The sequence below is a fragment of the Euphorbia lathyris genome, chromosome 5 (genome assembly GCF_963576675.1).
Source record: "Euphorbia lathyris chromosome 5, ddEupLath1.1, whole genome shotgun sequence".
NCBI classification, from domain to species: Eukaryota; Viridiplantae; Streptophyta; class Magnoliopsida; order Malpighiales; family Euphorbiaceae; genus Euphorbia; species Euphorbia lathyris.
In genome coordinates, this window is record NC_088914.1 from 53,456,168 (window position 1) to 53,528,256 (window position 72,089).

Genomic DNA, 72,089 nt, shown 5'->3' on the forward strand with positions numbered 1-72,089 from the left:
AGATATCATGGAAGTTTTTATGGACGATTTTTCAGTTTATGGAGATTCTTTTGATTCGTGCCTAGAAAATTTGGATAAAGTTTTGTCTAGGTGTGAAGAAACAAATTTGGTATTAAATTGGGAAAAATGTCATTTCATGGTTGACGAAGGAATTGTTTTAGGTCACAAAATATCTGAAAAAGGATTAGAAGTAGATAGAGCAAAAACCTCAGTAATAGAGAAATTACCCCCTCCAACTACTGTTAAGGGAGTAAGATCATTCTTAGGACATGCTGGTTTTTACAGAAGATTTATTAAAAAAATTTCTGTAATTTCCAAACTACTTATTAATTTACTCATGAAAGATTCAACCTTTGATTTTAATGAAGAATGCGTTAAAGCGTTCGAAACATTGAAAACAACTTTAGTCAGTGCACCTGTTATTGCTAAACCCGATTGGGATCTACCATTTGAAATTATGTGTGATGCAAGTGATTTAGCTGTCGGGTGTGTTTTAGGTCAAAGGAAGGATAAGAAACTTCATGTCATTTATTATGCAAGTCACACACTGTCTGGTGCACAATTAAACTACACCACAACAGAAAAAGAAATGTTAGCCGTAGTTTTTGCATGTGACAAGTTTAGGTCATATTTATTAGGTTCAAAAGTTATTATTTATACTGATCATGCTGCATTAAGATATTTATTTGCTAAAAAGGATGCAAAACCACGTCTAATTAGATGGGTTTTATTGTTGCAAGAATTTGATATAGAAATAAAAGACAAAAAGGGAGTTGAAAACCTTATCGCCGATCATCTATCGAGACTTGAAGATGAAAACGGTCCTATAGGTGAAACTACCGGTATACGAGATGATTTCCCTGATGAACACCTCTATCAAATAAAAAGTGCCATGTCACCATGGTATGCAGATATTGCTAATTATCTTGCAGCCAATATTGTTCCGGAAGGATTAGATTTCCAACAAAAGAAGAAATTTTTCTTCGATATTAAACAATATTTTTGGGAAGATCCCTTTTTGTTCAAGACTTGTGGTGACAGGATAATTAGGAGATGCGTTGGTGAAAATGAATACGAATCCATAATGTCGGAATGCCATTCTAGCTCTTATGGAGGACATAATGGAGTTAACAAGACAGCTGCTAGAATATTTGAAAGCGGTTTCTTTTGGCCTACGATGTTTAAGGACGTCCGTTCATTTATTACTCGTTGTGATAAGTGCCAAAGAACAGGAAATCTAGGAAGGAAATATGAGATGCCCCTCACAACCATATTAGAAGTTGAAGTCTTCGATATGTGGGGAATAGATTTCATGGGACCTTTTCCCCCTTCCAATGGTAAAACTTACATATTAGTCGCCGTTGATTATGTTTCAAAGTGGGTTGAAGCAATTGCAACCCCGACGAACGATTCTAAAGTTGTCGTTAATTTTCTTGACAACATATTCTGTAGATTTGGTTGTCCAAGAGTTATCGTTAGTGATGGCGGTACTCATTTTATAAACAAGAGTTTCGAAATGCTTATGAAAAAATATGGAGTACGCCACCGCGTATCAACGCCGTACCATCCTCAGTCAAATGGTCAGGCGGAGATATCAAATAGAGAACTCAAATGGATTCTCGAGAAAATAGTTTCATCTTCTAGAAAAGATTGGTCTTCTAAACTCAATAATGCGCTATGGGCATACCGTACTGCATTTAAAACGCCAATAGGAATGACTCCGTACCGCTTAGTGTATGGAAAGGCATGTCATTTGCCAGTCGAATTAGAACATAAAGCCTATTGGGCTATTAGAGAACTAAACTTTGATTTACGACAAGCAGGTAAGAAACGTTTGCTCAATTTGAATGAGTTAGATGAATTACGTCATCTATCTTACGAAAATGCAAAGATTTATAAAGAAAAAGTGAAAAAATGGCACGATGCCAAAATTAAAGTCAAACACTTTAATGTTGGGGATAAAGTGTTGTTATTTAATTCACGACTTCGGTTATTTCCTGGAAAACTTAAGTCCAGATGGTTAGGACCATATTTAGTCGTCAAAACATTCGATTATGGTTCTTTAGAACTGGAAGGTCCTACCGGAGTTCGATTCAAAGTTAATGGTAATCGATGTAAAATCTATTACGAAAATATTTCACAAATTGAAATTCCATTCGTAACAAGATTATCTGACATATAAATTACTCGGTTTCTCTTACACAGTTTCTTTTGTTTTATTGTTTTTATATTTTTGTTCATTTTTTTATTTTATTTTTATTTTTAGTTTAATTTTATTTTTTTCAAAAAAATGCCATTTTTATGATTAGATGACTTTATGTTATGATTTAAATACATAAAATATTTTTATTTCGTGATTTTAGATTTAATTTGTAGGAAATTAAGATGAATTTGAAGTTTCAGGCAATTCTCTGCCGAGAATTTAGAATTCCCTGCCGAGAATCCTCTTTTTTAGAACAGTCCAAATAGGTTAGGATTTCTTTGTTCATACCGAGAATTTTAAATTCTCTACCGTGAATCGGGAGGTAGCTTTGACGCCTGATTTCCGCAAGGAAATCAGCGTGTCGCAATCGCGGCTTTGCCATTCGCGGTCGCGACATGCGTGTTTCCTGCACTATCAGGTCTGAAACACTCTAACCCTTTCGACGAACCTCTTGGCAAATGAAACATTAAGTTTCTTCATTCTCGAATGGTGTAATTTTATACCTTTTCATAATTAAAACAACACCTCTTTTCATCTAAAACTCTTATAAATTAATCCTTGAGGATTCGAGTTCTGTTACAATTCTTTTCATCTTTGTCAGAACTCTGATTTTCTTCGCAAACACCGTTCTTTGCTAAAGTAACACAAACTTTGCACCATGCCTACCAAGAACAAACCATCTAGGCACAATGCTGCCTCAATCAATAAACGCCCAGACTTATCCAAGCGATATGGGGCGCCTTTTCCTATCTTCAGTCACGATGAAGGTAGGCGTTATTGGAATCACCATTACAAATTCTTCACCGGAATGTTGTATATGGATGAATTTCTTAATAGCCAATTAGGCATTTCTGATGACATGAGCCGCTATATGGAGCGCCTAGGGTGGACAAAATTCGCCCAAATGCGATTTCTAATAATAGGCGACTGGATACCCGAATTCTTCTGTACCGTGCGTTTTACTAATAAACGACGAGTACGTCTCAGTTTTCGTCGAGAAGGCGAAATCTTCACTTTCGGCTATCCTGAGTTGCATGCTTGGTTTGGTTTTCCCCCGAGGGATACAATCAAACGTCATCCTGGACAAGACATGACATCCTCGAACATTTGGAGAATGCTCACTGGATTCTGGCGATTCAATTCAAAACTCGCCTATAATCACTCTTTTCGCTCCAACTCCATGCTGTATTTACACAAATTTCTGTGTCACAGTTTATTCGGGCGCACATTCAGTAGTGTGGTCCGTGACACAGATTTGTATGTTCTTGGAGATATATTCCAGGGAAATGCAGTGGATTCTTCCAAAATTCTGATGGAAGGTCTTGTCGCCGCCTCTCGATCCAAAGATAAGAAGATTGGGTTCGACAATATAATCTGTGGAATAATTCTCGGTTCAAAGGGTACTATTGATATCCCCTGGAGTGATGATGAATTCTTCCCGACAATTGACTATGAATTTCTCGAGCACGAAGGACTTGTGAAACATGTCTTTCGAGCAGGGCCTCAATTTCTGTCTGCACCGGAACGTGAAACTTTCGTGCAGTTTCAAATTGATCGTATTAAGGCCAGAAATATCCCGTTAGATAGGGATGAATATGTAGAATAGTTTATGTTTTTCATTTTATTTTTTTTGTATATATTTTGCTTTGTATTAATTATTAGTTTGTTTTCATTACTTGTACATATGTTAAAATAATAAAGATCTTATTTCATTCAATTCTTAATTTTTATCCATTTGATCCATTATCTATACTTAGCATATTTCATATGGATAATTTCTAATTTTTCTTACTCAAATTAAGATAAAAAGGATTCACGTGAACTAATATGGTTTTCTATTTTTCCACACGTATATCTACATTTAATTCTATTTGTAACTCAATTTATTTTCAATGAATTAAGTTATCATTTCAATTCATGTATTAAATATGTATTACCATGCACTTATTATGCATTTAATATGGTTCTCTTAACTTATATGCATAAATGAACATTTAAGTTTCATTAATTCTTCATAATCAATTTATTATACTTTAATTCAATTTATTAAGTTTCAACCTTTGGTTTTCCTTGGAATTAATGACATTTATTTAAGTTTTAAGTGCAGGAACACTAAATATTAAGTTCAGGAACCATTTCCTCAACAAAATTGCACAAACCATGTCAAAAGGCACCAAAATAGGCCATTTTTACCAATTCTCTACCGAGAATTCATTAATTCTCGGTATGAGCAGCAACTTTGGCAAAATTTCAGGGCGAAAATTGCCTGAAATTCGTGTGCCGCGGCCGCGGCCGCGGCTTTGCCATTCGTGGTCGCGACACGCGTATAATTTGCCTATTCCTATTCCTATTCTACCTATTCACCTACCTATACAACCCTATATAAACCTACCTCTTACACAAACCTCACCTCACCTCCATTTTTACCCAATCCCTTACTCCAAACTCTTCCCCAAAAATCTACTTTTTGTCTTCCCAATTTATTCACTCCAATTTCTATCCTCTTTTCTATTTTTCAATCACTTCCAATTCAAAACCCCCAAACTCATCTTCAAGCTTTACTTTCTCTCTCAATTTCTTCTTCTTCTTCTTCTTCTTCTTCTTCTCACACCCTAAATACACAAAACACCATCACCATGGTTAGAACTAAGCGTGTTGGTAACAAGCCCGCTGTTACGGAAGCTAATCGCCTTCGGGTTTAATGCGGAGCTTATTTTGACATCTATTCGGAGGAAGAAGCCGCTCGTTTCAAACATTTTTCACAAGCCGACCGCCAATTTGTGGATATGCACTTCTTAGACTTCCATTCGGTAAGAACATTGAATTTCTCTACTCGAATTGATGCTTTTATTGAGGCGTTGGGTTGGCAAGAATTCGTTAATATGCGTTTCCCGCGTATTAATGAATATGTAGTGGAATTTTTGGTCACTTTGACCATGAACAAGAAGAAAACTTCAATCTCTTTTAGGAATAATGGTATCCCTTACACCATTGACTATGAAGCAATGGGAAATATGTTTGGTTTCCCTACTTCTGATTTTTATGATAAGCCTCAAGCGGATGATCCGGTGGATTTGCGGAGAATTTTGGACCAAATCAATTCCAACAATCGTCAAATGAACTTGAGAATTGATGATTTGGTTGAAAACAATATGGTGATGAATGACAACCTCAACCTTTTGAGGCGTGAACATCGATCAACTCGGCATCAGATGCTTTCCTTTTTCCGACATCGCAATGTGGAGACGTCACCTACACCTCCCGATTCCCCACCTCAAGCTTAGGTTGTTTTCTTTAATTTTATTATCTTGTTATAATTTGGTACAATTTTCATTTTCATATGTTTGGTACAATTTTCAATTTTTAATTTTATGTTGAATGTTTCATTTGCACCATTCCTATCTTTATTTCGTATGCTTCATTTTTGTGCTTATTATTCTTGATATCTCGCTTTTGCACTAATGAGGACATGGTCCAATTTAAGTGTGGGAGGAGATGTACATCATTTTCGTTTTTCTAGCACAAATAACAAATGCAACGAATCATTTATAACAAATGCAACGTATTTTGCAACATAAACTTGTTTAAAACGCTATTTTTTTTAACTTTACATTTTCATATATTTTTAAAATTAATCATAAGTTAATATGATTATTTTTAGGTTAGCATTATCGTTAGAAATTATATTTCTATACGGGTAATATTTTTCAAAATTTTTCACAAATCTCCGATACGATTTTTAAGTATGAAAATTGTCTCGAGTGAATGTATTTAAGTAAATAAATTCTTTATTCAATCTCTATTTTATATCATGCAATTCATGATACAATAAATCTTATTTTAAATTTTCAATTAGGTTTATAGGCATTAAATTGAACTAACAATTTTAGCTCGGTTTGATTTCGTCTTACATTAACACCAATTGAAGTTTTTAAGGAAACTTTAGCCATAATACATGTTGAATTTTAAATCAATATAGGATGAATGTGCTATTTTTCTTTTTCCCAAGTTACAATTTTATATTTCATATTAATTAATCAATTAGTTGAATTCTTAACTTTTGGCCGCGATTGAGACCACCCTTATCACAATCGAGGTATGAAAGGGAAGAATAATTAAGTACCGTTTACTTTTGGCCACGGTTGCGACCACCCTTATCACAATCGAGGTATGAAAGGAAAGTTAAAAAAAATAAAAATTAAGCGTGTATAAGTTTAAAGTAACGATTGCGTCCATCCATGGCATGGTCGGTACCTCTTAAGCAAACACTAAGTAAAAATACGTATAAGGTTACGATTAAGACCACCCTTATCTCGGGCGTAACCAAGCAAATAAAATCAAGTACTTATTTAAATGTATAATATATCTCATATATTAGTTTAGGTTTGGGAAAGGAAATTTAGTGCTTTGAAATGCTTTGAGATGAAAGACTCAATAACATGCGTGCTTATTTCGTCCCGAATGCTTCGATTCAAAATTGGAAATACAAGACGAATGATATATCGTATATTATACTAAGTTAGTTTGATATTTTGCGTATAAATTTGCCATGCGAAGTTAGTCTTTTCGGCTTAACTAATTTAAAAGGTAATACAGAGATATATGTTTTAATTTCATAAAGAGATTAGTTAGAGAATAAGTTCAGTGAAATTTTGCTCGGGACTAGCAAAAGATTAAGTGTGGAGATTTGTTAAGCCCAAAATATACCTAAAATATCATCAATAATTACATCAATATTGCTACGAATTTATGCTACTTATATCTGTTTAGAATACTTTTACTCTCGAATATGTTTCTTTCATGCAAGGTACATAAATATTTGGTAAAATCCAAATAGGAGTAAAAAGAGCTCAAAAATAGAAGAAAAGCCCTACAAAAGGAGTCGAAGACGACGAAAATTAATAACGCCAAGTCGAGGACACGAACGAGAGCGAAGAAGTGAAAAATGCTCCGTGCCGCGACCGCGGCCCCAAGATTCACGGCCGCGACACGCGTCCCTCAGCCTCTCCTTCCCTTCGTCTGAAGTACAATTGATGCTCCCCCATTCTCGGTAGAGAATTTAATATTCTCGGTACAAGCAGGAGATTTTAGAAGCCTAGTTACACACTTTCGTTTTCGACGAAATACGATCGTTCGGGTGGATAAAGACGTCCTTTCGCAGCGGACACGATCCTTCACAACGGACACGACACTTCAATCAAGACTCTTCAACATCTATAAATAAAGAGTTGATGGAGAGTTGAAAAATAATGTTATATGTGTAGAAGAAAGAGATTAGTGTAGAATTTATGCAGAAATTCCGAATCAAGTGATTCAGAAGTTAGATTTCGATTCTGTAAAAAGCAATATGATGTACACACATTGTTTACAAAATAATAACAAATTCAGTAGCGTTTAGACATTGTTCCAGTTTAGTTTACATTTTGGTAGTGGACCGACCCAGTCTCTATTACGAAGATTCAGCGAGAAGATTGAGTAGAGGATTCGCCCCTGAGCCTGACAAACTCTAACGAAACCCAAGGAAAGGATTGACAACCCGTTCACTTGCACGCCGTCGAAGAATTCAATGCTCCATGTTCTCTGTAAACTTGTATCAATTTATATTTCATCTAATAAAGTCCGTTCTATTCGATAGATTTTTATGCAGCACTTATGGTAACCAATCCACTAAAGTGACTGCTGGTGTTTTCATTAAAACGTATTTAATCCAAAATCTTTACAAGGAAACTTTGTTGAACACTTAGGCAAATTATTATCTCGAAAGAGTTTTAATTTGATTAAGGGCAATTTATCCCGAAAGGGTTTTATCGCGTTCAAAGCCAATTAATTAGAGGTTCCGTCATTTATTTCATCTTTATAATTCGTACAAAGTTTAAAGTTGTTTTCTTTGCTTAATGCAAACAAATATACTTGTTTACTTTTTTAAAGTACTAAAACGTTCCTATTTTGCAAATTCATTTTTAATCAGATACTTTCTAACATCTTCACATTCTAATCTAATTCTCATTCTAGCAATTTCAAAACCAAAACCGATTAAAACGATTTTCCCATATTATAAACCTAAAAGTAAATTTAACCGAATCAAAATAAGTTTTTGTTGAAAAACGTTCCCTGTGGGATCGATATCTTTTATTACTACAAGCGTATACCGTGCACTTGCGGAAATCGCTCAACACTCGCATAAAAGATCGGATGGAAAATCTTATCCACCCTTTGGCCCAAACAAGCCCCTAATGCAAAATCACTATCATCACACATTAGTTTGAATGGGAGGTCCCAATTCGGTTTTACCATGATGGTTGCATGGATTAATTTTTCTTTGAGCGTATTACATGCGATTAAGCACTCGGGAGAAAGTTTAAACTCCGCGTCCTTGAGGAGTAGCTGTGTCAAGGGGGTAGATATTTTGGAGAAGTCCTTAATAACCTCCTATAGAAACCCGCGTGACCCAAGAAACTTCGGATTCCCTTCACATTAATTAGGGGAGGCAATTTTTCAATTACCTCAATCTTGGCCGGGTCGACCGCGATTCCCTCCCCGGACACTTTGTGTCCCAACACAATACAATCTCTTACCATGGATTGACACTTTTCCCAACTAAGGGCGAGATTAGTGTCCTCACATCGTTGAAGGACTCTATCGAGATTGTTTAGACAATTTTCAAAGGATGACCCAAAAATTGAGAAGTCATCCATAAAGACTTCCATGAAGTCTTCAATCATGTCGGAGAAAATAACCGTCATGCAACGCTGAAAGGTGGCGGGAGCATTACATAACCCAAATGGCATCCGTCTATATGCAAACGTCCCATATAGACATGTAAATGTTGTTTTTTCTTGATTCGAGGGATCAACAGGGATTTGCATATATCCAGACAATCCATCTAGAGTACAAAAGTATTGGTGCCTCGCCATTCTTTCCAACATTTGGTCAATGAATGGTAAGGGAAAATGATCCTTGCGGGTGGCTTCGTTGAGTTTCCTACAATCTATGCATACCCGCCACCCCGTTACCTTCCTTGTCGGATTAGTTCCCCTTGATCATTTTCCGTTATCGTGGTACCGCCCTTTTTAGGGACGCATTGGACCGGACTCACCCATTGGCTATCGGATATAGGAAATATTATACCTGCGTCGAGGAGTTTGATTACCTCGGCTTTTACCACTTCTTTCATGTTCGGGTTGAGTCGTCGTTGAGGTTGCACGGAGGGTTTGACCTCGTCCTCCATAAAGATACGGTGCGTGCAAATGGTGGGGCTAATACCCTTGATATCATGAATGGTCCATCCAAATGCTCCTTTGTGCTTTCGTAGTACCTGTTGGGGTTTAGAGTCCTATAGACAATTGTTCCAGGATATAAACCTAATGTAAATGAATTGTTCTTTATATCATTTGTTTTAATAAGATATGGTTTCATAACTGTATAAAGGCAACCTTCTTTAAAGAACTAAATAAGTCTAATAAAAGGAAATCCCTGAGTTTATTTAAAGTGATTATAAAGTGTTCATACAAGCATGAAGTGAGACGAAACATTATAATAAACTAATAAACTTAAAGCCACCCCAAGTCAAGTGATATGTTTTGAATATGGATTGACATAACACTGTTAAGACTTGCATGTAACAATGTTTTCTGTCGAGACAGATAGCTGATCTCACAAGCTTCAGATATGCAGATATCTGGACAGTTACATGGATCCAATGAATGGAGTTTATTAGGATTGGGGACCCGACTTGAGATAACATGATGGGTAGATTTATCCTTGTCACCTGTTCATCTCATTGGTATTAATAGGTATAAGTAATCCTAAGACTCAAAGGAATGTTAATTAGTGATTCTGGATTATGGAATGTGATACTTTGATCTTGTTGTAACACGATCCATAATAGGGATGACTCTAGGGTGTGTACGGCAGACGTTGGATTGAGCATTTGTCACTCCTGATAAATGGGAGATACGTCCAAAGATCGCTTGTGGAAGACTTAACTCTAAATCCTTGCAAGGTGATAGCTTAAGACTTGAAATGCATATTTCACTTAACCTATCTAATTGGAGTTAACTCGGCCTGTACAAGTAAAACGAATGTCTCGCTATACGTGACTTGACATTGCCTATAGTCATAAGATTCTGTTCAAGGACTTAGTTGAAAAAGGATCGAATTATACTGTAACTAATATGGAAAGGTCAACGACAGAATCAACATGTCTTCTTATAGCTCTGGAGGAATGTTTCGGACCTGGCAATCACAGTTCGCGTACTCATTCTGTTATACAAAGTTAAATATAATTCTGAGAAAATTAATTTAATAGTTGCATACGACTAGAAGCAATAAGAACCTAATGGGTCACACATAAGACTTGGAACCCAAAAGAGAAACAAATGTTGATTAATTGACGGAAGCCCAACTGAGTCCACTAAGGCCCAGTAGTATAGGGGGCGATTTATGTATAATAAATACATAAAGAAATTAATTTAATTTAAACAATTATAATTAGATTATGATTATGAATTAAATTAATTATGGGATAAATAAGTTAGTAGGTTTAATGAGATTAAATTGCTCCTATTATTATCCTATCACTAGGTTATTATTATCTTTGTAATTAAATATAATTATAGATAACAATAAGAATTTTATTCCGAATTAAATTCTTATTCAGTAACCTAATTCTATCTGACTAGGGTTTAGATGGAAGAGGATATATATACCCCCCTTAATGAGAATTTCGGCAATCACAAGCATCCCGGGAGAGAGAAAATTCAGCCCCCTACCGTAGTGGATCGATTCTTCACCGCTTGCTTCCGTTCAATTGATTTTTCATCTCTTTCTCTTAATCCTTGATATTATGTTGATTTATTAGAGGCAATCTGCTTTGGTTGCTTTTATACGGTTGAGTTCTAATCATCTTTTGAATTGTGTTTTTTTGTTTTGTGCTCGGGAACTCGGAGTAAGAGTTGTGGGCACTACGATTGCAATAGTAGATAGAACTTTAAAAGGTATTTCCTTTTATCCCTCTTTATATGAAATAATGGTTAGCAGATCTTGGTTAAAGGAAATAGGTTAAATTTTTTATATTTTCGCTGCCAAACGTTTGCCTATTTTCCTTCAGTACCGCGATCAATGCCTCCTCCATTTCTTCTGTCAAAAGGGAAGATATAATAACGGGTAAGAAATTAGGAGGTTGTAAGAAAACATATTTTAAATTAGGAGGCAAGGGTTTAAGCTCCAAATGCGGGGGCTCTTCTAGAGACGTCTTTGGCTTGGCTTTACTATCCCGGTCCAAACCCTCAAACCGGTTCCTCCCACAAACATTGTTCTATCTGAGAGGAGTATTCGAAGGGCTTATTCAATGGCTCCTCATCCGCATGTTCGACATCACTTGGACCCGAAGAGGTTTCTACGGAAGACCTATCACACAATTCTCCAACAAACACATCAATAGCATCCATAGAATTTAAAAATTTGCAATCTTCCATGGCACCAGAGGGATATTTCATGGAATCATAAACATTAAATTCTACCTCTTCATCTTGCAACCGTAATATGAGTTTACCTTCGTGGACGTCTATGAGTGTCCGTCCGGTTGCTAGAAAGGGTCTACCTATAAGGATAGGTACCGAATCGTCCTCCGCCATATCGAGCACTACAAAGTCGGCGGGGAAGATGAATCTGTCCACTTTCACAAGGACGTCCTCGACTACTCCTTTTGGTCGAGCGATTGACCTATCGGCCAATTGGAGCGTCATGTGTTGGTCCCGTGTAATGTAATAGGATTAGTTCCAAGGGGGGGTTAGGAACTAATGCAACTTTTTCGCTTAATTGCTGACTTAATTTAATTCTTTAAATAACTTCACTCAGCTTAGGTTAGCAAGGTTGAGCGCAATGCAAGACAGCTTTAGTCAGAGGCTGACTAGAACTGTTTTACTTGTGAGTTGAGAAATTACACTTAAGGTCAGCTTCCAACTCAGCACTCTGATTACTCAGCATCGGCTTATACGGATTATATACTGAGTAATTTAAACAAGCAACACATACATAAATATATCAAGAGAAGGGTTAGAAATTACTCAGCAGTCTTATCCTGGTTCGGCCTCACCGCCTACGTCCAGTCCCCAGAATCCTTCCACGCTTTTTCAATCCACTACTGAGCTCTTTAAAGGTAAAGCACAAACCGTTTACAAGAAATTGAGTATGCAAGAGTACCATCCTCTATTCGTCTACTCAACCCTACTGAGCGCTATAACCAAACACTCAGATTTTCTCTACCACTGAGTACTAAAACCGAGTACTCAGCACCACTCTCTCAATCTTTACAATTGATACATATTTGTTCTTAGTAGATGAAGAACACTTAAGATGAATACAAATTCAATCTAGACTTGTACACAGAGATAGGATTTGGGTGTAAGTTTTTGCTTTTCTTGTTTGTATGTGCTTGTATGTATATGTTTTTCTTTTGTACTTCGGCAAAGGATCCAAGTAATGAACTTGTCCTTTTATAGTGAAATCTGATGCTTCAATCATTTGAATTCAGATGTATCCATTGAATTCAAACGCTCTTCTTGTGACATTCATTGGTCAGCATCCAGATTTGAAGGTCAATCCTGTCGTCTGAAATTAGCAGGCGGCAGGCTTGTCTTCTTCCGCCAGGTTCGTCTTCTAGTGCCAGTTTCGTCTTTTAGCCAAATGCCAGTTGACCCATGCATCTTGAAAAGGTCTCTTTGCGTAATTCCAAAGCATCTGAATTGGCGCAGATCTCTGTCAGACTTTGTCTTCTAGTTAACAGATCATTGGCACTGTCCTGATGAACACTCAGCTTGACTTAATAGACGTTGCCTTCGATCTTTATCTTTGACGATGCTGAGTTACTTTCTGCTCAGCTTCCTCGGTCAGCTTCGTCTGCAAGCGTTAGTTCTGAAGAAGACTTTTCTTCTATGATGCTGAGTTGTATTCTACTCAGCTTCTTTGGCTCATGCTGACTTCATTTTGTCTTACTTTTTATTTCCGTTCTCATTTATCAATATACTCAATATTGAACAAACACATTAGTACAATTAAATCAAAGCACATAAATTTAATTGTCTTAATCATGGGATTAACTTAAATAATTTTGTCAAATCAAAATCATGTGGAAAGGTGTTTCAACAAACTCCCCCATTTTGATGTTGGTAAAAATATTTAATTATGGAACTCAGAATCGAAGTTCCCCATGATTGATTTACCTTTTATTCTTCTGAAGTTACTCCCTCGTAAGGGTTGCATCTATTGACTTAAATTAACTCTAAACCTTCTAAGATTTTATCGAGTGAAATTAAGACATGCTTTTACTGACATAGTTCAATTCTAGACCTTTCAAGATCTAATTCAGATGAGCCTAGGTCAGCTTTCAGAAGTTGGTCAATTCATGGAACATAGTTATTACTCAGTGTCAACTATAGATATCAGAGTTATGTGCTAAGTAAATCTTATTTGTATATTTCTTATGTTCACAAGATTTAATTTGTTGTTCAATGGATGGTTAAGTGTGACAGATTAGCATATAAGCACAACAAGTGAGCATCGCATATATATAAGTCAGTTTGGATAAAAGATGCTTTCAAATAACATTACTCAGCTTAACAAGAACATGCCATACAAAATAAGTTACAAGCACTATAGACTATTGCTAGCACTATCTCCTAATGTTGGCTTGAACTTGATTCGACTTAGATTTGGTTTGGGCAGTTCATTGTTGCTGAGTTCATGTGCTTGGGTCAGCAGAAGTTGAACCAGGCTTCTACTGAGTTCCTGCAGCTGGCCTAGATGTCTCTCCCGTTTTCTGCTGAGTTCCAGCAGCTTACCTTGAGCGTTCTTTCTCCCCCGTTTTGCCAACATCAGGAGGTGGAGGAGGAGGATAGAAAGTTCCATGTTGAACAGCACGAGTCAGTTTTGATGAGTACAGTTGAAGTTGACTTGTACTCTCCCGAAGACCTTGGAAGACTTACATGCCATCAGACATAGTGGAAGCAGGGATCTTAATATTGGCACTGAGCATACTGAGTAGATACTCTTGAGATTTCCCGATCCAAGTTATTGATTCTGTCATCCGGGCATAGGATTGATGATACATCTTGAGCAGGGCAGTGTCGTATTGTTGACGTTGAGTATTTATTTGTCGGACCTGCGCAAGGCTGGTTTGAGTGCATTGCAGAATCTCATTTATCTTCGCTAGGTCAGTGTCCATTTCCTCTTTATTCAGGTTGAGTAGGCGAATGGCTTCACCAATCTGTTCTATAGAACACTGAGAGGAGGAGGAGATAAGGTCACGAGCTCTGGTCAGCTTAGAGGTCAGCTGGGAGAAATGTTGATTGACCTCAGTAGAGGTTGCATATGTTGAGTTTACAGCTGATAAGGCATTGAGTTGACCTTGGATGGCGTTCATATGATTCACCATCATCAGCTGGAGTTCAGCCAGCTTTACTATTGACTCTTGCTTGGGCTGTTGAGATGCAAAAGACGTCATGACACTCATCAAGTCTTTGAGACCCTTGATTTCAGTTAGAAGCTGAGTGACAGAGGAGATTTGTGTTGGCTCAACATGAACGGACCCAGCAGCATCGGCATGAGTTTGATGAATATCGTGAAGGAGAGCTTGAGCTGAGTCAATAATTTTCCTGCCAGACTCAGAAGCATGTAGGTAAGCATAGGATTCATCAACGTTTTGCTCAGGGGCCAAAATCTTGTCAGCACCGGATGGAGGAGGTGTTTGATGCTGGGAAGTAGAGGTGCCAGCTTGGTCAGCAGCTGCACTTTTATCCAGGTCAGCAACAGGAGCTGACTGGTTCTCATTCTGCTTTGAAGGAGTAGGAAGAGATGAATCAGCATAGATGTTGACCTGCTCAGTGTTAGTCTGAAGTTGAGTAGATTTTGAAGGTTGAGGTAATTCAGAACTGACTTGAGCAAGGATTTCCTTTGCCAACTCGTTGACTTGAGCAGCAGGGACTTCGAGCACTTGCTCGGCAGAAATAGGACCCTGAGGAGTTTTGGGGTCGGCTTGTTCCTCAGCTTGAGAAACAGAGGCTTGTTTTTCCTTTATTTGGTCCGGAGTGGGCTCAGTGACAGTTGAGAAGAATTGAAACTGAAGCTTGGTGAGGTCGGTGATTGGATCCCTTAGGGGAGACTCATCCAGTAAGTCGATGAATTTTGGTTTCAGAGCCTTACATTTTAGCCGCTTGCCTGTGCTATCCTTGTTTGTTTGAGGAGAGGGATCAGCAGCAATGGAGTCAAGGGACTCAGAGGCAGAGTTAGGTCCAAGGTCAGCATCAAGGCCTTCCACAACCTTGTCCTCCATTGCTGGCTCAGCTGGGTTCTCAGTTTGCTCAGTAGCAACTTTCACACTCGGCTCAGCAGATCCTGTCTTATCAGCTTGAAACTGACCTCCAGTATCACCCAGTTCTTCCTCTTGGTCAGTAGGAGTCTTCTCAAGGTCAATTTCTTGACTCCGTATAAAGTGTGATTCAGGAGTGACCACGAAGTCAAGTGGGTTAGCTTCGATCGACGTCAACCCAGAGGTTTTCTTCCTCTTCAGAGGCATTTCAGGGGTTTCCTCACTTTCTTCCTCAGGCTCAACTTGCCTTTTTGGGTTCTCCGCTGACTTAGGTTCCCCTTGAGCTTGCTCAGCAGCAGCTTTCTTCGCACTAGAGATTATTCTCAGCTTCCTTGGAGCTGTGTTGATATCTTTTGCGGATTGGTCAGCTTTCCGCTTTTTGTCCTGTCTAGTGCGGTCAGCGGGTTCCTTTTCAACCATTACCTTCTTCCCTTTCTTGGTCAGCACATCATGTGCTTCTTCAACCATATTATCCCCTTTTTCATTTTCAGCTGGTTCCTCTTCAACCGCAGCCCCCTTTCCTTTCTCAGGCTTAATGGGTTGGTTATAGGCTAAGCCGAACAGCAGTGCCGCTGTGATTTCCGTACCCAAAATCTCAATTTCTTCGACTAAGATCACTTGGTGGTCCTGAAGAATTTTTGTGATGAGGGAGCCCATCCCGAGTTTCCCTGTACTTTGTTGGAATGCGCCAATAAGGAAGACGGGCATGTTGAGCGGTTTATAGTTCAGCGTGTGCCAGATGAAGCACTGCTCAAAATTGGAAGCTGAGGAGGAGGCGTTGACCTTAGGGAATAGGAAGTTGGTCAGGATGTAATGAGCCATTTTCTGAGGCTGACCCATGCAAGTGCTGGTTATTTCTCCTTTGTGGTCCGCTGGTTTATAGAACTCAACAGAGTAATCAATTCGCAAGTAGTTGTTCGTGGTCCTGAGTTCTGAACCTTTGGCCGTCAGCTTTAGCAGAGTTGCAAGATAGGTCGGAGTGATGGTGATGTTAGTGTTTTTGACCTTGGTCACTAAGTGGTCAACATCATCTTCGGCAACTCTGAGGTTCGTATAGAATTACCTCACTAACTGTGGATAGGTGGTACCGAGGAGAGAGAAGAGCTCGGTCCAGCCGTTTTTGGATATCCACTCGCAAAAAGGTTTCTCAGCCGTTATAAATCCTGGGGAGAACCAACGGCAATGGACAACCTCACATTTCTGTATGTTTTTGTATACGGGGAGGAATACCTTCTCCTTAGGTTGCTTGTTCTTCTACTTTTTCTTTTTCTTTGACGGAGTTGCTTGGTCAGCTTGAGGGTTTTTGCTGGAGGTGCTGACTTTAGTTTGGTCATGCTGACCTTGATCTTGAGACTCAGTGGAAGTCTCTTCATAGTCCTGCTCAGCAGGAGACGAAGGATTTTCATTGGAGCGATTGTCATCGTAATCGGCACCGGAGATGTTCTGAGAATCGTTAGACATGATTCTTTGAGAGAGTTTGAGAGGATTTGGGATTTGAGAGAGAGTGAGAGAAATTGAATGCCAAAGATTTCAAATGTAAAGAGGGATTAGTGGGAATTCGTCCACTATTTATAGAAGTGCTGAGTTGATTTGATAGGTCAGAATGGCGGTTTGACCTCGAGATGATCAATCGACAGTTATCTCTGGCATTTATGACACATTCGGCGCATGTGTTTTCTAATTATTGCGCTTACGTTATCCTAGGTTGCTATTTAACGCGCATGCTAGCATTTATTGTGCAAGTGGCTTCACTCAGTATCTAGAATTCTGAACGTTTTTGAGGTTCTGAGTGCTCAGTTTTCACGTAGAAGGAATTTTATCATGCTTAGTAACTCAGTTCATAGTAATCACTCAGTATGTATGTCTACTCAGCATGAGGTGATTTTATATTGTTCATATTAGCTCAGCATGCAATAGTTACTCATTAAGCACTAATCACTCAGCATGTAATAATCACTCAACATTCATTTAAGCATAGAATTTTATTGAAGAGGATTAGACATACCGATATCTTCCCTTAGTATGTTAAATTGCTCACGAGCCAAGGGCTTCGTAAAAATATCTGCAAGTTGTTCATCTGTTGGAACATAGGTCAGCTTGATCTCACCCTTGAGTACATGGTCTCTGATGAAGTGATGCCTAATGCTGACATGCTTCATCCTGCTGTGTTGGATTGGATTTTTGGATAAGTCAATGGCACTCTTATTGTCGCATTTGACTTCGATTGTTTCTGTTTGTACGCCATAATCCTCAAGATGTTGCTTAATCCATAGGACTTGAGCCACACAGCTTCCAGCAGCAATGTACTCAGCTTCAGTTGTTGACAGGGCCACTGACGATTGCTTCTTGCTGAACTAAGATACTGGACAGCTTCCTAGGAAGTGACATCCTCCTGAAGTACTCTTACGCTCTAGCTTATCTCGTCCATAGTCAGCGTCAGTGTATCCAATGAGTGTAAAGTCATTTGTGTTTGGATACCATAAACCTGTATTAACTGAGCTTTGCAAATATCTAAAAATTCTTTTCACTGTAATATAGTGAGATTCTCTAGGGTCAGCTTGATATCTTGCGCAATAACATACTGAGTACTGAATGTCAGGTCTACTAGCAGTTAGATAAAGTAGAGAGCCAATCATACATTGATATAACTTACTGTCTACTGTTAAGCCCAAAATATACCTAAAATATTATTAATATTTACATCAGTTTTGCTATGAAATCGTGCTGTTTATATCTGTTTAGCGTACTTTTACGTCCGAATATGTTTCTTTCATGCAATGTACCTAAATATTTGGTAAAATCCAAATAGGAACAAAACGAGGTTAAAACGGAGGAAAAACCCTACAAAAGAAGTCAAAGACGACGAAAATCAAACGCGCCGAAACGAGGATGAACACGAAGTCAGAAACGGAGAAAATTCCTCCGTGTCGCGACCGAGAATCCTCCATTCTAGGTCGCGACACGCGTCGCCCAGTTCTTCCCAGTACCATTTCGAAGACTTAATATATGTTCCCCCATTCTCGGCCGAGAATTAATTATTCTCGGTAAGTTTAGCAACCTTTGCAGCACAAAAATCACATGTCTAATTCCAAGAAACACGTTCGTTCGATTGGATAAGAACGCCTCTTCGCAGCAAACACGTTTCTTAGACATGAATCCTCAACATCTATAAATAAAGAGTTGATTTCAGAGTTGAAAATATAATAAAAAAAAGAGAAGATTTAGTACAGAATTAATGCAGAAATTCTGAGTCAAACGATTCAGAGTTAGAAGTTCGATTTTGTAAAAAGCAATATGATGTACACACATTGTTTATCAAATAATTACAAACACGGTAGCATTTAGATTTGTTCATATTAGTTTACATTTTGGTAGTAGATAGACCAATCTCTATTCCGAAGATTCGGCGAGAAGATTTAGTAGAGGATTCGCCCCTGAGCCTGACAAACTCTAACGAAGTTCAAGGAAAGGATTGACAAACCATTCGCTTGAAAGTCGTCGAAAGATTCCATGCTTCTTGTTCTCTATAAACTTGTATCAAATTCATACTTCATCTAATAAAGTTTATTCCATTCGATAGATTTTTATGTAGCACTTCTGTAATTGATCCGAAGTGAGTTCTGGTGTTTTCATTAAAACGTAGTTGAATTCAAAATCTTTACAAGGAAACTTTGTTGAACACTTAGGCAAATTGGTATCTTGGATAAAGTATCAATTCGGCTAAGGAGGCAATCTAAACCATTTAGGAGGATTGTTGCGTTTAAATCCTTTTAATTGAAGGAGTTCACGTTATTACATTTATATAATTGTTTACAAAGTTTAAAGTTGTTTTCTTTGCTTAATGCAAACGAATACATTTATTCACTTTTCTTAAGCACTAAGCGTTTCTGTCTTGTAAATTCATCCTTAAATCAGAATTGATTTCTAACATTCTTCATACTCTAATCTAATTCTTAGCCTGTTGGTTGAGAGCTTACCTGTGATCCTAGAGGTCATGGGTTCGAATGACATGGGGTGGGGGGGTGGGTTAAGGGTTTTCCTTTCTCTTTAATGTAATCTTCCTTTGTTTAATATAAGTGCATTGCGCACAACTTTAATAAAAAAAATCTAATTCTTATTCTATCAATTTCAAAACCAAATCCAATTAAACGATTTTACATATTATAAACCTTGAAAGTAAATCAAATTGAATTAAAATAAATTTTCGTTAAAAAGCGTTCCCTGTGGGTTCGATATCTTTTATTACTACAAGCGTATACCGTGCACTTACGGAAATCGCTCAACAAGTTTTTAGCGCCGTTGCCGGGGAACGCCAAAATTTTTAACAAAAATTTAGATTTTTCGTGTTTTATTTCGAATCTATGTTTACACATACTTATTCAAACTTTTATATTTTATTTATTTCAAATTACTAACATATTTATTTTTCAAATTCTGTTTTGAAGGTAGTTTCGGTTCGTGCAAGATTTCAGGTTCATGCACAGTTCTCGAAGTTCAGGCATTGCACCAAACCCATTAGACCCAGAAATTGAAAAAACCATTAAAAAGAACAAGAAAAACAAAACTCCCGTAAAAACAAATACCGAGCCAGAAAAAATGGCAGATCCACCAACACTTATGGATTACGCTAGGCCAGGAGTGGCCGGTGTGACCAACAGCATAGTTAGACCTAGAATTGTCGTAAACCAATTTGAAATTAAGCCTGCTTTGCTTAATATGTTACAAAATAATGTGACGTTTTATGGGTTACCTAACGAAAATCCTAACACCCATTTAACAAATTTCCTTGAAATTTGTGACACTTTTAAAATAACAGACGTGACTGCCGAAGCAATCAAACTTCATCTTTTTCCTTTCACTTTGAAGGATAGAGCCAAATAATGGTTAACTTTTATGCCAGCCGCAACTTTTGAAACTTGGGAACAATTAGCCCAAGCATTTTTATCAAAATATTTTCCTTTAGCAAAAACCGCAAGAGTCATAAAAGAGTTAACATCTTTTTTTCAAAATGATAATGAAACTCTTTATGAGGCTTGGGAACGTTTTAAAGAACTTCAACGTTTATGCCCACACCACCACTTACCCGATGCACTTTTAATGCAAACATTTTATAATGGTTTAAACCCTACAACAAGAGGTTCATTAGATGCTATGTGGGAGGGTTATTTATGAAGAAGACATCCGCCCAAGCAATAGAACTTTTGGAGGAAATGGCATTAAACAGCAATATGTGGCCCGCAGAACGTGGACACATACCAATGGCGAAACCATCATCCTCAAACACATCATCCGTTAAAGGTATAGTAAATCTTGATCCAGTTGCGATGTTACAAGCCCAGTTTTCTGCCTTATCACACAAAATTGATAGGTTTATGGCACCATGCGATTCTAATGGTAATCCAATCCCAGCGGATGTGGATTATGAAGGTATGAGCGAAAATGAACAGGTAAATTTTGTCCAAGGGCAAAACCAAACTAATAACCCTTATTCCAATACTTATAATCCTGGATGGAGAAATCATCTTAACTTTAACTGGAAGGATAATAATAATGCGAATGCTAATCAAAATCGTACCAATAATTATCAAAATCAATCAAGAGATATGATTAGTACTTTATCTTCTAAAATCGACAAATTCATAGATGCTATGAGTGGAAAAATAAGTAATCACGACGATGGTTTTAAACGGATCGAGAATAAATTCGATCAGCTTATTAAAAACCATTCATCTAGCATCCATAATTTGGAGGTCCAAATTGGACAAGTTGCTAAATCAATTCCATCCCGCAAAGAGGGAAGTCTTCCTAGCCATATGGAAGAAAATCTGAAAGAGCATGTGAGGGTTATCACTCTTCGTTCAGGGAAAAATTACTTAGGTCCGGAAATGCCCGGAGATTCGACTTTACTAGGAACTTATTTACCAAAATCCAAAGAAGATACATTAAACACAAAAAGTTCACCAATTGACTCAAGTACAAAAACTTTTGTACCCAAACCACCTTTTCCACACAAAGTCCGAAATAAGGACTATGACAAACAACTTTTGACATTTTTAGATAAACTTAAAAATTTGCACATTAATTTGACGTTTATGGATGCGATTACTCAAATCCCTAACTATGGTAAGTTCTTAAAAGATTTAATTTCGAAGAAAATTAGTTGGGAAGGGATTTCATCCATTTCACTAACTGAAGATTGTAGTTCGATAGTGTCTAGTAATCTGCCTACTAAACTCAAAGATCCCGGATGTTTTACTATTCCATGTAAATTGGGAGATATTGAATTCCCAAGTTGTCTTTGTGATTTAGGAGCAAGTATAAACTTAATGAAATGGTCTATTTTTAATAAGTTAGGTTTAGAAGAAGATACCAAACGTACCAGTATGGTTTTGCAATTAGCGAATCAAACCACTAAAAGACCATATGGTATAATTGAAGATGTTTTAGTTAAAGTCGACAAATTTATTTTTCCTACCGATTTCGTTATATTAGATTTTGCATATGGCATTAACTGTCCACTAATTTTTGGCAGACCGTTTATGAACACGGGACATGCTCTAGTTGATGTGTCGGAAGGGAAAGTAGTTTTAAGGATTGGAGATGATAAGATTGAGTTTAATATGAACAAAGCGATGAAATATCCTATGGAGGAATTCGCTTGTATGAAACTTGACTTAGTTGAAGAATGTGTCAAAGACATTATTCAAAAAGAAGAAATAATAGAACCTATAATGGGAGAAGACTTAGAAGATAAGGACCCAGAGCCTTTGATTCGAGAAGATGGACCAGTTCCACCTTCAATCGTAATTCCCCCTAAATTAGAACTTAAAGAGTTACCAAGCCATTTGAGGTACGCTTTCTTAGGCGAAGGCAATTCTCTACCTATAATTATCTCTAACAAATTAACACATGTTCAAGAAGAAAAATTGAAAGAAGTTGTTAGAAATAGAATAGAAAGTATGGGATGGCAAATTTTAGACTTAAAATGAATTAATCATAGTATTGTAATGCACAGAATTCACTTAGAAGAAGATAAGCCACCTAAAGCGAATAGGCAAAGACGCTTAAATCCGAACATGAAAGAGGTAGTAAAAAATGAGATTACTAAACTTTTAGACAATGGAATCACTTATCCTATTTCGGATAGTGAATGAGTTAGTCCAATCCATTGTGTACCTAAAAAAGGAGGCATAACTGTTGTAAGGAATGACGAAGGTGAATTAATCCCTACGCGAACCACCACCGGTTGGAGGGTTTGTATAGATTATAGGAACCTTAACAAAGCAACCAGGAAATATCATTTTCCTCTACCTTTCATTGATCAAATGATCGAAAGGATAGCTGGTCATGCGTTCTATTGTTTTCTAGATGGTACTCCGAATTCTTTCAAATTTATATTTACCCGGATGACCAAGATAAAACAACCTTCACATGTCCTTATGGAACCTTTGCATATAGGAGAATGCCCTTTGGTCTATGTAATGCACCAGCAACATTTCAACGTTGTATGACTGCAATTTTTAACGATTTCATTGAAGATATCATGGAAGTTTTAATGGATGATTTTTCCGTTTATGGAGCTTCTTTCGATGCATGTTTACAGAACTTGGACAAAGTCCTGTCTAGATGTGAAGAAACGAATTTAGTGTTAAAGTGGGAAAAATGACATTTCATGGTTGACGAGGGAATTGTTTTAGGTCATAAAATATCTGAAAAAGGATTAGAAGTGGATAGAGCAAAAACTTCAGTAATAGAAAAACTACCCCCTCCAACTACTGTTAAGGGAGTAAGGTCATTTTTAGGACATGCAGGTTTTTACAGACGATTTATTACAAATTTTCTGTAATTTCCAAACCACTTACTAATTTACTCATGAAAGACTCAACCTTTGATTTCAATGAAGATTGTGTTAAAGCCTTCGAAACATTGAAAGCAGCTCTAGTTAGTGCACCCATTATTGCTAAACCCGATTGGGATTTACCTTTTGAAATCATGTGTGATGCAAGTGACTTAGCCGTCGGATGTGTTTTAGGTCAAAGGAGGGATAAGAAACTTCATGTTATTTATTATGCCAGTCACACACTGTCAGGTGCACAATTAAATTACACCACAACCGAGAAAGAAATGCTAACGATAGTTTTTGCATGTGATAAGTTTAGGTCATGCCTGTTAGGTTCTAAAGTTAGTATTTATAATGATCACGCAGCCTTAAGGTATCTATTTGCTAAAAAAGATGCAAAACCGAGTCTGATTAGATGGGTTTTGCTGTTACAAGAATTTAATATAGAAATCAAAGACAAAAAGGGAGTAGAAAACCTTGTCGCCGATCATCTATCAAGACTCGAAGATGAAAACGGTCCTATAGGTGAAACTATCGGTATACGAGATGATTTCCCTGATGAATATCTCTATCAGCTAAACAGTGTCATGTCACCATGGTATGCGGATATAGCAAATTATCTCACAGCTAACGTTGTTCCAGAAGGGTTAAGTTTCCAACAAAAGAAAAAAAATTTTCTGACGTTAAACAGTATTTTTGGGAAGATCCTTTCTTGTTCAAAACTTATGGGATGGTATGATTAGGAGATGCGTTAGTGAAAATGAATATGTGTCTATAATGTTAGAATGTCATTCTAGCTCTTATGGAGGGCATAACGGCGTTAGTAAAACAGTGGCTAGGATATTAGAATGTGGATTCTTTTGGCCTACATTGTTTAAGGACGTTCGTTCATTTATTATTCGTTGTGACAAATGTCAAAGAACCGGGAATTTAGGAAGGAAAGATGAGATGCCTCTCACAAACATATTAGAAGTTGAAGTCTTCGACATGTGGGGCATAGATTTCATCGGACATTTTCCCCCTTCTTTTGGTAAAACTTATATTTTAGTAGCCGTAGATTATGTTTCAAAGTGGGTTGAAGCAATTGCAACTCCGACAAATGATTCTAAGGTTGTTGTTAGGTTTCTTGAAGATATATTTTGTAGATTTGGATGCCATAGAGTCATTATAAGTGATGGAGTTACCATTTCATAAACCGAAGTTTTGAAACACTTATGAGAAAATATGGAGTACACCACCGCGTATCTACGCCATACCATCCTCAATCTAATGGTCAGGCGGAGATATCAAATAGAGGACTCAAATGGATTATAGAGAAGACAGTTTCGTCTTCAAGAAGAGACTGGTCTTATAAACTTAACAATGCGTTATGGGCAAACCGTACTACATTTAAAACACCAATAGGAATGACACCATACCGATTAGTTTATGGGAAAGCATGTCATCTACCAATAGAATTAGAGCATAAAGCCTATTGGGCTATTAGAACACTTAACTTTGATTTGCAACAAGCAGGTAAGAAACGTTTGCTCAACTTAAATGAGTTGGATGAGTTACGTCATTTATCTTACGAAAATGCGAAAATATATAAAGAAAAAGTGAAAAAATGGCACGACGTCAAGATTAAAGTCAAAAGCTTTAACATTGGAGATAAGGTGCTGTTATTTAATTCACGCCTCCGGTTGTTTCGACTATGGATCTTTAGAACTTGAGGGACATGACGGAGTTTGCTTTAAAGTTAACGGTAATAGATGTAAAATTTATTACGAAAATGCTCCAATTAAGGAAACTGATTTCATAACAAATATTTAATTATGATTAAATTGTTTCTTCTTGTATGTTTTTTAATTTTTGTTAGTTAAAATTTTTATTTTTATTTTATTTTATTTTTACACATCTCAATTTTATGATTTTTAGTTATTAGATGACTTTATATTAAGATTTAGATACATGAAAATATGTTTAAGTCATGTTTTTAATCAGATTTTAGGTAATAGTTCGAATTAGAAGAAATTCAGTGATTCTCAGCCGAGAATTTGGAATTCTCAGTTAAGAATTTACATCTTCAGAATTGTCCAAATAGGTAAGGGATTTTCTGATCTTACCGAGAATTTATATTCTCGGCCGAAAATCAGAAATATAGGGTTTCGACGCCTGATTTCTACAAGGAAATCAACGTGTCGTGACCGAGAATTGGGATTCTCGGTCGCGACACGGGTGTTTTCTGCACCATCAGACTTGTTTCTTCTTCATCCTGCAGATACAGCCATTCAAACTCGAAAAATTGAGTTTCTTCAACTTCAAAAGGTTTGATTTTATGTCTTTTCGCATCAAAATAACACCTTATTTCGTCCCATGATTCCTATAAATAAATCAAAAAGGATCAGATTTCTGTTACAACTTTTCTATTTTCATTTTAGTCAGACAAAACTCTGATATTCTAAACTCATTTCCAAAACAAAGTTCCAGACACATTTTTTCCTCAAAACCATGACTACCAAACACAAATCCTCCAAACATACTGCTGCTTCACGCAATAAGCGTCCTGACTTATCAGAACGCTACGGTGCGCCATTTCCTATTTTTAATCATGACGAAGGCAGACGCTACTACATACTTCGCTGTACGTTCTTCGTCGGTATGCTGTATATGGACGAGTTCTTAAATAATGAACTCAGAATAAGCGATGACATGAATCGCTATTTAGAGAGATTGGGATGGACCAAGTTCACCCATATGCGGTTTCCTATTATTGGAGACTGGATTCTCGAGTTTTTCTGTACAGTTCGGTTCGTGAACAAACGAAGGGTGCGTCTCAGTTTTCATCGAGATGGCGAAACCTTTACATTTGGATACCCTGAATTACATGCCTGGTTTGGTTTTCCCCCGAGGGATACAATCAAACATCATCCTGGAAGAGATATGACATCCACAAACATATGGAGGATGCTAACAGGATTTTGGCGTTTCAATCCTCGACTCGCCTACAACCAATCCATCAACTCCAATTCGATGTTGTATCTACACGAGTTTATGTGTCACAGTTTGTTCGGTCGCACATTTAGTAGTGTGGTCAAAGACATAGACTTATATGTCCTTGGAGATATATTCCAAGGCAATACAGTTGATACCTCTAAGATTCTGATGGAAGGTCTTGTTGCCGCTTCTCGATCCAAGGATAAGAAGATGGGTTTTGGCAATATCATTTATGGGATAATTCTCGGGGTCAAGGGAACTATTTCTGTCCCTTAGAGCGATGCTGAATCTTTTCCAACATTGGACTATGAGTTCTTGGAATATGAAGGCCTCGTGAGACGTATTTTTTAGAACAGGCCCGCGTTTTCTTTCTACACCAGAACGTCAAGCTTTCGTGCAATTGAAAATTGAGCGCTATAGGGCTAGAGAAATCCTGATTGATAGGGATGAGTATATAGAATAGTTTAGGTTTAATTAGTTTTTCATTTTGTAAATATTTGTGTGTTTTGTGTTTTATATTTTGTATCATTTTGTACATATTTGCTTCAATAAAAATTTCTATTTATTTGATTCGATTTCTTATTCTGATCTTGGTTTATCTATACTCAATCTATTTTATATTGAATAAATCTAATCACAGTTGCTTAGTCAGATAATAATGTTGGAATTGAACTAATATGATTTTTATACTTAAATTAACAAATATGTCCATAATTTCATCACATTAATCCATTCATATTCTGTATCAATCAATTACGATTTAATAAATACATGAATTTATATTTATTTTCATTAATGTAGAATCAATTAACTTACATAAATAAATGCACATTAATGTTTCATTAAATTTTCATTAAGGCATTTATATTTCATTATTTTTCTAATTAATAAGGACAAACCTTTGGTTTTCCTTGTAATTTAATACTTTTCATTTATGTTTTTAAGAACAAGTACAATTTTAATAAGGTTCAGGACATAATTACTCAGAAAATTACATGAACCAAGGCAAAATGCATGAAAACAAGTCACCAAGGACCGATTCTCGGCCGAGAATTATTAATTCTCGGTAAGATCAGCAAGAACAGGCCAATTTCAGAGCGAAATACTTTATGAAATTGCCGTGTCGCGACCAAGAATCAGGATTCTCGGTCGCGACACGCGTGCTGTAGGCATGAGTATTTCGAATTTTTACACTAAAATCAACATATTCCTATTCCTAATCACTACATTAAGCTATTCCTATTCCTACTCTACCTATTCTTCACTCTATTCACCCCTATAAATACCTATTCCTTACACATACATCACCTCTCATTATACCCAATCTCTTACTCTAAACTCTTCCCAATAAATCACTTTTATTCATCACTATTCCAAACCAAATGATTCATCTACCTTCTCTTTCTTTCCATTAAACACTTTCAACTCCCTAACTCATCTTCAACCTTTGGTTTTCCTCTCTTCATATCTTCTTCATTATTTTTCAAACCCTAAACACCAAAGTCATGCCTAACACAAAGCGTGTTGATCACAAGCCACAAGTTACGGAAGCTAATCGCCTTCGTATACGTTGCGGAGCCTATTTCGACATAGCCTCCGAGGAAGAAGCCGCTCGTTTCACTCATTTTTCAAGCTCAAAGAGGGAGTTTGTGGATATGCACTTTCTAGACTTTGATTCGGTAAGAGAGTTAAATTTCTCTACTCTGATTAATGCTTTCATTGAGACTTTGGGTTGGCAAGCTTTTGTTTCCATGCGTTTTCCTAGTCTTACGGAATATATAGTGGAATTTTTGGTCACTTTGACCATGAATAAGAAGAAAACATCAATCTCCTTTAGAAATAATGGTGTGACTTACACCATAGATTATGAAGCCATGGGCAATATGTTTGGTTTTCCTACTAGTGATTTCCATGACAAGCCTAGGGATTTTGATAATGATGCAATATGGAACACTCTTTCGGGTCAAGCTTATTTTAACTCGAAAAATACTTCAAGTAAGATGATTAGGGACAATTGTGTGTTCTTCTTTCACAAATTCTTGAGTTTTCCTTGTTTGGTCGTGTTGAGAGCTCAAAAATTCAAATTAGGGATTTATTCATTCTTGATTGCTTGTTTAAGGGCTTGAGGGTTGATAGCATAGGTATGCTATTTGATAATTTATATCGTGCTTCGAGGGCTACTACCATTCAAGTACCTCTCGGAAATTTTATCGCCGCTATTGTTTTGGGAGCACGTGGTGAATTAGCCGATTATGACATGTCTACCTACCATGGATATATGCCAATTTTGAACATTTCGGCTCTTGAGCGGGCTCACTTGTTGCTTACTTCAATTCCTCCCGTCTTTATTTCATATGAGTCCCGTATTGCCCATCTTCGTGGTAATATGGGAGGAGGAGCTTCGAGTTCACAATTTGTAGGTACCGAGGAAGGAGGCGCGGCGGAAGAAGCGGAAGATGCACCACAAGCACAACAACAACCCCAAGCACCTCAAGAGGATGATCCGGTTGATTTGAGGAGGATTTTGAACCAAATCAATTCACATAATCGCCAAATGAATTTGCGGATTGATGATTTGGTGGAAAACAATATGGTGATGAATGACAACCTCAACAACTTAAGGAGGGAGCACAAATCTACTCGTCGTCGGATGCTTTCCTTTTTCCGTCGTCAAAATGTTGAAACCTCACCATCTCCGACGGATTCGCCTCCACATGCTTAGGTTTTATAAAGTCTTTTTCTTTATTTCCTTCTCATGTTATGTTATTTTTCCAATTAGCTTTGGTACACTATTTATCTTTCTTATTATGTTTGATACAATTTTATGTTTTATGTTGGATGATTTTAATTTGCTAATTTTCTTTATTATTTCGTGTGATTTATTTCGTACTAATTTTTCGTGTTTTATCAATTTTTGCACCAATGAGGACATGGTCCAAATTAAGTGTGGGAGGAGATACACATATATCATTTTTTACACGTACGAATAAATGCAAGGCGTAAGAATAAATGTCATCCGTATTTCCATAAAAAAATATATTACATTTTTTTCAATATTTTCAAAAGCAACACTTGTTTTATGCAAATGCAATATATATTGCAACACAAATTATTTACATTAGTTTTCATATATATTACATTTTTCATATAATTATAAATAGCTCATAATTTCAAAATTTTCACCAAATGTTTATTTTTAGGTTATCATTATCAATAGAAATGATATTTCTATACGGGTAATATTTTTGAAATTTTTTCACAAATCTCCGAAACGATTTTAAGTAAAAACGTCTCGAGTAAATGTATTTAAGTAAATAAATTCTTTATTTCAATCTCTATTTTATATCATGCAATTCATGATACAATAAATCTTATTTTAAATTTTCAATAAGGTTTATAGGCATTAAATTGAACTAACAATTTTTTAGCTCGGTTTGAATTCATTTTACATTAACACCAATTGAAGTTTTTAAGGAAACTTTAGCCATAATACATGTTGAATTTTAAGTCAATATAGGATGAATGTGCTATTTTTCTTTTTTCCCAAGTTACAATTCTAATTTCATCTAAATCAATTAGTTGAATTCTTAACTTTTGGCCACGATTGAGACCAACCTTATCACAATCGAGGTATGAAAGGGAAGAAAATTAAGTACCGTTTACTTTTGGCCACGATTGCGACCACCCTTATCACAATCAAGGTCTGGAAGGAACGTTAAAGTTATAAGCAAAAAAAATTAAGCGTGTTTAAGTTTAAAGTAACGATTGCGTCCACCCATGGCATGGTCGACACCTCTTAAGCAAACACAAAAGCAATAAAAAGCATATAAAGTTGCGATCGAGACCACCCTTATCTCGGGCGTAACTAAGCAAATAATTAATCCAAATACTTACTCAATTCATATAATAGTTTAGGTTTGGGAAAGGAAATTTTGTGCTTTGAAAAGCCTTGAGACAAAAGACTCAATAACATGCGTGCTTATATATCGTCCCGAATACTTCAATTTAAAATTGAAAATACAAGACGAATGATATATCGCCTTTATACTAGTCAGTTTGATATTTTGCGTATAAATTTGCCATGCAAATATTATCTTTTCGGCTTAACTAATTCAAAAAGTAATACCAAGGTATATGTTTTTATAAAGAGATTAGTTAAAGAATAAATTCAGTGAAATTTTGATCGGGACTAGCAAAATATTAAGTGTGGAGATTTGTTAAGCCCAAAATATACCCAAAATATCATTAATATTTACATCCGTTTTGCTATGAAATCGTGTTGTTTATATCTGTTTAGCGTACTTTTACATCCGAATATGTTTCTTTCATGCAAGGTACCTAAATATTTGGTAAAATCCAAATAGGAACAAAATGAGGTTAAAAACGGAGGAAAAACCGTACAAAAGGAGTCAAAGACGATGAAAATCAAACGCGTCGAAATGAGGACGAGGACGAAGTCAGAAACGGAGAAAATTCCTCCGTGTCGCGACCGAGAATCCTCCATTCTCGGTCGCGACACGTGTCGCCCAGTTCTTCCCAGTACCATTTCGAAGACTTAATATATGTTCCCCCATTCTTGGCCGAGAATTAATTATTCTCGGTAAGTTCAGCAGCCTTTGCAGCACAAAAATCACATGTCTAATTCCAAGAAACGTGTTCGTTCGATTGGATAAGAACGCCTCTTCGCAGCAGACATGTTCCTTAGACACGACTCCTCAACATCAATAAATAAAGAGTTGATTTCAGAGTTGAAAATATAATAAAAAAAAGAGAAGATTTAGTACAGAATTAATGCATAAATTCTGAGTCAAACGATTCAGAGTTAGAAGTTCGATTTTGTAAAAAGCAATATGATGTACACACATTGTTTATCAAATAATTATAAACACAATAACATTTAGATTTGTTCATATTAGTTTACATTTTGGTAGTAGATAGACCAATCTCTATTCCGAAGATTCAGCGAGAAGATTTAGTAGAGGATTCGCCCCTGAGCCCGACAAACTCTAACGAAGTTCAAGGAAAGGATTGACAAACCATTCGCTTGAAAGTCGTCGAAAGCTTGCATGCTTCTTGTTCTCTGTAAACTTGTATCAAATTCATACTTCATCTAATAAAGTTTATTCCATTCGATAGATTTTTATGTAGCACTTCTGTAATTGATTCGAAGTGAGTTCTGGTGTTTTCATTAAAACGTAGTTGAATTCAAAATCTTTACAAGGAAACTTTGTTGAACACTTAGGCAAATTGGTATCTTGGATAAAGTATCAATTCGGCTAAGGAGGCAATCTAAACCAGTTAGGAGGATTGTTGCGTTCAAAGCCTTTTAATTGAAGGAGTTCACGTTATTACATTTATATAATTGTTTACAAAGTTTAAAGTTGTTTTCTTTGCTTAATGCAAATGAATACATTTATTCACTTTTCTTAAGCACTAAGCGTTTCATTCTTATAAATTCATCCTTAAATCAGAATTGATTTCTAACATTCTTCATACTCTAATCTAATTCTTATTCTATCAATTTCAAAACCAAATCCAATTAAACGATTTTACATATTATAAACCTTGAAAGTAAATCAAACTGAATTAAAATAAGTTTTCGTTAAAAAGTGTTCCCTGTGGGTTCGATATCTTTTATTACTACAAGCGTATACCGTGCACTTGCGGAAATCGCTCAACATCTACTGACTTACCTTTCTCATCAGCATAAAGCACAGTGTCAGTACTCATTGGGGTAGATATGGGTTTACATTCTTCCATATCGAATTTCTTCAATATTTCTTTGGCATACTTAGACTGACTAATGAGGCTGACCCATGCAAGTGCTGGCTATTTCTCCTTTATGGTCCGCTGGTTTACAGAACACAACAGGGTAATCAATTCGCAAGTAGTCGTTCGTGGTCCTGAGTTCTGAACCTTTGGCCGTCAGCTTTAGCAGAGTTGTAAGATAGGTCAGAATGATGGTGATGTCGATGTTTTTGACCTTGGTCACTAAGTGGTCAACATCATCTTCAGCAACTCTGAGGTTCGTATAGAATTCCCTGACTAACTGTGGATAGGTGGTACCGGGGAGAGAGAAGAGCTCGGTCCAGCCGTTTTTGGAGATCCACTCGCAAAAAGATTTCTCAGCCGTTACAAAGCCTGGGGAGAACCAACGGCAACGGACAACCTCACATTTCTATATGTTTTTGTATACGGGGAGGAATACCTTCTCCTTAGGTTGCTTGTTCTTCTACTTTTTCTTTTTCTTTAACGGAGTTGCTTGGTCAGCTTGAGGGTTTTTGCTGGAGGTGCTGACTTTAGTTTGGTCATGCTGACCTTGCTCTTGAGACTCAGTGGAAGTCTCTTCATAGTCCTGCTCAGCAGGAGACGAAGGATTTTCATCGGAGCGATTGTCGTCATAATCGGCACCGGAGATATTCTAAGAATCGTTAGACATGATTCTTTGAGAGAGTTTGAGAGGATTTGGGATTTGAGAGAGAGAGAGAGAGAAATTAAATGCCAAAGATTTCAAATGTAAAGAGGGATTAGTGGGAATTCATCCACTATTTATAGAAGTGCTGAGTTGATTTGATAGGTCGGAATGGCGGTTTGACCTCGAGATGATCAATCGACAGTTATCTCTGGCATTTATGACACATTCGGCGCATGTGTTTTCTAATTATTGCGCTTACGTTATTGTGCAAGTGGCTTCACTCACTATCTAGAATTTTGAACGTTTTTGAGGTTCTGAGTGCTCAGTTTTCACGTAGAAGGAATTTTATCATGCTTAGTAACTCAGTTCATAGTAATCACTCAGTATGTATGTCTACTCAGCATGAGGTGATTTTATATTGTTCATATTAGCTCAGCATGCAATAGTTACTCATTAAGCACTAATCACTCAGCATGTAATAATCACTCAACATTCATTTAAGCATAGAATTTTATTGAAGAGGATTAGACATACCGATAGCTTCCCTTAGTATGTTAAATTGCTCACGAGCCAAGGGCTTCGTAAAAATATCCGCAAGTTATTCATCTGTTGGAACATAGGTCAGCTTGATCTCACCCTTGAGTACATGGTCTCTGATGAAGTGATGCCTAATGCTGACATGCTTCATCCTGCTGTGTTGGATTGGATTTTTGGATAAGTCAATGGCACTCTTGTTGTTGTATTTGACTTCGATTGTTTCTGTTTGTAAGCCATAATCCTCAAGCTGTTGCTTAATCCATAGGACTTGAGCCACACAGCTTCCAGCAGCAATGTACTTAGCTTCAGTTGTTGACAGGGCCACTGACGATTGCTTCTTGCTGAACCAAGATACTAAATAGCTTCCTAGGAAGTGACATCCTCCTGAAGTACTCTTACGCTCTAGTTTATCTCGTCTATAGTCAGCGTTAGTGTATCCAATGAGTGTAAAGTCATTTTTGTTTGGATACCATAAACCTTCATTAACTGAGCTTTGCAAATATCTAAAAATTCTTTTCACAGTAATATAGTGAGATTCTCTGGGGTCAGCTTGATATCTTGCGCAATAACATACTGAGTACTGAATGTCAGGTCTACTAGCAGTTAGATAAATTAGAGAGCCAATCATACCTCGATATAACTTGCTTTCTACTGACTTACCTTTCTCATCAGCACAAAGCACAGTGTCAGTACCCATTCGGGTAGATATGGGTTTACATTCTTCCATATCGAATTTCTTCAATATTTCTTTGGCATACTTAGACTGACTAATGAAGATGCCGTTCTTCCCTTGCTTAATTTGAAGTCCGAGGAAGAAGTTGAGTTCGCCCATCATTGACATTTCGAACTCAGTTTGCATCTGTTTACTAAATTCTTTGCACATAGATTCATTAGTAGCACCAAAGATAATATCATCTACGTAAATTTGTGCCAGCAGGGTAGCTTTACCCTTTTTCTTAATGAATAAGGTTGTGTCAGCTTTACCTCTGACATAGTTCCTGGTCAGTAGGAAACTGGTCAACCTTTCATACCACGCACGTGGTGCTTGTTTCAGGCTGTACAGGGCCTTTTTGAGTTTATAAACGTGGTTTGGAAATTTTGGATCTTCAAACCCAGGAGGCTGACTAACATATACCTCTTCGTTTATGACTCCATTAAGAAATGCACTTTTAACATCCATTTGGAATAGTTTAAAGTTCATGAAACTAGCATAAGCACATAATATTCGTATAGCCTCTAACCTAGCAACGGGAGCAAAGGTCTCACCATAGTCAATGCCTTCTTGCTGACTATAGCCGTGAGCTACAAGTCGGGCTTTGTTCCTGACTACATTACCTTGCTTATTTCGGAAAACCCACTTAGTTCCTATGGTCTTTTGATTCCTAGGTTTTGGTACTAGATCCCATACCTCATTTCTGTTAAATTGATCAAGCTCTTTTTGCATAGCGTTGATCCAAAATTCGTCGTGCTCAGCTTCGGTGAAGTTCTTTGGTTCATGGACTGAGACGAACGCAACATTGCTAAGATATCTCCTAAGTTGATTTCTTGTCATCAGGTTGTTCTGAGCAGCATCAAGAATGGACTTCTCCGAGTGTCCTCTTGGGATTTTGATCTCTTTGGGTAATGTTGAATTTTCAGGAACAGGTGTTTCAACAATCTCTGCAGTATTAGATTGGTCAGCAAAGGTAATCTCAGGTTCATTTTTACCTTTGGTCAGCCCGTGTGGTAATGACTCAACGGCTCCATTTTGGTCAGCGGAAGCTGAGCATGGGCCATCTTCGGCAGACTGACTTGACTTTCCTACAGGGTCAGTTTCATCGAACTCGATATGGACAAACTCTTCTACAACTTGAGTACGTTTATTAAACACCCTATATGCTTTACTGTTAGTTGAGTACCCTAGAAAGATCGCTTCGTCAGCTTTAGAGTCAAACTTGGCAAGGTTGTCTTTCATATTGAGTATAAAACATTTACAACCAAAGGCACGAAAATATCCAATGTTGGGTTTTCATCCTTTCCAAAGTTCATAGGGGGTTTTCTTAAGTATAGGTCTAACTAAAGCCCTATTGAGTATATAGCACGCTGTGCTAACAGCTTCACCCTAGAAATACTTTGGAAGCCTATTCTCACTCAGCATTGTCCTAACTATTTCAACTAATGTTCTGTTCTTCCTCTCAACTACCCCATTTTGTTAGGAGTTCTAGGAGCGGAAAAATTGTGGTCAATGCCGCTGACTTCACAGAATTCATCAAACTGTTGGTTTTTGAATTCTCCGCCATTATCACTACGGATGTGAGCTAATTTTAAATCTTTGTCATTTTTAAGTTTTTTGATCAGTGTTGAGAACATCTCAAAAGCTTCATCCTTGCTACTCAGCAAGATGACCCAAGTATACCGAGAGAAATCATCTACAATGACTAAGGAAAATTTCTTACCGCCCAAGTTGAGTGGTTGGACAGGTCCGAAAAGATCCAAGTGTAGTAATTCCAATGGACGCTTGGTTGAGACAATATTTTTACTTTGAAAAGACTTTTTGGTTTGTTTACCTTGCTGACAAGCATTGCATAATTGATCTTTCTCAAATCTAAGTTTGGGCAAACCCTCAACTAATTGCTTTCTTGCTAATTTGGCAAGGAGGTCCATGCTTACATGACCAAGTCTCCTATGCCATAGCCAGGAATTTTCTTCCTTTGACACTAAGCATATGTTTTTCGAAAACTTCTTTTCTAAACTCAACATAAAAACATTGTCAACACGAGGGGCAGTTAAAATCAAATCATTTATTTTTCCCTCGAGTATCCGACACTCAGTGGCATCAAATACAACCTTTCTACCGCTGTCACACAGTTGAGCAATGCTCAATAGATTATATTTGAGACCTCTGACTAGGGAGACTGACTCAATAGTAGGGTTTCCTCCGATAGTACCTGATCCTACTATCTTACCCTTTTTGTTGTCTCCAAAGCTTACATTTCCACCTCGTTTATGCACAAGTGTGATGAACTGAGTTTCATCACCAGTCATATGCCTCGAGCATGCGCTGTCAATATACCAAAGCTTTAACTTCTCCGCGCACCGCAGGCTCACCTGCAATTTAAACTATTCATCTTTAGGTACCCAATTCTTTTTGGGTCCTCGTTGGTTAGCATGAACAGGTGACGCATCATATTTTAATTTGTGACAGCATACATTTATGGTGTGGCCATCTTTACCACAATAGTCACAAAAAACTACCCTTTGAGGGTATTTCCTCTTTTGGTCAGCACGATGGTGCTGAGCATACCAACACACGTTTATAGTGTGTCCTTTCTTTCCACAGTAGTCACACTGACTGTTTTGCTGAGTGTACTATCTAGGCTGACCAGTACCATGATACTCAGCATGTGGATAGAACCTTTTCTTAGCCGATGTACTCAGCTAGTTCTGTATAGTTGTGATGTCCTTTTTTAGTTTCTTGGAATCTGATTGGACTTCCGAGACAAACCGATGCATGATTTTTAGATTTTCATCTTGCCTGGTGTTGTCCTGGAGCAGATGTCAGAGGTCACTCAGTTTGACCTCTTCAATCTCATCACATCGCCTGCTGAGTGCCTTTATTTTCTTGTTACACTTTTTGGTCAGTGTATATAGATCACTCAGGGCATTAACCATTTCATTTCTAAGCAAGAGAAGATATGTTACCTCATTGGAATGTTCCTCTTGGTCAGATTCATCTGAGAGGTCAGCTTGCTCAGATCGGCATTGGTCAGCAGATTCGTCAGCCATGAAACATATGTTTGCTAACTCAGTGGCATCAGCTTCTGATGAGGTTGACTCGTCACTATCGCTCCATGTTGCCACCATTGCTTTTTTGCTACCTTTCTTGTCTTTCTTCAGAGTGGCACAGCTTGATTTGATGTGTCCTGTTAGATGGCATTCAAAGCAGGTGGCAGGCTTCGAGTTGTCCTTCTTATACCTGCTGTCACTGGACTCAGCTTTGTATTTATCACTTCTTTTGAATGGCCTTTTGCTGTTATTGTCATTCTTTCTGAACAGCTTCTTCATCTTTCTTGTGAACATGGCCATCTCCTCATCATCTGATGAGTCAGCTTCTGTTGAGTCAGCTTTCACGACAAGAGATTTTTGCTTCTTGTCCTCTGATTTTTCCTTAGCTTCAAAATTCTTCATGGAGATCTCGTGGGTCAGCAGAGATCCTATGGGCTCATCATATTTGTATGTGGTCAGGTCCTGAGCTTCTTCCATAGCTGTCTTCTTAGCTTGCCAGCTTTTGGGGAGACTCCTCAAGATTTTCTTCACTTGTTCTTCTTCTGTGAAGTTCTTGCCGAGTCTCTTCAGCTTATTTATAATGTTGGTGAATCTTGCATTCATTTCAGAGATGTCTTCATTGTCATTCATCTCGAACAGCTCGTATAGTCAATTGTGTTGATTCACCTTTGATTCCTTGACCTTACTGGTGCCTTCATAGGTCACTTCCAGCTTCTTCCATATTTCCTGTGCTGACTCACAACCTGAAATTTTGTTGTACTCTGCAGCATCTAACGCACAGTGAAGCATATTGATAGCTGAAGCATTATTTTGCAATTTTCTAAGGTCATCCTCTGACCACTCAGTTTCACTCTTAACAACTTTCTCGTTGTTTACCATTTTGTAAGGAACAAACGGGCCTTGGACTATTGCAAGCCATGCACTCATATTTGTCGCCTGAATAAAAATTTTCATCCTATTCTTCCAAAATGTCTAATTTGATCCGAAGAACAAGGGGGGCCGACTAATAGATAATCCCAGGGAGTATCTGTGTTGTTTGATTTCTTGGAAGGAAATGAGTGCTGTTCTCAGCCATTTACAGGGATCAGCTCAAGATAGTTTAATCTTTGAGTAGTGAGCTACTGTGCTCTGATACCACTTGTTGGTCCTGTGTAATGTAATAGGATAAGTTCTAAAAGGGGGGGTTAGGAACTAATGCAACTTTTTCGCTTAATTGCTGACTTAATTTAATTCTTTAAATAACTTCACTCAGCTTAGGTCAGCAAGGCTGAGCGCGATGCAAGACAGCTTTAGTCAGAGGCTGACTAGAACTGTTTTACTTGTGAGTTGGGAAATTGCACTTAAGGTCAGCTTCCAACTCAGCACTCTGATTACTCAGCGTCGACTTATACGGATTATATACTGAGTAATTTAAACAAGCAACACATCCATAAATATATCAAGAGAAGGGTTAGAAATTACTCAGTAGTCTTATCCTGGTTCGGCCTCACCGCCTACGTCCAGTCCCTAGAATCCTTCCAGGGTTTTTCAATCCACTACTGAGATCTTTAAAGGTAGAGCACAAACCGTTTACAAGCAATTGAGTATGCAAGAGTACCGTCCTCTATTCGTCTACTCAACCCTACTGAGCGCTATAACCAAACACTCAGATTTTCTCTACCACTGAGTACTAAAATCGAGTACTCAGCACCACTCTCTCAATCTTTACAAGTGATACAGATTTGTTCTTACTAGATGAAGAACACTTTAGATGAATACAAATTCAATCTAGACTTTTACACAGAAATAGGATTTGGGTGTAAGTTTTTGCTTTTCTTGTTTGTATGTGCTTGTATGTATATGTTTTTCTTTTGTACTTCGGCAAAGGATCCAAGTAATGAACTTGTCCTTTTATAGTGAAATCTGATGCTTCAATCATTTGAATTCGGATGTATCCGTTGAATTCAAACGGTCTTCTTGCGTCATTCATTGGTCAGCATACAGATTTGCAGGCCAATCCTGTCGTCTGAAATTAGCAGGCGCTAGGCTTGTCTTCTTTCGCCAGGTTCGTCTTCTAGCGCCGGTTTCGTCTTTTAGCCAAATGCCAGTTGACCCATGCATCTTGAAAAGGTCTCTTTGCGTAATTCCAAAGCTTCTGAATTGGTGCAGATCTCTGTCGGACTTTGTCTTCTAGTTAACAGATCATTGGCGCTGTCCTGATGAACACTCAGCTTGACTTAATAGACGTTTCCTTCGATCTTTATCTTTGACGATGCTGAGTTACTTTTCGCTCAGCTTCCTCGGTCAGCTTCGTCTGCAAGCGTTAGTTCTGAAGAAGACTTTTCTTCTATGATGCTGAGTTGTATTCTACTCAGCTTCTTTGGCTCATGTTGACTTCATTCTGTCTTACTTTTTATTTCCGTTCTCATTTATCAATATACTCAATATTGAACAAACACATTAGTACAATTAAATCAAAGCACATAAATTTAATTGTCTTAATCATGGGATTAACTTAAATAATTTTGTCAAATCAAAATCATGTGGAAAGGTGTTTCAGCAGTCAATTCCTACGGTTTCCGGTGTGTTACTTCTGGTAAGGCAGCTGTAGACACCGAGTCGGAGGACCTGTGACGAAAACCTGAAAACAAGACGGTTAAAGCGATTGATTCCGGAAGTTTCGAAAAAATAAAATAAATAGTTACAGTGGGTCGCTGCTATGATGTGCGTAGTGCGAGTGCTTAGCGGCGGCCGACACGTGTTCGACGACAGTCGGACACCCACTCGACGACGCAAAGCGCGCGCTCGACGCTCGACGGTCACAACGCGTGGACGCCCGACGGCGCAGAACGCGAGCCCGACGGTCACGACGCGTGAGCGCCCGACGGCGCGGAACGCGAGCTCGACGGCCGCGGGGGCATGCACGCCCGACGGTGCGAGACGCGCCCCAGCAGCCGTTGGGCGAGCGCCCAACCGCGTCGGGCGGACGTCCAACGACAGTTGGGCGCGCGCGCCCAACAATCGTTGGGCGATCGCCGAACAATTGTTGGGCGGTAGCCCAACGCGAGGTTGGGCGGCCGCCCAACAATGTTGGGCGGTAGCCCACCGCAAGGTTGGGTGGCCGCCCAACATGCTTTGGGCGGCCGCCCAACCCTTTGGGCGACGCCCGATTTTACTCGGGCGTCGCCCATTGGTCCGGGGACCCGTTTGCCTATAAAAGGCACGGATCCCCATGCAAGAGGTGGAGGGAGAATTTTGGAGCCTTTCTCACTCTAAACATTTTTAGAGAGAGAAAGTGATTTTTTTTTAGAAAAATATTTTTTTTCTCAAAAATTCCGAATTTCTCAAAGTTAAATTTTTACTAAAAAACACAAAAAACCGAAAAATCACGACTCGTGGAATCAATCGGCTTCGACTGTCAGATACCGAACTTGAGGTATTATCCGAGGACTAGACTCGTTTTATTTTATTTAATTTCTTTTCCTTTATTTATTTTTATGTTATAATTTTATTTATTTTGTCATTTATTTATTTATCACGTTTTATTTAATTTTTCGTATTTATTTAATTCCCGTCTCGTGTTGAATAAAATTCGATTTTGCTTTAAAATAAAAAACCTCGTTTTGATATCCCAATACGAACCGTGATCCGATAAAAAGGTAGTTCGGGTGTTAGAAACGTTGTAATTATAAGTTTTAATTTAAAAGAATTTTCGAATAATGTTTTAAAATAAAAACGTTGTTTTAGGAATTTCCGTTATTGACTATGATCCATTTTTGGTAGTTCGGAAATCCAAAACGATTGAATTAGACTTAATTTAAAGCTTTTGAATAAATCTGGAAACAATTGGAGTGCTGCTGTAATTTTCCGTTTCTGTCACTAATTGCTGTTTACCGACGGATTTTTCGTTGGTAAATCTGCCAAAACGTAAAAAATGCCATTTCAGTCCATTTTTCTTAACTTTTAAACTTTTAATCCTTAATATATATATGTATAGTTATGTAATATATATTTTTCAAACCATTTTAGATATTTAGTGTATATAGTTATTTAGGATGTTTGTATATCATTTTTTATTCAATTTTTTAAGCATAGGTATATGTATATATATATTCTCCTTTTTTATTCATTTGAGTTATATTAGATTCTATTTTAAAAGGTTATTTATTTGGGCATTTTGGGAACTAATTAGTAAGTATTAGTATATGGATATATGTTATTTTTGGTATTTAAAACTATATTAGTTGTGTATATATATAGTTTTGGGATATTTGGGTTATGTTATTGTTTATTATATGAAACTATTTTGGATAAATGTTATTTTCTTATCTAATGAGATTTATTTACTATTTCCACCTCTTTAATGTATAAATGTATTATATCTAGTATTTTCATATATGTATTATATAGTTTCTTTTTATTAACTTTTATTTTCATATTCTCTTTTTGATTTGAATGTATATATATATGCTTAAATTATTTTCTTTATTCTTTTGGACCATTTATGGGTCCATGTTTCAAATGGGCTTTATTTGGGAGTGAATCTTGGTTTAAATGGGTTTATTATTGTAATTATAATAGGTAAAGAGTCCATTAAATAAAAGGAGAAAATAAATCACAAAAAGAGAGTTTTCAATTTAATTATTTAAACTAATGAATTTTTAGAGGTTCCTAATGTAAATAAATATAGTTGTTTTGTTAATATTTCAAATCGTTTTCAAAACACCACGTTTTAAAACCTTAATCCGTTCCAAAGACGGATTAAGTGAACCTTGTAATTAAAATCATTTTCATTGTGAATAATCGAATATTTTGAACCATTTTCTCAAAAGAATTTGTACAAAATAAAATGGACTTGTATGTTTAACCACGTTTTCTTACTAAAGGTTTTTATCTCAAACGTTTTCAAACACTTGAGTCGTTCCAACGGCGATTCGAGTAAACTTCACCAATCGGGGTTTTAAAACGCACCTAAATCGTTCCAACGGCGATTAAGGTGCGAACCACGTAAATAAACTCGTTTTGGGGGGAAATAAGTTAGCATAGAATAAACACACAGCATGACATTTAAATAAAGTTGTAAATAAATCACTTCTTTCTTCCCCCTTCTCCGTGTATGTATAATATAAATGAGTGATTCTTTACTAATGTGGCTTTTCAATAATATATGCTCAAAACGGTTTCCAAAAAGAGAAAGAAAAGGTTTCAAATGAATTTTAAACTTAAAGAAGTATACGATTAGTCCGTTATCGCCTAACATGCTGAGTAGGAGGCCGGTGATTCATAACCGGGCGATGTCGGGGTGCCTAGTAGCCTTTCTCCGGAAAGGAGCTAGCCTTCTCGGCTCGTACCTAAGTTTCCCGAACCCACACCGGTCTCCCGCAAGGGATCGGTGTTCATTTTCCCATTCGTGGGTGGTGACTCTTCCATATCTCCGAGCTCCGGTCCTGCCGAGCAGCTTGATTCCACGATTAGTTGCTTTCGGCGCCAATCACCGCTTACGTCGCCATGAGGTGTCCACCCCCCGGTCCGCCCGGGAGATTAGGCCGCGGCACCTCGTCTAACAAGTGGCGACTCTGTTGGGGATGCGAGAAATTTGATTCCGGAAGGCGTGTATTAAGCCCTTAACGGGGACGAATCGTTTTACTTCTTTTCGTATGCATTCATGTGCATTATTGCAAACCCTTTGGGTAATTTCCACGAAACCTCTAGCGAGAGTCCATTCGTCGCTCGAAAGAGGCTAGTGTAAGTTCCCCCTTACAGTAAGGCGCCAAAGGGTCCCCATCCATTCGTTAGGGGCGAATTTGTGCGGTCCTGTGAGGTCCCGCGGTTAGCCGTGTCAGCATATAGTAGCCTTAGAAGTTTCCATAGGATCACCCGTTACTATTTTTGATGTGATAAATGAATCAGTTCGTGTTTTCAAACCGCCATGATACGTGTCTAATCCTAAAGTATGTAAAGAAAATGAGACGATGCGTTAATATATACTCGTGAATCGACATACTAATTACCCTAAAACATCGAAACAATTTGAACTAAAGACGACTTAGTCATCTCATATGAATGAACATGTGCGACCCGCCTTGTCCCTTTCGGTGTCCCGACGAAGGCACATGTTCAGGAAATGTGTTATGACGTAAGCACGTATTAGTATGAATCGGTTCGGTGTTAAGGATAGTTACATCTCGATACAAAAGACTATATTAACAGTAGCCGTTATTCACATTCTTTAAATAAGTTGGGATAAAACGAGATCATGACGAAACGAAAACGAAGAACATTTCTGTTTCGAACAACCCTGTTGTAACGAAAAAAGTTTCGCACAAGTAGCCCGTCCCTTCCGAATAAAAGACGAGCTTTTACGTTATGCCTCGAGTTGTTCTTAAGAGAAATGGATGTGTCCGTAAAGATGACTAAGAAAATAAAAGAAAAGAAAAATGAACTAAACGACCAAAATCATTCCGAGACTACGATATATATCAATCCCGAGGGTAGTTAAAGAAAATAAACCAATGTCGTTGAATACGTGCCTCGAACGAGAGTATACCCCGTTTAAAATCTCGAAGCCGAATTAAGCCAAACCATATAATTGCGCCATATGGACGAGACTGCGGGTTTTGACTAACGACTCGATCATTTCGACCGTTACCAAAACTGCAAGAAATATGGCCCGATATACGTGTTTGCTTAAATTCGCGCCTAAAGGAAAGAAAACGGTGATATCCTCGCTTCGAACAAACACACGATTTAACGAAAGGTTGATTTTCTATAACCACACTAAGATGATATATCCCGTAGGACTGGGAGGAACAAAGAACTGTTGCTAGCCGAAAGGTTACCGTGCGCTCAAAATAAGACTCGCCGTCTTTCACGTAGCAAAAAGGAGCAAACGGATCCTCGACGCTAAGAACAAATGCGTTACGCGATGAGTCCGTTCCCTAAAATAAAATCCAAAAGTGATTTCATCACTAAATAAACGCGTGGTTACGTCTCTCGATAGATCCAAAAGATCCCGTTGTAATCCAAAAATCGAGACACGAATCCACGTGAATAAAAGGGAATGAGTCATGGACGATAACGAACAATTGGACTAGAAGAATAACTCGTACCACGTTTAAAAACCGAGATGCGCTCAAAGGGAGTCAAAACCCGAATTAATGCGTCTCGCGAAAGGACAAAAGACGAGTTGTTCTGAAAGGACAATCCGACTTGGTCGATTTCTTAATCACTGAACGTGGATACGTCAAAAACGAATTGTATTGTCTAATGGGTGATTTACTTTTCCGCAATAATCGACGGCATCACGTGTCCCCTGGACCGCAATGTGAGCCAAAAACCAAAATCCTAGGAAAGAGACCTGGACCAACAAGTGTGTGGAGGAATAAGGGTGGAAGAGAGATGTTGTGATACGTGTAATTAGACTAACGTTTGTTCTTCTTATCTTATAATCGTAAATAAATAAACGCACACACCACGAATCATGCATATAAAATCATGCATACATACTAATGGACGACCGTCCGCGCAGACTTCATCATTAAGCGGTTGTGGTTTCGCGAGAGTAATCGGCTTGTCAGACAGTTTGATCAGCTACGAGTAGACAGTTCCGAATCGGTAGTTGTGGCTTCTGAATCATCTTCGTCTGGGTATACTCAGTCCTCCGTCAGTATGTCTGTGACCGATGAGAAAGTGGCTGAATTGGAAAACTCTGTGAACAATATCAATGATCAGCTGGCCGCGATCTTGGCCCAGCTGGCTGAGCTAGCACCGAAGGACAACAAGAGTGGTAGTAAGCGTGCTGAGAATGAGGTGAATGATGGCCCTCGCTTTGGGAATGAGGAGGATTATCAGGATTATATCCGAAAATAGTTAGAGAAAGAGAAAGCTAAGGAAGAGGAGTGGAAGCAACACATCACACAGGAAGTGCAGGACTTGCGTGGAGGAAGTTCCGAAAGTCAGGACTTCTATAACTTGAAGAATTGTTTGTCGGCAACAGCTTTGCCTCTGAAATTTCGTCTCCCTGACATGAAAAAGTTCGATGGAACGGAAGATCCCACCGCTCACATGAATCAGTATGTTGCTGTAATGAAGCACACGATCCTTACTGAGGATCAGGTCTTAGGGTTGTTTAACACCTACCTAGAGGGGGCTGCCCTCACATGGTTTCATGCATTGCCGATGGTAACAAAGAGGGATTGGAAGGAATTAGCGAAGTCATTCATCGCTCAGTATAGCTTTAACACCATGCTGGAGGTCACTTTGAAAGAGTTAGAGAGCACTAAGCAACAGGCTGGGGAATCCTTTTCCGATTTTGTGAAAAGATGGAGGGCTAAGGCCGCAGTGATGAAACAAAAGCCGCTCGAGCAAGATCAGATCCGAATGGTGGTTGGCAACACTTTGCCATATATCAAGAATGAGTGGCGGTATATGCCATTTACTGATTTCAATCAGATGTATAGTTGTGCCTTGACTGTTGAGGGGGATGGAGAGCCAAAGAAAGCCTATACCAAATGGACGAAGTCTGGATATGGTGCCGGAGGACCAAGTGCGAGTACAGAGTCCGCTGCAGTGAAAGTGCTTGATCTTAATGCTATCGAAAAGAGGCAGTTCGCCAAATTTGATCAGACCTACGCAAAAGTTTTCGAACGATTGCAGAAAAAGGGGCTGCTGAAAGCTCTTACTCATTATAACAAGACACCGCCTCCTCCACAGATACAAGCTAGGGGATATTGCGAGTTCCACAACAATTATGGGCATACAATTGAGAATTGTGAGAGATTGAAACACGAAATCCAAGATTTAATCGAGGAGAAAAAGATAGCTGATCCTTCGTCAGCGAACCCTTCCACTAGGCGTAATCCATTGCCTAATCATAGGGTAAGCATGATCAGAATGGGTCTGACAGAACGTGTAGTGATGGAATCCTTCGAGGAGAATGTAGAGGAGCTGTTGGACTCCGACGAAAAGAACAATGTGGGAAATGGTCTATATGTGTCCTTCCTTGGCGAAGAACAGGAGAATGAACTAATGGATGAAGGGTTGGACGGTGGAGCACCGTATGATGAAGATAGTGCCGAAGAGACCGGGGAAGGGTCGTCTCGGACTATTGTGCCAGAATTGGGTCTGTTTAGTGGTGGAGAAAACCCCGAGGTGCACTTGCGTGAATATATGCGCGACATGTTTGTTGAATCCTTCAGGGTAGATGAGATTGCTCAGTGGTTCCACCATTCGCTGATAGGCGAGCCTTTGGGGTGGTTTCACTCATTACCCGACTCTTGCAAGTATGATTGGGATCAATTGTCGGATTTGTTTCTAGAAAAGTACCAAAGAGCTGAAGATAGAACTGCGGAGCGCTTTGCGATGCAGATCGGACCCATCAAACGTCCGCTACCGAGGGTTAGTAAGTATAACGGCAATAAGGACCCTATGGAGCACCTTCACTTCTACTTGTCGGCCATGTCGCCCTTAGTTTTAAAGAAGAAGAGATCACTAGCTTGTTTTGTAATTCATTGATGGGTGAACCGTTAATGTGGTACATGTCGTTGCCGATGTATGTTAAGACCGATTGGGCGGTAATGACGAAGAGGTTTATCAAAGAGTATACGGTATGGATGTTGGCAGATCAAACCCCGGACTCCCCCTCTTATGAAACGCCCGAGGCAGTATTGGCAATGCCTAGGTATGGTGGATACCAGGATCCTGTTGAGCATGCGAGGTTATTCCGCAACCATATGTACGACGCCGGATTCCCGCAATGTGAATTACATGAACATTTCCCGGAAACTTTAATGGGAGAAGCCTTGTTATGGCACCAGGGCCTATCAGAAGAAGAAATGGGTCATTGGATACCTCTTAGGAATGCTTTTGTGGCGAGATATGAGATGTATGTTCCATGGACGGGATCCCTGGAAGATCTGGATAGGATCAGGCAATTCCCCGAGGAACCATTCGTGGATTATGCTAGGAGGTGGAGGCACCGGTATGAACAGTGTAACGAAACAATGAGCAATAAGGTGCAGCTTATGTGCATACAACGAGGTGATATTCCGTTGGTCGCAAGAAGGATGAGCAGAGTGTCCCTCCGTGACTATGATGAGTTGATAGGTTGGGCTTTGTATGGATCGGCGGATCCCTTTTACTTGAATCCGAATGTTCCTCACGTCATGGATTTAATGGTTGTGGACATTTGGGAGAGTTCTTCGGACGAGGAAGATGCCAATCGGAGGGTTCCTATTAATATTTGGGACGAATCGGATGATGAGCCGGAAATAGCGGTAATGACGAGATCAGGCCGTGTGGCCGAGGGGAAGGCACCTATGATAGCAACCGAGATTGGAGAAGGGTCGGCTCCTAAGCCCGATGACCAAGTTCTTGAGCAGTTGAAGAAGACGCAGGCTAAGTCCACAGTCTGGGAAGTTCTATGCCATTCTAAGTACCATCGTGAGAACTTGATGAAAGAATTGCAGAATCTGGTCATTTCCACCGATACTGAGCCGGCAGCGCTAGTAGGGGCGATTATGGCCCGAAAGAAGACTGAGATCACATTTACTGACGAGGATCTCCCAGAAGAGGGGAAGGCTCACAATAAGCCTTTGTATATCCGAGCGGAAATTAACGGAAAGAAGACTAGTTGCGTGATGGTCGATGATGGATCGGCCATTAATGTTTGTCCTTTGAAACTCTTGTCGAAGTTGGGAGTAGAAAGAGGGGACCTAACGGCCTCGGAAACTGTGATAAGGGCTTATGATGATAGCCGTAGGCACATTGAAGGAGTCTTCAAGGCCAAGTTGAAAGTGGGGCCGCATGAAGAAGAAACTGAGTTCACGGTGCTGGATATCCCGGTAACCTTTGCTGTACTGTTGGGACGCCCTTGGTTCCATAAGTTGGGAGGTGTGCCCTCCACGCTCCACCAAATGATTAAATTCCCTTTCGGGGAGGAGATAGTGACAATCAAAGCTGAGAAATTGAGCTCGGTGGCAGCATTGGGGATCGAGCCTCAACTTTTCTTCGGGTTCCAAGTTTCCGGGATTTACGAGTCAAGCATGACCACCGATGTGGTGAAGATGATGAAGGGAGGTTTCATCCCAGGAATGGGCTTAGGAGCACACCATCAGGGGTTGCCAGAATTTCCGGACTTTAAGAGTCAGAAAACCCGGAGGGGTTTGGGATATGAGCAGGGAGGTCCGTCCAACGTGAATGGTGAAGGAAAAGTGGGCCTAAGGAAGTACTTCGTGAACGAGGGGCATGGAAAGGCGTATTCAGGGACCCCCGAGGCATAGACTAGCACAAAAGGGAAGATTCTGCCGGGGTTCGAAATCTTCAATGATGTTGCCGACTGGGGCAAAGGAAAGGCGAGCTGCTTTGTCGAGGAGATTATGATGCTGGATTTGAATGCCGAGGAGCAAGTCATCACCATTGAAGCAACTGCAGGAGCGGGAGATGAGCCTAGTACCTCCAAAATTCATGAGAAATCCGAAGACCCTGATGATGAAAATTGTATTACTGCTTTGTTTGAATCAGATGATGTAATCACCCATGCTATCCATGAAATGAATTCTGATTTTGCTTACTTGCTTGATGTCGATCATGATCATTCCATGCATTCTCATTCATATAACATGCCTACATTTGAAATCAATGCAATAGAAATGTCAACTTTCAATCTTGGTACGGATGAAAATCCTAAACTTATACAAATTGCTCAAGAATTAACTATTGAAGAGAGAAAAGAATTTGAGAGAATAATTAAAAAATACGAAATTGTATTCGCTTGGACATACGAAGACATGCCTGGAATTGATCAATCTATCGTAACTCACCGCATTCCAACTTATCCCGAAGCAAAGCCCGTAAAGCAGAAGCTCCAACGTATGAGACCCGAATGGGCAGATAAGTCAGGGAGGAGGTGAAGAAGCAGTTAGAAGCAGGATTCATCGAAGTGATCGACTATCCCCCTTGGGTCGCAAATGTGGTGCCAATCGCAAAAAAGGACTGCAAAGTAAGAATGTGTGTTGATTACAGAGATCTTAACAAGGCATGCCCCAAGGATGAGTTCGCATTGCCTCATATTGACGTATTGATCGACAGTGCAACGTCAAGCGTCTTACACACGAATGTGGATGGTTTCATGGGTTACATGCAAGTTCAGATGGCCGAAAAGCACAAAGCAAAAACCTCGTTCACAACTGAGTGGGGAACATACTGCTACAGGGTAATGCCGTTTGGTTTGAAGAATGCCGGGGCAACTTACCAGCGAATGGCTACAGCACTGTTCCATGATATGATACACAAGGAGGTAGAAGTCTACGTGGACGATATGATGGTCAAATCAGAGACAGGAGAAGGGCATTTTGCCGCGCTCGAGAAGTTTTTGGCCCGAATTGTAGAATTCAAGCTAAGGTTAAATCCGAAGAAGTGCTTTTTCGGCGTTTCGTCAGGGAAAATCTTAGGCTACGTAATCGGAAATAAAGGAATTGAAGTAGATCCCGATAAAGTGAAAGCTATACAGGAAATGTCGGCACCGAAGAATGAGAAAGAAGTGAGAGGGTTTCTGGGGCAGGTTCAATATATCAGTCGATTCATAGCAAGACTCACCGCAATCTGTGAGCCCATCTTTAAATTGCTACGGAAAGATCAACCCACGATTTGGAATGATAAGTGTCAGCAAGCCTTAGAGAAGGTCCGAGACTACTTGTCTAACCCACTAGTGCTGAAACCGCCTAAACTGGGAAAACCTCTTCTCCTCTACGTAGCGATTGAAGAGCGATCCATTGGGGCAATGCTGGCCCAAGAGGGAGACACCGGTGTTGAGCACGCGGTGTATTATCTGAGTAAGAATTTCCTGGAGTACGAGCTCAGGTACAACATGATCGAAAAGACGTGCGTGGCAGTAGTATGGCTAACAAAGAAACTACGGCACTATTTTCAATCATATAAAGTGATTATTATTTCTCGGATGGACCCCGTAAAGTATCTGTACCGAACTCCGTCTTTGACAGGGAAACTAGCCCGATGGTTACTACTTTTATCCGAGTTTGACATTGAATATGTAACGAAGAATGTTATCAAAGGGAGGGCCGGGGCAGAGTTTCTGGCCAACCAACCTCTGAATATAGAAGAGGAAGAGATAAGCTATGATTTCCCCGATGAACACTTGAACGCAATAGAAGTTATACCATGGAAAATGCTCTTCGATGGAGCAGTTAATTCGAATGGAGCCGGAGTAGGAGTACTACTTATTTCACCAGAGGGAGAAAGAATCCCGATGGCCAAGAAGTTGTCATTCCCTCTTACCAATAATATGGCCGAATATGAAGCGTGCATTTATGGTTTAGAGTCATTAGCGGCACTGGGAGCGTCATATGTCGAAATTTGGGGTGACTCAAAGTTGATCATCGAACAGGCACAAGGAAACTAGGAGGTAAGAGAAGAAAGACTACGTCCGTACCTCGATCAGCTAGAAGGGTTGGCACAAAGATTCAAAGAATGCCGTTTCTATCATATTCCTCGAGCACAGAACCAGGCGGCGGATGCCTTGGCCACTTTGGTGTCAGTTTGGGACAATCCCCGGAACCTTGCTTCGAAACCGTTGGTATTGAGAAGATCTCACAAACCGTGCTACGAAGACGTAATGCTGTTAGGGACAGATGAAAAACCGTGGTATTTTGATATCGTGAACTTCATGAAAGATGGAACATATCCGGCAGAGTTAGAACCGAGGGATCAAGCTGTGATTAGAAGGCTAGCTCGTCAGTTCGTCATCCACAACGACTTGCTTTACAAAAGGCACATTGACGGATTACAATTAAGATGCTTGGATGTGGGAGAAGCCCGCGAGGCAATGGAATCAGTACATTCAGGAATTTGTGGAGCCCATATGGGAGGAGCAGTACTAGCTAAGAAAATTATTAGGCAAGGCTTCTATTGGCTCACCATGGAAAGAGATTGTAACGAGTATGCAAAGAAATGCCATGATTGTCAAATCCACGGTGATTGCAGTCATCTTCCAGCCATAGAGCTACATGTGCTAGCACCTATTTAGCCATTCGCTGCTTGGGGCATTGACATCATCGGCGAAGTAAGGCCTAATGCTTCAAATGGACATAAGTTTATTGCTGTCGCCATCGATTATTTCACCAAGTGGGTAGAAGCAGAGTCGTTTAGCAAACTGGGATCCAAGCAGATGAGAAAGTTCATTGAAAAACACTTGATCACCAGGTTTGGAGTGCCTCATCACATGATTACGGATAACGGGGTCCAGTTTCAGGGGGAAGTAAGAAATCTTTTTCGAGAATATGGCATTGAACATCACAGGTCTTCTCCGTACCGTCCACAGGCTAATGGAGCAGTAGAAGCAGCTAATAAGAACCTTAAGAGGATTCTCGTAAAAACGGTGGAATCACATCGGAATTGGCATGAGCACCTCCCACTCGCGTTGTGGGCTTATCGCACGACAATCAGAACCTCGACTGGGGCAACGCCATTCTCCTTGGTATACGGAACAGAAGCAGTCATGCCGATTGAGATCGAAAAGCGATCGTTGAGAATCACAGTGGAAGCAGAAATCCTCGAGACGGAATGGGTGAAGAGGCGATGTGAGCAGTTGGCTCTAGTGGACGAGAAAAGGATGGAAGCCCTTTACCACGTACAGTTATATCAAAGAAGGATGGCTCGGGCTTTCAATAAAAAAGTCAAGACCAGCCCTATCAAAGAAGGAGATTTGGTGCTGAAACAGATCCGTGTGACGCACACCGACCCAAGGGGGAAGTTTAGGCCTAACTGGGAAGGGCCATTCGTCGTGAAGAAGATACTAAGCAAAGGAGCGGTGAAGTTAACTACAATGGACGGCATGGAATTCTCCGAACCTACCAACCTGGATAGGCTTAAGAAATACTTTTCGTAAAAAAAAAGAAGAAAAAGAAAGAAAAATTCCCGATAGGTTGAAAACCCGCAAAGGGCGACCTATGCAACAATAAGGGAAATCCCAATGGGTGAAAACCCGAAAGGGCACTCATTTAAAAATTTCGGGATAGTAAAAGGAGAGGAGAAAAATCGCCGGGATCCGAAAACCGAAAGGCGGGTCCTGGTAACAATAGTTATGACTTGAGCAATTACAAAAACAATGTATAAGAGACTAAGTATTTCTGTTGTTTGTAAATAAATAAATGCATGAATATATTTGACGAGAATGATTGGAATCATCATAATCTACTGAATGCATGGTAATATGAATCACGAGTTATACATTTCCTATCCTACTTTTCACAAAAAGCCTACCTACTATCCACCCCACTCCCTATACATCAACTATACAGCGGGGAAACTCCAATAAAAGCTACAAAGCAATAATGAAAGCTACAAAGCAATACATAACGAGCCTAATACGGAGGGAAATCCCAGTAGTCCTCAAAATCTCCCAAGTGTGATGCCCGCTCCGCAGATAGTGCCTCCTCGGCAGCTCGCGCTCGCTCATCAGCAACTCGTGCTCTCTCATCGGTGACCCGTGCTCTCTCCTCGGCAGCGAGGCGTCCGATCGACTCATCGCGCGCCCTCTCCTCGACGGCAAGGCGACCCTCAGTCTCCCATCGCATCATCCCTGACCAGTGGTCATTTCTCTCCTGATACACCTGACCGACCTGGGCGTCGACCTCCCGTACCAACTCGCTCTGCCTCCGCTCGTGGGCATGCAGATCGCTCTAAAGCAAAAGAAAGGAAAAACAGATAAAAATAAGAAGCAACGTAGGCACGAACATAAATCATACATACATGCATACATTCCACTACACTAAAGTAAAATAATGATACATACCAGGTGATCGGTGCAGCGCAAGCTGAGGCGATCTCAGAGATAACCAGACAGCCCCATGTAATCCGTGCAGGTCTCCCTCGTAGTCAGAGAAGCATCTGAGGGATCAAAGGGGACCCTCGAGGTAAAGATAGGAGGAGCTGTCTCAAATCCCGCATAAGCTGCCCTGGACTCGTCATAACAAATCGTGGCAAAATCTCGCCCGTAGTCTGGTAGGGGCACACCTAGGGATGAGCTCTCTAGTCGGGCAGCGCTGGAGGACTCGCCGACATAGTAAGGCTGCTCGCACATGGGTGTCTGAGCTCAAGTGCCGTCAAAGAAATCAGATAAATGGGCACTCCTCCAAGATCCCTCCTGCAAAAAAATCACACAATAAATACCGCTAACCATCTCATGAATAAAGGGTAAAAAAGCGGAACCACTCACCGGGACCTCCTCCTGACCAAAGACTGCCGCAACAGCCTCCCTCGAAAATACATCTGCCACCGGATCCACCTCCATCGCTGCCGCCGGGGCATCCCTCGCCCTCAGCAGAGTAGACAAGTAAAGCTCACGGCCCCCGGCGTGAACCCACACCGCTCTACCAACGAACCGACGAGACAGGTCCCGACGAACGACCGATAGAGGCATGGTCCGCACCGCAAACATAGAGACGGGGATCTCACCCGGTGTCCAATGTGCGTCACTAACTCCGGTGATGCCTCGGTCCCCCAAATACCATGCCCGCACGCAGGGGCCGGTGAGCACACACTGCTGCTCCTGGATCATAGACACATACGTATAATCGGGACCGAAGTCGAGGTCGTCCCACCTGAACTTAATCTAAAAAATACACAAAGAGAAAGTCAGAAAGGCTCAAACAAGAATCTAGCACGACTAGGCAACATCTACCTGTCTGAGGGTCAGCGAGTCGATCCAATCTAGGAGTCGCGGCACCGTCCGTATCCTCTCGGCACCCAAATCGAAATCTCTCCACCGGGTCATGAAAGGCGGCCTCGGTACTCTCGGCCGAGGTCGAGACCGGCTAGGAAGGATATGCCTCTCATACGCCCACACCTGCGGTAAAAATAAGGATTAGGATTGTGAAAGACGCGAAGAAGATAAGATGGGCAAGTCAAGAAGGCGTCACGTACCAGCAAAGCGAAGGTGTAACCACTGAAATCCTTGCGCTTTCGGCAAGTCAGATCCAAAAACTTGTAGAGAAAGGCTAAGCCTGCCCCCGCCCAATCATAGGAAGCCGCCGCATCCAGATCGCTGAGTGCCTGAATGAGACCCGCGTGTACCTTCCCGCCCTTCGTGCGGAAAATCATCTCACTCAGAGTATATACCAAGAAACTACGAACCGCCAAGTCAGTATCGTCAGTCTCGCAAAAATCTCGCCGACTCAAAAGGCTCGCGGTGGAAATAAACTTCGCCGGAGTAGATTTGGCGCATGGGCGAACTCCCGGTCCAATCAAAGCAGCGAGCCTAGCGAGGTCGACCCGCGGTCGCATCATGTCAAAATGAAGAGGAACGGGAGTGCTGCTCCCTCGCAATCCTGTCAACAGTGAAAAATCTCTGGGCGAGATGGTCATCTCCCCGAAAGAAAGGTGGAAAGTGTGGGTCGAGTCAACCCACCGCTCACATAAGGCGCGTAGGCCAAAACGGTCACATATCCCATTGGTACGGGGCAACGCTGCAATGAAAGGCTCAAAGCCCAACTCGCGCATGCGGGCTCTCGCCGCGGCACCCAGCCTAGCATACCACGAGTGAATCTCGGCGGTGGTCCCAGAAATCTTAATAAACTAGAAAGAACAAGACAAGAAAATTTAAATACAGTTCCTAAAGCATGCAATTAATGAAGACACGTTAAGACTAGGCATTCTTTCATTATCTAACCTAGAGACATCCGGTCAGTTAGGACCAACTTTCTGTAAAAATCTCTCCTTTAGGGTCGTCCATGTAAGGTTTAGTCAATTCTTTAACCCACTCTCGTCTGCATAGACGATGGGCATAGATTAGGTTTACACTCACATGCATTAGTTAAGTTTGCACTATTCACGTTTTTTTACTATTCACGTGCATTAGTTAAGTTTTTACTATTCATGTGCACTATTCACGTGCATTAGTTAAGTTTTCACTATTCACGTTTCTACTATTCACGTTTCTACTATTCACGTGCACTATTCACGTTTTTACTATTCACGTGCATTAGTTAAGTTTACTATTCACATGCATTAGTTAAGTTCTCACTATTCACGTGCATTAGTTGAGTTGTCACTATTCACGTTTTTACTATTCACGTGCACTATTCACCTTTTTACTATTCACGTTATTTTTACTGTTAGCATGCATAAATTCGTAGTGTCGTTATTCACATGCATATAGTGCGCATTCTCACACAGAAATAAACAAGTGTTACTTGTAAGTGAAGAAATTCATGTTTTCTAGCTAAAGTCCTCTAAGGCAATCTAAAGGTTAGCATGCAAATCATGTTCGGATAGGAATGCTAAAGCCTAGAGTTTGAATCAAATAAAAGTGAGAAATTACTTACCTCGTTGCAGCGTGTCCGGCTCAGATGCGTTGTAGGGTCGTGGAAGGGATCCACTCTATCTAGGTTTACGTAAACCTCGTCCATGCCTCTAGTGCCATCCCATTCATCTAAATCCATCCCGAGAATAATCCAAAATCAAAGTCTAGAGAGAGAAAGAAGGGAGAGAAGGTGTGGGGTTGAAATGAAACCCCACCACCTTATATAGTAAGAGGGAATGGCATTCCCGTAAATAGTGAAAAAGGTATGATTTGACATAAAGGTAAAAAGTAAATAATTAATTACTAGGCGCACAGACCTCCGATTCGCAGTCCGTTTCAGCCTGCATTTCTCCCAGACAGCAGCCAATATTGTCAAGATATGAACTCCAGACAACAGTCAATTTTTACAGAACAGTGACACCAGTCAAAGTACAGACGACAGTCAACAGAAAAACAATCATTAGTCTAGATCATTTCAGACTAAAACATGTCCCCACTAAACCCTCGAGATGATAGCTCCAGTGAGAAAATACAGACAACGGTGTTGTTAGACGAGGTGCCGCGGCCTAATCTCCTGGGCGGACCGAGGGGTGGACACCTCATGGCGACGTAAGCGGTGATTGGCGCCGAAAGCAACCAATCGTGGAATCAAGCTGCTCGGCAGGACCGGAGCTCGGAGATATGGAAGAGTCGCCACCCACGAATGGGAAAATGAACACCGATCCCTTGCGGGAGACCGGTGTGGGTTCGGGAAACTTAGGTACGAGCCGAGAAGGCTAGCTCCTTTCCAGAGAAAGGCTACTAGGCACCCCGACATCGCCCGGTTATGAACCACCGACCTCCTACTCAGCATGTTAGGCGATAACGGACTAATCGTATACTTCTTTAAGTTTAAAATTCATTTGAAACCTTTTCTTTCTCTTTTCAGAAACCGTTTTGAGCATATATTATTGGAAAGCCATATTAGTAAAGAATCACCCATTTATATTGTACATACACAGAGAAGGGGGAAGAAAGAAGTGATTTATTTACAACTTTATTTAAATGTCATGCCGTGTGTTTATTCTACACTAACTTATTTCCCCAAAACGAGTTTATTTACCTAGTTCGCACCTTAATCGCCATTGGAACGATTTAGGTGCGTTTTAAAACCCCGTTTGATGAAGTTCACCCGAATCGCCGTTGGAACGACTCGAGTGTTTGAAAATGTTTGAGATAAAACCTTTAGTAAGAAAACGTGGTTTAAACATACAAGTCAATTTTATTTTGTACAAGTCCTTTAAGAAAATGGTTCAAAAACTCTATTATTCACAAAGAAAACGATTTTAATTACAATGTTCACTTAATCCGCCTTTGGAACGGATTAAGGTTTTAAAACGTGGTGTTTTGAAAACGATTTGAAATATTAACAAAAACAAACAACTCCATTTATTTACATTAGGAACCTCTAAAAATTCATTAGTTTAAATAATTAAATTGAAAACTCTCTTTTTGTGATTTATTTTCCCTCTTACTTAATGGACTCTTTACCTATTATGATTATAATAATAAACCCATTTAAACCAAGATTCATACTCAAATAAAGCCCATTTAAAACCCGGGCCCATGGATGGGCCAAAAGAATAAAGAAAACAATTTAAGCATATATATATATATATACATCCAAATCAAAAGAGAATATGAAAATAAGAGTTAATAAAGAAGAAACTATACATATATGAAAATAAGAGTTAATAAAGAAGAAACTATACATATATGAAAATACTAGGTACAATATATTTATACTTTAAAAGAGGTGAAAATAGTAAATAAACTTTATAAATAAGAAAATAACATTTATCCAAAATAATTTCATTTAATAAAATAACCCAAATGTCCCAAAACTACATATATACATAACTATTATAGTCTTAAATGTCAAAAATAACATATACTAATATCTATTAATTATCTCCCAAAATACCCAAGTAAATAACCTTCAAAATAAAATCTTATATAACTCAAATAGATAAAATAAAAGAAAACATATGTATACATATACTTATGTTTGAAAATAGAATAAAAAATGATATATAAACATCCCAAATAATTATATAGACCAAATGTCTAAAAATAGTTTGAAAATATATATTACATAAATATACATATATATATACAAAGGACCAAAAGCTTAAAAGTTAAGAAACAGGGACCAAAACAGCATTTTTTACATTCCAGCAGATTTACCGACGGAAAATCCGTCGGTAAACAGCAATTACTGACAGAAACAGAAAATTACAGAACTACTCCAACTGTTTCCAGATTTATTCAAAAGCTTTAAATTAAGTCTAATTCAATCGTTTTGGATTTCCGAACTACAAAAAATGGATCATAGTCAATAACGGAAATTCCTAAAACGACGTTTTTATTTTAAAACATTATTTGGAAATTTCTTTAAATTAAAACTTATAATTACAACGTTTTTAATACCCGAACTACCTTTTTTATCGGATCACGGTTCGTATTGGGATATCCAAACGAGGTTTTTTATTTTAAAACAAAACCAAATTTTATTCAACACGAGACGAAAATTAAATAAATACGCAAAATTAAATAAAACGTGTTAAAATAAATGAATAACTAAATAAATAAAAACTATAACATAAAAATAAATAAAGGAAAGAAATAAATTAAATAAAATAAAGCGAGTCTAGTCCTCGGATAATACCTCAAGTTCGGTATCTGACAGTTGAAGCCGATTGATTCCACGAGTCGTGATTTTCCGTTTTTTTTTGTGTTTTTTAGTAAAAATTTAACTTTGGGAAAATTTGGATTTTTTTGAGAAAAAAAATATTTTCACCAAAAAATTGACTTTCTCTCTCTAAAAATGTTTAGAGTGAGAAAGCTCCAAAAGAATCCTCTCCCTCTAATGCATGGGGATCCGTGCCTTCTATAGGCAAACGGATCCCCGACGGAATGGGCGACGCCCGAAGAGAATTGGGCGTCGCCCAAGGGGGTTGGGCGGCCGCCCAACCTTGCGTTGGGCTACCGCCCAACATTGTTGGGCGACCGCCCAACGATTGTTGGGCGACCGCCCAACGATTGTTGGGCGACCGCCCAACGATTGTTGGGCGGTCGCCCAACAGCGTTGGGCGAACGCCCAACGCGAGGTTGGGCGCGCGCACCCAACTGCCGTTGGGCATCCGCTCGACGCGGTTGGGCGCCCTACCAACGGCCGTCGGGGCGCGTCTCGCACCGTCGGGCGTGCACGCCCCGTGGCCGTCGAGCTTGCGCTCCGCGCCGTCGGGCGTCCACGCGTCGTGACCGCCGGACGTGTGTTCCGCACTGCCTGGCGCACACGTCCCGTGGCCGACGAGCACACGCCTCGCGCCGCTAAGCCCGTGCATTGCTCGGACGTCGAGTGCGTGCTATTCGTGGTTGGATGCGTGCGTCCAACGGACGTCGAGCGCACGCTTTGCGTCGTCGAGCGGGCGTCCGACTGTCGTCGAATGCGCACCGACTGCCGCTAAGCACTCGCACCACGCCGTTAAGCATTCGCGAGCCATCCGATCAACAACAGCGACCCACTGTAACTTATTTATTTTATTTTTTTCGAAACTTTCGGAATCAATCGCTTCAACCGTCTTGTTTTCAGGTTTTCGTCACAGGTCCTCCGACTCGGTGTCTACAGTTGCCCCTACTTTTCTATTTTGATAGTGATGTGTGTGTTTTGAAAACGTTTTTTGCTAACGTAACACATGCAATGTAAAACATATAAAAGTAAAAGACACGTAAAGAGTAGGAGGGAGCATACCTGACCTTCGCACTACGCGCTCTGGTGTCGTTCTCTGATTCCTTCCATCGTTGCCTCTAGAGTGGCCGTCGATGAATGCTCTTTTCTCGAAATCTTGCGTACGTTGGTTATGGGTAAGAATGGATCGAAAATAACCTCGGTCGTGGACCGTAGGTAAGATGGCTAAAAAGCTACCTCGGTCGTGAACCGTAGGTAAGATGGCTAAAAAGCTACCTCGGTCGTGAACCATAGGTAAGATGGCTAAAAAGCTACCTCGGTCGTGAACCGTAGGTAAGATGGCTAAAAAGCTACCTCGGTCGTGAACCGTAGGTAAGATGGCTAAAAAGCTACCTCGATCGTGAACCGTAGGTAAGATGGCTAAAGAGCTACCTCGGTCGTGAACCGTAGGTAAGATGGCTAAAAAGCTACCTCGGTCGTGGACCGTAGGTAAGATGGCTAAAAAGCTACCTCGGTCGTGAACCGTATGTAAGATGGCTAAAAAGCTACCTCGGTCGTAAACCATAGGTAAGGTGGCTCAAGGGCAAAGGGTTCTTTCTAACGATTCACACCGTTGTCTGTATTTTCTCACTGGAGCTAGTGTCCTGGAGGTTCGAATGGTTTGGTAGGAATGTCTTTTTGGTTTGGAATGATTCACATTGTCGATTATTTTTCTGTTGACTGTCGTCTGTATTTTGACTGGTGTCACTGTTCTGTAAAAATTGGTTGTCGTCTAGAGTTCATATCTTGACAGTATTGGTTGCTGTCTGTTAGAAATGCAGGCTGAAACGGACTGCAAATCAGAGGTCTGTGCACCTGGTAATTAATTATTTACTTTTTACCTTTATGTCACATTGTACTTTTTTTACTATTTACGGGAATGCCATTCCCTCTTCCTATATAAGGTGGTGGGGTTTCATTTCAACCCCACACCTTCTCTCTCTTCTTTCTCTCTCTAGACTTTGATTTGGATTATCCTCGGGATGGATTTGGATGAATGCGATGGCACGAGAGGCATGGATGAGGTTTACGTGAACCTAGATAGAGTGGACCCTTTCCACGACCCTGAGACGCATCTGAGCCGGACACGCTGCAACGAGGTAAGTGATTTCTCACTTTTGTTTGATTCAAACTCTAGGCTTTAGCATTCCTATCCGAACATGATTTGCATGCTAACCTTTAGATCGCCTTAGAGGACTTTAGCTAGAAACATGAATTTCTTCACTTACAAGTAACACTTGTTTATTTCTGTGTGAGAATGCGCGATATATGCATGTGAATAGTGACACTACGAATTTATGCATGCTAACAGTAAAAACAACGTGAATAGTAAAAACGTGAATAGTGCACGTGAATAGTGCACGTGAATAGTGTACGTGAATAGTAAAAACTTAACTAATGCACGTGAATAGTGAAAACTTAACTAATGCATGTGAATAGTAAAACTTAACTAATGCGCGTGAATAGTGAAAACGTGAATAGTAAAAACTTAACTAATGCACGTGGATAGTAAAAATGTGAATAGTAAAAAAACTTAACTAATGCACGTGAATAGTAAAACGTGAATAGTAAAAAAAAACGCGAATAGTAGAAACGTGAATAGCGAAAACTTAACTAATGCACGTGAATACTAAAAACGTCAATAGTGCACGTGAATAGTAAAAAACGTGAATAGTGAAAACTTAACTAATGCACATGAATAGTAAACTTAACCTATGCTCCTTGTCAATGCGGACGAAAGTGGATTAAAGAATTAACTAAACCTTACATGAGCGACCCTAAAGGAGAGACTTTTACAGCAAGTTGGTCCTAACTGACCGGATGTCTCTAGGTTAGATAATGAAAGAATGCCTAGTCTTAACGCGTCCTCATTAATTGCATGCTTTAGGAACTGTATTCAAATTTTCTCGTCTTGTTCTTTCTAGTTTATTGAGATTTCTGGGACCACCGCCGAGATTCACTCGTGGTATGCTAGGCTGGGTGCCGCGGCGAGAGCCCGTGTGCGCGAGTTGGGCTTTGAGCCTTTTATTGCAGCGTTGCCCCGTACCAACGGGGTATGTGACCGTTTTGGCCTACGCGCCTTATGTGAGCGGTGGGTTGACTCGACCCACACTTTCCACCTTTCTTTCGGGGAGATGACCATCTCGCCCAGAGATTTTTCACTGTTGACAGGATTGCGAGGGCGCAGCACTCCCGTTCTCCTTCATTTCGACATGATGCGACCGCGGGTCGACCTCGCTAGGCTCGCTGCTTTGATTGGACCGGGAGTTCGCCCATGCGCCAAATCTACTCCGGCGAAGTTTATTTCCACCGCGAGCCTTTTGAGTCGGCGAGATTTTTGCGAGACTGACGATACCGACTTGGCGGTTCGTAGTTTCTTGGTATATACTCTGAGTGAGACGATTTTCCGCACGAAGGGCGGGAAGGTACACGCGGGTCTCATTCAGGCACTCAGCGATCTGGATGCGGCGGCTTCCTATGATTGGGCGGGGGCAGGCTTAGCCTTTCTCTACAAGTTTTTGGATCTGACTTGCCGGAAGCGCAAGGATTTCGGTGGTTACACATTCGCTTTGCTGGTACGTGACGCCTTCTTGACTTGCCCGTCTTATCTTCTTCGCGTCTTTCACACTCCTAATCCTTGTTTTTACCGCAGGTGTGGGCATATGAGAGGCATATCCTTCCTAGCCGGTCTCGACCTCGGTCGAGAGTACCGAGGCCGCCTTTCATGACCCGGTGGAGAGATTTCGATTTGGGTGCCGAGAGGATACGGACGGTGCCGCGGCTCCTAGATTGGATCGACTCGCTGACCCTCAGACAGGTAGATGTTGCCTAGTCGTGCTAGATTCTTGTTTGAGCCTTTCTGACTTTCTCTTTGTGTATTTTTTAGATTAAGTTCAGGTGGGACGACCTCGACTTCGATCCCGATTATACGTATGTATCTATGATCCAGGAGCAGCAGTGTGTGCTCACCGGCCCCTGCGTGCGGGCGTGGTATTTGGGGGACCGAGGCATCACCGGAGTTAGTGACGCACATTGGACACCGGGTGAGATCCCTGTCTCTATGTTTGCGGTGCGGACCATGCCCCTATCGGTCGTTCGTCGGGACCTGTCTCATCGGTTCGTTGGTAGAGCGGTGTGGGTTCACGCCGGGGGCCGTGAGCTTTACTTGTCTACTCTGCTGAGCGCGAGGGATGCCCCGGCGGCAGCGATGGAGGTGGATCCGGTGGCAGATGTATTTTCGAGGGAGGCTATTGCGGCAGTCTTTGGTCAGGAGGAGGTCCCGGTGAGTGGTTCCGCTTTTTTACCCTTTATTCATGAGATGGTTAGCGGTATTTATTGTGTGTTTTTTTTGCAGGAGGGATCCTGGAGGAGTGCCCATTTATCTGATTTCTTTGACGGCACTCGAGCTCAGACACCCGTGTGCGAGCAGCCTTACTATGTCGGCGAGTCCTCCAGCGCTGCCCGACCAAAGAGCTCATCTCTAGGTGTGCCCCTACCAGACTACGGGCGAGATTTTGCCACGATTTGTTATGACGAGTCCGGGGCAGCTTATGCGGGATTTGAGACAGCTCCTCCTATCTTTACCTCGAGGGTCCCCTTTGATCCCTCAGATGCTTCTCTGACTACGAGGGAGACCTGCACGGATTACGTGGGGCTGTCTGGTTATCTCCGAGATCGCCTCAGCTTGCGCTGCACCGATCACCTGGTATGTATCATTATTTTACTTTAGTGTAGTGGAATGTATGCATGTATGTATGATTTATGTTCGTGCCTATGCTGCTTCTTATTTTTATCTGTTTTTCCTTTCCTTTGCTTTAGAGCGATCTGCATGCCCATGAGCGGAGGCAGAGCGAGTTGGTGCGGGAGGCCGACGCCCGGGTCGGTCAGGTGTATCAGGAGAGAAATGACCACTGGTCAGGGATGATGCGACGGGAGACTGAGGGTCGCCTTGCCGTTGAGGAGAGGGCGCGCGATAAGTCGATCAGACGCCTTGCTGCCGAGGAGAGAGCACGGGTCGCCGATGAGAGAGCACGAGTTGCTGATGAGCGAGCGCGAGCTGCCAAGGAGGCACTATCTGCGGAGCGGGCATCACACTTGAGAGATTTTGAGGACTATTGGGATTTCCCTCCGTATTAGGCTCGTTATGTATTGCTTTGTAGCTTTCATTATTGCTTTGTAGCTTTTATTGGAGTTTCCCCGCTGTATAGCTGATGTATAGGGAGTGGGGTGGATAGTAGGTAGGCTTTTTATGAAAAGTAGGATAGGAAATGTATAACTCGTGATTCATATTACCATGCATTCAGTAGATTATGATGATTCCAATCATTCTGGTCAAATATATTCATGCCTTTATTTATTTACAAACAACAGAAATACTTAGTCTCTTATACATTGTTTTTGTAATTGCTCAAGTCATAACTATTGTTACCAGGACCCGCCTTTCGGTTTTCGGATCCCGGTGATTTTTCTCCTCTCCTTTTACTATCCCGGAATTTTTAAATGAGTGCCCTTTCGGGTTTTCACCCATTGGGATTTCCCTCATTGTTGCATAGCTCGCCCTTTGCGGGTTTTCAACCTATCGGGAATTTTTCTTTCTTTTTCTTTTTTTTTTTTACGAAAAGTATTTCTTAAGCCTATCCAGGTTGGTAGGTTTAGAGAATTTCATGCCGTCCATCGTAGTTAACTTCACCGCTCCTTTGCTTAGTATCTTCTTCACGACGAATGGCCCTTCCCAGTTAGGCCTAAACTTCCCCCTTGGGTCGGTGTGCGTCACACGGATCTGTTTCAGCATTAAATCTCCTTCTTTGATACGGCTGGTCTTGACTTTTTTATTGAAAGCCCGAGCCATTCTTCTCTGGTATAACTGTACATGGTAAAGCGCTTTCATCCTTTTTTCGTCAACTAGAGCCAACTGCTCACATCGCCTCTTCACCCATTCCTCCTCGGGAATTTCTGCTTCCACTGTGATTCTCAACGATCGCTTTTCGATCTCAATCGGCAGGACTGCTTCTGTTCCGTATACCAAGGAGAATGGCATTGCCCCAGTCGAGGTTCTGATTGTCGTGCGATAAGCCCACTACGCGAGTGGGAGGTGCTCATGCCAATTCCGATGTGATTCCACCGTTTTTATGAGAATCCTCTTAAGGTTCTTATTAGCTGCTTCTACTGCTCCATTAGCCTGTGGACGGTACGGAGAAGACCTGTGATGTTCAATGCCATATTCTCGAAAAAGATTTCTTACTTCCCCCTGAAACTGGACCCCGTTATCCGTAATCATGTGATGAGGCACTCCAAACCTGGTGATCAAGTGTTTTTCAATGAACTTTCTCATCTGCTTGGATCCCAGTTTGCTAAACGACTCTGCTTCTACCCACTTGGTGAAATAATCGATGGCGACAGCAATAAACTTATGTCCATTTGAAGCGTTAGGCCTTACTTCGCCGATGATGTCAATGCCCCAAGCAGCGAATGGCCAAATAGGTGCTAGCACATGTAGCTCTATGGCCGGAAGATGACTGCAATCGCCGTGGATTTGACAATCATGGCATTTCTTTGCATACTCGTTACAATCTCTTTCCATGGTGAGCCAATAGAAGCCTTGCCTAATAATTTTCTTAGCTAGTACTACTCCTCCCATATGGGCTCCACAAATTCCTGAATGTACTGATTCCATTGCCTCGCGGGCTTCTCCCGCATCCAAGCATCTTAATTGTAATCCGTCAATGTGCCTTTTGTAAAGCAAGTCGTTGTGGATGACGAACTGACGAGCTAGCCTTCTAATCACAGCTTGATCCCTCGGTTCTGACTCTGCCGGATATGTTCCATCTTTCATGAAGTTCACGATATCGAAATACCACGGTTTTTCATCTGCCCCTAACAGCATTACGTCTTCGTAGCACGGTTTGTGAGATCTTCTCAATACCAACGGTTTCGAAGCAAGGTTCCGGGGATTGTCCCAAACTGACACCAAAGTGGCCAAGGCATCCGCCGCCTGGTTCTGTGCTCGAGGAATATGATAGAAACGGCATTCTTTGAATCTTTGTGCCAACCCTTCTAGCTGATCGAGGTACGGACGTAGTCTTTCTTCTCTTACCTCCCAGTTTCCTTGTGCCTGTTCGATGATCAACTTTGAGTCACCCTAAATTTCGACATATGATGCTCCTAGTGCCGCTAATGACTCTAAACCATAAATGCATGCTTCATATTCGGCCATATTATTGGTGAGAGGGAAGGATAACTTCTTGGCCATCGAGATCCTTTCTCCTTCCGGTGAGGTAAGTAGTACTCCTACTCCGGCTCCATTCGAATTAACTGCTCCGTCGAAGAACATTTTCCACGGTATAACTTCGATTGCGTTCAAGTGCTTATCGGGGAAATCATAGCTTATCTTTTCTTCCTCTGCATTCAGGGGTTGGTTGGCCAGAAATTCTGCCACGGCCCTCCCTTTGATAACCTTCTTCGTCACATATTCAATGTCAAACTCGGACAAAAGCAACAACCATCTGGCTAACTTCCCCGTCAAGGAGGGAGTTCGGTATAGGTACTTCACGGGGTCCATCCGAGAAATAATGATCACTTTATACGATTGGAAATAGTGCCGCAGTTTCTTTGTCAACCATACTACTGCCACACATGTCTTTTCGATCATGTTGTACTTGAGCTCGTACTCCAGGAATTTCTTACTCAAATAATACACCGCGTGCTCCACACCGGTGTCTCCCTCTTGAGCCAACATTGCCCTAATAGATCGCTCCTCAATTGCTACATAGAGGAGAAGCGGCTTTCCCAGTTTAGGCGGTCTCAGCACTGGCGGATTAGACAAATAGTTCCGGACGCTCTCCAGAGCTTGCTGACACTTATCATTCCAAGTAGCTGGTTGGTCTTTCCTTAGCAACTTAAAGATTGGCTCGCAGATTGCGGTGAGTCTCGCTATGAACCGACTGATATACTAAACCTGCCCCAGAAACCCTCTCACTTCCTTCTCATTTCTCGGCGCCGGCATCTCCTATATTGCCTTCACTTTATCAGGATCCACCTCGATTCCCTTATTTCCGATTACATAGCCTAAGATTTTCCCCGACGAAACGCTGAAAAAGCACTTCTTCGGGTTTAACCTTAGCTTGAATTCTGCAATTCGGGCCAAAAACTTCTCGAGCGCGGCAAAATGCCCTTCTCTTGTCTCTGATTTGACCATCATATCGTCCACGTAGACTTCTACCTCCTTGTGTATCATATCATGGAACAGTGCTGTAACCATTCGCTGGTAAGTTGCCCCGGCATTCTTCAAACCAAACGGCATTACCCTGTAGCAGTATGTTCCCCACTCAGTTGTGAACGAGGTTTTTGCTTTGTGCTTTTCGGCCATCTGAACTTGCATGTAACCCATGAAACCATCCATATTCGTGTGTAAGACGCTTGACGCTGCACTGTCGATCAATACGTCAATATGAGGCAATGCGAACTCATCCTTGGGGCATGCCTTGTTAAGATCTCTGTAATCAACGCACATTCTTACTCTGCCGTCCTTTTTTGCGATTGGCACCACATTTGCGACCCAACGGGGATAGTCGATCACTTCGATGAATCCTGCTTCTAACTGCTTCTTCACCTCCTCCCTGATCTTATCTGCCCATTCGGGTCTCATACGTCGGAGCTTCTGCTTTACGGGCTTTGCTTCGGGATAAGTTGGAATGCGGTGAGTTACGATATATTGATCAATTCCAGGCATGTCTTCGTATGTCTAAGCGAATACAATTTCGTATTTTTTAATTATTCTCTCAAATTCTTTTCTCTCTTCAATAGTTAATTCTTGAGCAATTTGTATAAGTTTAGGATTTTCATCCGTACCAAGATTGAAAGTTGACATTTCTATTGTATTGATTTCAAATGTAGGCATGTTATATGAATGAGAATGCATGGAATGATCATGATCGACATCAAGCAAGTAAACAAAATCAGAATTCATTTCATTGATAGCATGGGTGATTACATCATCTGATTCAAACAAAGCAGTAATACAATTTTCATCATCAGGGTCTTCGGATTTCTCATGAATTTTGGAGGTACTAGGCTCATCTCTCACTCCTGCAGTTGCTTCAATGGTGATGACTTGCTCCTCGGCATTCAAATCCAGCATCATAATCTCCTCGACAAAGCAGCTCGCCTGTCCTTTGCCCCAGTCGGCAACATCATTGAAGATTTCGAACCCCGGTAGAATCTTCCCTTCTGTGCTAGTCCATGCCTCGGGGGTCCCTGAATAAACCTTTCCATGCCCCTCATTCATGAAGTACTTCCTCAAGCCCACTTTTCCTTCACTACTTGCATTGGACGGACCTCCCTGTTCATATCCCAAACCCCTCCGGGTTTTCTGACTCTTGAAGTCCGGAAATTCTGGCAGCCCTTGATGGTGTGCTCCTAAGCCCATTCCTGGGATGAAACCTCCCTTCATCATCTTCACCACATCGGTGGTCATGCTTGACTCGTAAATCCCGGAAACTTGGAACCCGGAGAAAAGTTGTGGCTCGATTCCCAATGCTGCCACCGAGCTCAACTTCTCAGCTCTGATTGTTACTATCTCTTCCCCGAAGGGGAATTTGATCATTTAATGGAGCGTGGAGGGCACACCTCCCAACTTATGGAACCATGGGCGTCCCAATAATACAGCAAAGGTTACCGGGATATCCAGCACTGTGAACTCAGTTTCTTCTTCATGCGGCCCTACTTTCAACTTGGCCTTGAAGACTCCTTCAATATACCTACGGCTGTCATCATATGCTCTAATCACAGTTTCAGAGGCTGTCAAGTCTCCCCTCTCAACTCCCAACTTCGACAAGAGTTTCAACGGACAAACATTAATAGCCGATCCATCATCGACCATTACACAGCTAGTCTTCTTCCTGTTGATTTTCGCTCGGATGTATAAAGGCTTATTGTGAGCCTTCCCTTCTTCTGGGAGATCCTCGTCGGTAAACGTGATTTCAGTTTTCTTTCGAGCCATAATTGCCCCTACTAGCGCTGTCGGCTCAGTATCGGTGGAAATAACCAAATTCTGCAGCTCTTTCATCAGGTTTTCACGATGGTACTTGGAATGGCATAAAACTTCCCACACCGTGGATTTAGCTTGCATCTTCTTCAACTGCTCGAGAACTTGGTCGTCGGGCTTAGGAGCCGACCCTTCCCCTATCTCAATCTCTACCATAGGTGCCTTTCCCTCGGCCACCCGACCTGATCTTGTCATTACGGCAATTTTCGGCTCATCGTCCGATTCGTCCCAAATGTTAATAGGAATCCTCCGATTGGCATCTTCCTCGTCCGAAGAACTCTCCCAAATGTCCACAATCATTAAATCCATGACGTGAGGAACGTTTGGATTCAAATAAAAGGGATCTGCTGATCCATACAACGCCCAGCCTATCAAATCGTCGTAATCTCGGAGGGACACTCTGCTCATCCTTCTTGCTGCCAACGGAATAGCACCTCGTTGTATGCACATAAGCTGCACCTTATTGCTCATTGTTTCGTTACACTGCTCATAATGGTGCCTCCACCTCCTAGCATAGTCCACAAATGGTTCCTCGGGGAATTGCCTGATCCTATCCAAATCTTCCAGGGATCCCGTCCATGGAACATACATCTCGTATCTTGCCACAAAAGCATTCCTAAGAGGTATCCAATGACCCATTTCCTCCTTTGATAGGCCTTGGTGCCACAACAAGGCTTCTCCCATTAAAGTTTCCGGGAAATGTTCATATAATTCACATTGCGGGAATCCGGCGTCGTACATATGGTTGCGGAATAACCTCGCATGCTCAACAGGATCCTGGTATCCACTATACCTAGGCATTGCCAATACTGCCTCGGGCGTTTCATGAGAGGGGGAGTCCGGGGTTTGATCCGCCAACATCCCTACCGTATACTCTTTGATAAACCTCTTCGTCATTGCTGCCCAATCGGTCTTAACATACATCGGCAACGACATGTACCACCTTAACGGTTCACCCATCAATGAATTGCAAAACAAGCTAGTGATATCTTCCTCTTTAAAACCCAAGGGTGCCATAGCCGACAAGTAGAAGTGAAGGTGCTCCATAGGGTCCTTATTGCCATTATACTTACTAACCCTCGGTAGCGGACGTTTGATGGGTCCGATCTGCATCGCAAAGCGCTCCGTAGTTCTATCTTCAGCTCTTTGGTACTTTTCTAGAAACAAATCTGACAACCGATCCCAATCATGCTTGCAAGAGTCGGGTAATGAATGGAACCATTCCAGAGGCTCGCCTACCAGCGAATGGTGGAACCACTGGGCAATTTCATCTATTCTGAAGGATTCAATAAACATGTCGTGCATATATTCACGCAAGTGCGCCTCGGGATCCCTTCCTCCACTAAACAAACCCAAATCTGGCACAATAGTCCGAGACGACCCTTCTCCGGTCTCTTCAGCACTATCCTCATCATACGGTGCTCCACCATCTGACCCTTCCCCCATCAGTTCATCCTCTTGTTCTTCACCCATGAAGGACACATACAACCCTTTTCCCACATTGCTCTTTTCATCGGAGTCCAACAACTCCTCTACATTCTCCTCGAAGGATTCCATCACTACACGTTCTGTTAGACCCATTCCGATCATGCTTACCCTATGATTAGGCAATGGATTACGCCTAGTGGAAGGGTTCGCTGACGAAGGATCAGCTATCTTTTTCTCCTTGATTAAATCTTGGATTTCGTGTTTTAATCTCTCACACTTCTCAATTGTATGCCCATAATTGCTGTGGAACTCGCAATATCCCCTAGCTTGTATCTGTAGAGGAGGCGGTGTCTTGTTATAATGAGTAAGAGCTTTCAGCAGCCCCTTTTTCTGCAATCGTTCGAAAACTTTTACGTAGGTCTGATCAAATTTGGCGAACTGCCTCTTTTCGATAGCATTAAGATCAAGCACTTTCACTGCAGCGGACTCTGTACTCGCACTTGGTCCTCCGGCACTATATCCAGACTTCGTCCATTTGGTATAGGCTTTTTTTGGCTCTCCATCCCCCTCAACTGTCAAAGCACAACTATACATCTGATTAAAATCGGTAAACGGCATATACCGCAACTCATTCTTGATATACGGCAATGTGTTGCCAACCACCATTCGGATCTGATCTTGCTCAAGCGGCTTTTGTTTCACGACCGCGGCCTTAGCCCTCCATCTTTTCACAAAATCGGAAAAAGATTCCCCAGCCTGTTGCTTAGTGCTCTCTAACTCCTTCAAAGTGACCTCCAGCATGGTGTTAAAGCTATACTGAGCGATGAATGACTTCGCTAATTCCTTCCAATCCTTCTTTGTCACCATTGGTAACGCATGAAACCATGTGAGGGCAGCCCCTTCTAAGTAGGTGTTAAACAGCCCTAGGACCTGATCCTCCGTCAGGATCGTGTGCTTCATCACCGCAACATACTGATTCATGTGAGCGGTGGGATCTCCCGTTCCATCGAACTTTTTCATGTCAGGGAGCCGAAATTTCAAAGGCAAAGCTGTTGCCGACAAACAATTCTTCAAGTTATAGAAATCCTGACTTCCGGAGCTTCCTCCGCGCAAGTCCTGCACTTCCTGTGTGATGTGTTGCTTCCACTCCTCTTCCTTAGCTTTCTCTTTCTCTAACTGTTTTCGGATATAATCCTGATAATCCTCCTCATTCCCAAAGCGAGGGCCATCGTTCACCTCATTCTCAGCATGCTTACTACCACTTTTGTCATCTCTCATGGCCAGCTTAGCTAACTGGGCCGCTATCACCGCTAACTGCTCATTAATGTTGTTCACAGAGTTTTCCAATCCGGCCACTTTTTCGTCGATCGCAGACATACTGGCTGAAGACTGAGTATACTCGGACGAAGATGATTCCGAAGCCACAACTGCCGATTCAGAACTGTCAATCTGTAACTGGTCAAACTGCCTAACTAGCCGACTGCTCTCTCGGTACCACAATCGCTTAATGATGATGTCTGCGCGAACGGTATCCATTAGTATGTATGCATGATTTTATATGCATGATTCGTGGTGTGTGCGTTTATTTATTTACGGATATATAAGATAAGAAGAACAAACGTTAGTCTAATTACACGTATCACAACATCTCTCTTCCACCCTTATTCCTCCACACACTCGATGGTCCAACTCTCTTTCCTAGGATTTTGGTTTGGGGCTCACATTGCGGTCCAGGGGACGCGTGATGCCGTCGATTATTGCGGAAAAGTAGATCATTCATCAGACAATACAGTTCGTTTTGACGTATCAACGTTCAGTGACTAAGAAATCGACCAAGTTGGATTGTCCTTTCGGAATAACTCGTCTTTCGTCCTTTCGTGAGACGCATTAGTTCGGGTTTTGACTCCCTTTGAGCGCATCTCAGTTTTTAGACGTGGTACGAGTTATTCTTCTAGTCCAATCGTTCGTTATTGTCAATGACTCGTTCCCTTTTGTTCGCGCGGGTTCGTGTCTCGATTTTTGGATTACAACGGGATCTTTTGGATCTATCGAGAGACGTAACCACGTATTTATTTAGTGATGGAATCACTTTTGGATTTTATTTTAGGGAACAGACTCATCGCGTAACGTGTTTGTTCTTAGCGTTGAGGATCCGTTTGCTCATTTTAGCTACGTGAAAAGACGGCGAGTCTTATTTTGAGCGCACGGTAACCTTTCGGCTAGCAACAGTTCATCGTTCTTCCCAATCCACGGGATATATCATCTTAGTGTGGTTATAGAAAATCAACATTTCGTTGAATCGCATGCTTATTCGAAGCGAGGATATCACCGTTCTCTTTCCTTTAGGCGCGAATTAAGCAAACACGTATATCGGGCCATATTTCTTGCAGTTTTGGTAACGGTTGAAATAATCGAGTCGTTAGTCAAAACCCGCAGTCTCGTCCATATGGCG

The 72,089-nt window shown here is 40.6% G+C and overlaps 1 non-coding gene across 1 annotated transcript; it reads right to left on the reverse strand.

Moving 5' to 3' along the window:
* Nucleotides 1-20,543: 20,543 nt before the first annotated feature.
* On the reverse strand, nt 20,544-20,650 carry LOC136231423 (small nucleolar RNA R71). The gene has a single exon (XR_010689810.1). It is a non-coding gene; the product is annotated as a small nucleolar RNA R71 (small nucleolar RNA).
* Nucleotides 20,651-72,089: the final 51,439 nt, after the last annotated feature.